At 44.7% G+C, this 72,089-nt stretch overlaps 1 protein-coding gene across 1 annotated transcript; it reads right to left on the reverse strand.

Annotated features, from left to right (window-relative positions):
- Positions 1–4,556: 4,556 nt before the first annotated feature.
- CD38 (CD38 molecule) lies at positions 4,557–39,660 on the reverse strand. Its single transcript, XM_079779065.1, has 8 exons — positions 39,283–39,660; positions 16,229–16,358; positions 14,425–14,560; positions 12,217–12,302; positions 8,021–8,094; positions 6,218–6,310; positions 5,780–5,869; positions 4,557–5,254 (listed from the first exon to the last, which is right to left on the reverse strand). The coding sequence occupies exons 1-8, from the start codon at positions 39,537–39,539 to the stop codon at positions 5,179–5,181; spliced, it is 942 nt and encodes a 313-aa protein (XP_079635191.1). The 5' UTR covers positions 39,540–39,660; the 3' UTR covers positions 4,557–5,178.
- Between the last annotated feature and the right edge of the window lie 32,429 nt (positions 39,661–72,089).

Genomic DNA, 72,089 nt, shown 5'->3' on the forward strand with positions numbered 1-72,089 from the left:
TACACGATCTCCTTCCATAAGTAAGTCTTCAACTTTTAGAACTTCAAATCTGGGTGAACATGACCTTTGGAAGCTTGCATTGACCCATAGGACTTTATTTTCAGTGCCTACACTGTGTTCTGGCATGGAAGTGTTATAGCTGCCAGGGTGGCAGGTATGTGGGTAGGTACTGTCTTCTCTTTACAGGTGAGGACTCTGAAGCTCACACAACTTCTGGATGGGAAATTTCCTTTGACTAAGCATCAGAAGACACATGCCTCCTTACATTTTGTGCCATCCTCAAAGACTCTTAAAGCACACAAGTTCCTAAGCTGCTGAATAAAAAAGATATGGTCAAACACACTTTACCTGGTTCTGAAGTTTCATATTCAAGTTCAAGTTTCTGATTCAAAATATACAGATGTGTACACAATATAATGACATCTCATGAATTTAATGTCTTACTTGAGTTAAATTAAGAGGAAAATGTCATGTTAACCTACATTTCAAACACTTCATAATCATCTATGCAATTCTCTATCTAATTCTGCCAACCCATTTTCTTTCCATACATAACTTATTCAGATAAAATATATTTCCACCACATGTTGTTAAAACTACACATTGACCTTTCTCTTCAATTCAAAGACCAGACTCTATCCAGGAAAAGGATCAACTAATATTGGTGATTGAATGAATAATCAGTAAGTCGTTTTATAGTGAGGCTGAAGTGGCCAGCAAAGCCAAGTCCAGAGGAGGGAGTTGAGATGCAGAGGCAAGAATGAAACAGGGTGTCATGGAAACAGGTGCCTGGGTGAAGGATAAAGCAATGAAGAAAACAGGTCAATTCTACCAGCATGGAACTGAGATTCTGGGTGACCGTGACTCAGGATGGGGAAGGGACAAAAAAAGTCTTCTCTATGACCAGTCAGATTTGCCATCCACAAGCCCTGGCTTCATCTCCAGGTCTCAGGCTGCTACTGGAGTTGCATTATTGTTCAGCAAAGAGAAGGGAAAGGGGAAAATCAGGGCAGTGTCTCTGTTTTTAAAAATAACAGGCAATTGTATGAATCATGCATACTCATATCCCATTGGCCATACCCTACTATAGAGCTGAGAAGGTATTCTATGGGCCTGAAACCAGGTTTCTAGTTTACAATGGGGAGTTGATTATTACTGTTTATTTAACAAGAACAAGAAAATAATAAATACTAAGCTAGAGCTGGCTCCACCACTCCTGTTTGTGGGGTCTTAAGCTTTGTGATGTGAAAGAGAGACATCGAGTGAGGAAAATCTTGACTCTTGAGCAACTGCTAACCACCCAGCACCCACCCTCTGGGACTTCCGAGAGAGAGATTCCGTTTCTTCACTTGCCAAGAGAAGAGGTTGAGTTACTGCTCTGTAGCAATAACGTTCTATAATTCTTTCATGATTCTGTAATAAATTATTACAGAAATGTCTATTTTGTTAATTTAGCAGGAAAGTATTTGGCATGTTAATGGTCATGAATGACACTTAAAAAACAACACATTTTAAAAACGATCCAGTCTGACAGCTCTGACCCAATGACTCCTCCCATGTTCTAGAAGCTGAAAGCAGGAAGGACACCCATGGCCACTTCCTCCTACCTCACCAGTCCAAGCAATCTGTGCCTGGAGAAGCTCTGAGTTCTATGGGCCAAAGTCATTAATGCTGAGCAACCAAGAGTGATCTGAGACTTAGTGGCTCCCAAAGGGGCCTCTCTTCCTCCAGCAGTCAACTTGGATCTGATTATTCTGCCACTTCAGGGAAATTCTCTGGAAGGCAACTCTGTGGAAACTGAACTGAGTGATTATTAAGTAGTATTCACAAAGGGAGATTTGTTCTTGTATCGAAGGCTTGGGTTAGCTACCCCGTTCCTTCTCAGTCTCACCCTTCCCCAATGTTCTTTCAGTGCACTGATTACACTAGGAGTGAAGTGGTACTTCCAACACATTGTGTCTTCTGATTTCATTCTACTAAGGAGATATGCACCCCTTTACTGTCACCAGAGTGGTGGGCCCTGCTCACCAAGCAGGGCTTGGATCGGCAATGCCAGGGAAAGTTGTTGAACTCATGGTGGGCTACAGAATGACAATTACAAATATTAAATCCTTAGATTTGGTGGCAAGGAGAGTATGGGGGCATTATCTGTTAATACCATTGTCAGTGTTGATCTTGGGATGGGAGCCAGATCTTAGTTAAAGATTTCAGGAGGATACCCATTGCAGTCCCCTCAGGTGGATAAGTTCTAACCATCCAAGACCATTCAAGCCTTGTGTGAAAGTGTGTCTGACCCTGCTGATTGTCAAGAGGGCCAAACCTTACCTTCTCCATTACTCCCAGGGCCTCAGCTTCTAAACAAGTAGGCCAGTCAAGGAGTTTCCTCAGGAATAAAAACAGGTTCCAACATTTTTTAAATTAAAAAACTAACTTTAATAGAGCTCTTCCTAAGTATCAATTCTGAGATTTATACTCCTAGCATCTTGCTCAAATGCTCAAAACAATCCAGAAGTCACCACTGTCATCACCCCCATTTCACAGGTAGAAAAACTGAGCTCTGGGAGAAACCAGGATGGCAGGATAGGTAAACACCTAAACTGCTGCCTCGCACAGCAATTTAAAAGTTACAACTAAAAGACAGAACAGACATCATCCAGAACCACAGGAAGGCTGGCTGAGTGGAAATTCTACAACTAGAAGGAAAGAGAAAAGCACACTGAGACTCAGAGGAGCTGCAGGAGGCAGAGGTACTAAGACGCGCACGCGCAGAGAGGACTGGCAACTGAATGTGCAGCTGGCTTTCTCAAGCGGGAGGGAGACAAAAGCTCCCGACTGCACTGAACTCCAGTTCCAGGCGAGACTCTGGGGACCCAGACTCATTCGGGTAGAAACTGGACTGTCTGGCAGCAGGCAGAACTCAAGGGCAGCTTTCTCTCAGAGGTGCTTGCAGCAATTACCACGGGATACTGAGACACAGGGGCCTATTAGGGCAGGGTTGATAGGAAGCCAATGCTGTCTGCTCTGCCCTGAGACTCTGCCCCATCCAAGCTGAGCACAGAGGCTTTTGCAAGTCTTGTCTCATAAGGGTGTCTCCAGCACAGAAGTTCTCCCAGTGTAGACACAGCTGATCCTCACAGCCAATTGGCCTGGAGGTCAATTCCTCCCAGTGATACCAACAACAATCAAGGCTTAACTACAACAAGACTGTGCACACAGCCTACAAAGGGGTGCACCAAGAGTGTCTATCTCAGGTAACTGGGGAGGTTGAGCCACTGGGCCCTAAAGGACACCTAGCACATAAAGCCACTCTATCAATTCAGGGAAGCAGCCATAATGCAGAGACAAAGAAACAGATCACAAATGAAAGAAATGGAGGAAAGCAAATGACTGGATATAGAGTTCAAAACCACAGTTATAAGGTTTTTCAAGAATTTCCTAGAAAAGGCTGATAAATTTAGCGAGACCCTTGAGGATATGAAAAAGGACCAACTAGAAACTAAGCATACACTGACTGAAATTAAAAATATTATACAGAGATCTAACAGCAAACTAGAGGATCGCAAGAATCAAGTCAAAGATTTAAAATACAAAGAAGCAAAAAAAACAACAACACTCAACCGGAAAAGAAAAAAGAAAAAAGAATCCAAAAATATGAAGATAGTGTAAGGAGTCTCTGGGACAACTTCAAGCATACCAACATCAGAATTTGGGGGTGCCAGAAGAAGAGAGAGAGCAAGATACTGAAAACCTATTTGAAGAAATAATGACTGAAAACTTCCCCCACCTGGTGAAAGAAATAGACTTATAAGTCCAGGAAGCGCAGAGAACTCCAAACAAAAGAAATCCAAAGAGGACCACACCAAGACACATCATAATTAAAATGCCAAGAGCAAAAGACAAAGAGAGAATATTAAAAGCAGCAAGAGAAAAACAGTTAGTTACCTACAAGGGAGCATCCATATGACTGTCAGCTGATTTCTCAACAGAAACTATGCAGGCCAGATGGGCGTGGCAAGAAATATTCAAAGTGATGAATAGCAAGAACCTACAACCAAGATTACTCTACCCAGCAAAGCTATCATTCAGAATTGAAGGGCAGATAAAGAGCTTCACAGATAAGAAAAAGCTAAAGGAGTTCATCACCACCAAACCAGTATTATATGAAATGCTGAAAGGTATTCTTTAAGAAGAAGAAGAAGAAAAAGGTAAAGGTAAAAATTATGAACAACAAATACATATCTATCAACAAGTGAATCTAAAAATCAAGTGAATAAAAATAATCTGATGAACAGAACAAACTGGTGAATATAATAGAATCAGGGGCAAGAAAGGGAGTGGACTGACAATTCTCAGGGGGAAAGGGGTGTGGGTGGTGCGGGAAGAGACTGGACAAAAATTGTACACCTATGGATGAGGACAGTGGGGGTGGGTGGGTAAGGGCAGAGGGTGGGGTGGGAACTGGGTGGAGGGGAGCTATGGGGGAAAAACAAGGAACAATTGTAATAATCTGAACAATAAAGATTTATTAAATTAAAAAAACAAACAGAAAAACTGAGCTCTGAACTCTGTTCTAAGCACTTTCCATATTTCAGGTCCTGTGAGGCAGGTGGATCTGTGCAGCCATGAACCTGAGGCTGGTGAGCCTGAGGTAGGTACCATACTTCATGTCCCATCACCATGAACCATCTACTCTGGTTACTTCTATTCCCAGAAGCAGCAGTGGTCACATCTCGCAATGGCAAAGTGACAGCCAAGTGTCCTCAGGACAAGAACGACTTCTGTGCCTGACCAGTCTGTGGGGTAAATTTGGGTGTTCTTCTTGACTAAGAGGCTTCCAAACTTTTATTGTCCTCCTGGAGAACCTGGAAGCTTCTGATAGTCTCTGGAAAATGTATTTCCAGAGAGAGTCATATTCTGTCCAACATATAAACAACATAAAAACATCATATGAAAATTAAAGCAACATAAAATTTTCATTCTAATTTTATGTAATAATTAATCTTTTCTTGAATGTTAAGAGATCAAAATAAAAACTATGCCAATAACAAGCTATTTTAAGACTTTTGGAGGAAAAGCTTTCATCTTTTGGGTTGACTTGATGACAGAAGATCCCCCAAATCCTCAGCTTTCCATCAGCATGTCTCCTGAGTCACACACAGCCGTGTACACCACAAGGGCTCAAAGATCAGAAAGCACCGTGCTGATGCAAGACGAATGGTCAGGACTTTTCACACACTGAAGAAACTTGATAGGCCTGTGACAAGAAAGCAGAAAAGGAGATCTAGAGGCAGAGCAATACATTTACCATTCAATTCATCAAGAAAAGAAGCCCCTTTGTTAGCAACAAAGGTATGTGTTGATCACTTAGCATCCACACAAGTTCCTCTCCTGCAGTGACAACATGGAGAAAGCTCACGTTCAGGAGTGAGTGACTTCAAGTGGGACCCAGTTTAGTTTCATTTCACTTGTTAAGCCATAAAAATAAATACTGAGAAGGGATGTTTGATGATGATATATGGAGATGAAAAAGAATATTTGGCTCTGGCAAGGCACAGACATGGGCTATGAATGTCAGCTGATGATCAAGAAACAGCAAAAGCAGCAACCCATTTTCTTCAGAAGGTCACTAGCTGGGGACACCTAAGGACTAGGCTGGGGATGGGGAGGGGAAGGTAGAGAGATCACCATCAGTCACCATCCCAGATCACCATCAAGGCCCAAGGGAAGATGCCTATAGATGGCAAGATGGCTATTTCTACTTCAAGAACAAATCAATTACCTGTAGTCATCCTGGCAGGTAAATGAAATATTCCTCTTGCTTAAAATAAATTTCAAATCATCTATGATGGGACTCGAGCATGAGTGGTGCCTGGGAAAGAAAGAAGAAAGTGTTAAAATAACATGATCTTGCAAATATCTCCTGAGTCATTTTCTTCTAGGTAGCAGGCCTTGCACAAAGCCCTGGGATAAAGAGGTGAAGCAGAGGTCAATTCTGAGAGTTCACAGGTCAGCAGGGGATCCTAAGGTGCAAACTACGTAGATACCTATTATGGAGATAAAATTGAGAGGTTGTTGGGATGGACTGAATGTAGAATAAGGCCCCATTCATTTCCTGAGCCAGTCTTTCCTCAATACATTCTTGAGACTGTGGATTCTTTTGCTGATCAATTCCTAAAGTAAACCTGAGACTATATGGGTACAAAGTAGTAACATATACCTGTGAACTCCTCCAATGTCATGCATCACCCAGGCTTTTAGCATAGAAACTTTCCCTGGATGCAAATTATGGATTTCCACACGTCCAAAAGTGCTAAGATAGAAGAGAAAAAAGAACATTGTTGACCCCAAACTGAATACTTCAGGAACCCCTAGCCCCTGTGAAAAACCAGCAGGTAGGGTGCCATTGGTTAGAACCCACCCTCTGGGACTGACCCTTTCAGCATGACCCCCAGTGAATAAGATTACTCTTTCAGCATGACCCCCAGTGAATAAGATTGTCAAAATGAGATTTCTTATCTGGACATTGATGTTGATTCTTTAAGTACTAGCTTTCCCAAGACTGGGCCATAAACCAACACCATGACATCACCTGGGAGCTAGTTAAAAATGGCAGAATCTCAGTCCACCACCCCCTGCTGCACTAGAATCTGCAGTTGGGCAATCCCCAGGCAATCCACATGCTCAGGTAAGTTGTAGCACAGCTTTGAAAGACCCTGGCACCCTATATGATTTGCCTCAGTGGATAGAGAGTTGGCCTGTAGACTGAAGTGTCCTGGATTTGATTCCGGTCAAGGGCACATGCCCCGGTTGCATGCAAAAGACAGCTGATCAATGATTCTGTCTCATCATTGATGTTTCTATCTCTCTCTCCCTCTCCCTTCCTCTCCGAAATCAATAAAAATACATTTTTTTTAAAAAGAAAGAAAGACCTTGGTGTCCTGCTCTAACCCCACTCCTAAACCTTGCCCCATTAGTCTCTGACACCTGCCACTACCATTGCAGGTACTTAGGTTCCTCATACCAGATTGTAAAATTCTGGAATGTTAGCACTTTCATCCAAAAGCCCACAAGGTTAAGGTCAAAAGCAGAAGACAAAGGACAAATGCTTCTCCATAGAATTAAATATTAAAACAGGAGAGAAGGGAACTTAATTTGGAGCCCCTAGAGTGGTCCCTCCTCTCAATCCAGCCTTATCCCAGGACAGATTGGAGAACGAAGACTGAAAAGGTAATCCAAGTGGTGAAAACTGTAAGTATAGAAGGCAGCAGAGGAGGAAGGCATTGAAGTGTCAATGGTGTGGATTAAATGAGAGAATAATGGCTGATACTCATTGTGTATCTTCTCTCTGTCAGCACAGAGCTCATCATTTTTCACACACTGTCTCCGTTCATCTTCATAGCACCACCACCTCTGCAGGTACACACTACAGGGGCTCAAAGATTTAAGTGCCCTGCATAAAGTCCCATATGTAGTACATGATGGCCTCTGGAGTCCTGCTTTTAACTGAAGCGTTGACGACCAGGAGATAGTGAAGGGCAAGAGCACATAATTCTCTTGGGATGTTCCCAATAGTTGTGGTGCTGGACTGGGACTCACATGTTCATGGAGGAAACAGGGTTAAGGACAGATCTTCGTGGCTGGTGAGGATTCAGATAGGCAGAAGGACTAAGGGGGCAGGTCAGATGGGGGAACAGCGTGAACAAAGGCAGGAAATGGGCAGCATGGAGTGTAATGGAGGAGAGAGCTGACAACATTCCATTTTTGTCCAAGAGCAAGGACAAAAAACTTTTACTTAGGAAGGAAAAATCTCTTCATAAAATACAAAATTTTTACCTTTTTTGGCCCAAAACTTTAGGAGTAACCTTAAACATGAAAAGTATATTTGTCTATAGATAAACTAAAGGAGGCTGTGCTAACCTTTGCAAATAGAATGCAAAGCAATAAATACCTGCTTTTTTCCCATCACCATTTATCTCCCCTATACCCTCCCCCAGCTCCCATCACCCTCCTCCCCCAGTACCTGTTTTTATCAAAGGTGTTAGTGATGGACCCATTGAGCACCACCTGCACCACACCACAGGCATTTTCTGCAAACTGAAAGAGAAAAAGAAAGCCCACAATTCCTCGGCATCCTATCTAATAAAAGAGTAATATGCAAATGAACCATCACTCTGCTACACCCACCAGCCACGCCCACCAGCCACGCCCACCAGCCAATCAGAGCAAATATGCAAATTAACCCCAACCAAGATGGCTGCGGCCACAGAGAGCAGGAGGGAGGCTTGGGATTCCTTGGCAATGGAGGAAGCCAAGCTTTCCACACACCCTGGCGGGCCCAGGCCTCCACTCAAGGGTACAAAGTTTCAATTATAGAAGGTAAATAAATTCCAACAGAAATGGTGGCAGCCACAGAGCTGGAAGAGCAGAAGGCTAGGGTTGCCCCGGGCAATGGAGGAAGCCAAGCTTCTGCAGCCTTGGCCAGCTCAGGCCTTCACTCCAGGCTACAAAGTTTCAATTATAGAAGATACATAAATTCCAACAGAAATGGCTGCTGCCACGGAGAGAGCAGGAGGCTTGGCTCCGCTCAAGGCTATGAAGTTTCAATTGTACAAGATAAATAAATTCCAGATACCAGGGCCTCCGCTTGGGTCACTGGGGGGCGTGGCTGGCCTGCAAATCACCACAGGCCCCTCGCCCAGGCTGCCCCACACCCCAAGGGAACACCCACCCTGATCCAGGACACCCTTCAGGGCAAACCAGCTGGCCTCCACCCATGCACCAGTCCTCTATCCTATCTAATAAAAGAGTAATATGCAGATTGACCATCACTCCAACACACAAGATGGCTGCCCCCATGTGGTCAAAGATCCTGCCCCCATGTGGACACAAGATGGCCACCACAAGATGGCCAGCAGGGGAGGGCAGTTGGGAGGCACCAGGTCTGCAAGGGAGGGCAGTTGAGAGGGACCAGGCCGGCAAGGGAGGGCAGTTGGGGGCGATCAACCCTGCAGGGGAAGGCAGTTAGGGGTGACCAGGCCTGCAGAGGAGGGAAGTTGGGGGCAAACAGGCTAGCAGGGGAGCAGTTAGACATCAATCAGCCTGGAATGGGAGTGGTTAGGGGGTGATCAGGCTGGCAGGCAGAAGCAGTTAGGGACAATCAGGAAGGCAGGCAGGCGAGCAGTTGGGAGCCAGCAGTCCTGGATTGTGAGAGGGATGTCCGACTACCTGTTTAGGCCTGATCCCACAGGGATTGGGTCTAAACGGGCAGTCGGACATCCCTCGAGGGGTCTCAGATTGGAGAGGGTGCAGGCTGGGCTGAGGGACACCCACCCACCCCCGTGCACGAATTTCATGCACCAGGCCTCTAGTGTAAACATAATCAGCAAGCCCCAGCAGTTACACACAAAACAGCTCTCAGTGCTAGTGGTTAAGGCAGGGTAACCTGGATGGCTCCAGCTCAGCATTCCCAGGTCTATGTACTTTCAGCCCAACCACTGGAGGCTTGTGCTTCACAGGAGAGTTCTGGAAGCAGTTGCTCTCATCTGTGTTTGCACAATGAAGTTCAGCACCATTGTTACTAAATACATGGCTCAGAGGTTCAGCTGAGTAAGAGGAACATAGCTGGAGGAGGAAGAGAAAAGTGCTTTCTTGGTGCCATAAACTGTAGACACTGCACTTCACTTAGGGAGCTGGGTAGCCGATCCAGGGGTAAGGGGAATGGGGACACCAAGAAAGGCGACACTGAGGCCCGCACAGGCACAAAGAGAAATGCGGAATGTATGAATGAATGAATAAATGAATATTATTAAGCAAAAAGTGTTGTTTCTTCATGCAACATTCAGCTGGACTCCTTGCTAGGAACTGGAGGAAACAAAATGAACAAAATAAAGCAATCTATGCATTCCCTCCGGGAAGCCCACCCCCAGGGACTGGCTCATGGTGAGGATGAGCTTCCTTATGGGCTTGGCCACAGCTACTGAGAGCTCTTTGAGAGCTGTGAGCCTGGCTGTCTGCTTGCCGCTCAGCCCAGGAGCCTTGGAGACCCATGGAAACCTGTAGGGAGGAAAAGAGGAAGGGAGAAGTCCAAACCTACAGGAGTGGGGTGGAGGGAGTCAATGGGGGAGGGAGGAGGGGAGAGACATCTGTAATACTTTCAACAATAAAGAAAAAATTTTTACTAAACACTCTGTGATGGAGATTAGGAAAGAAATAGAAAAAAAAAACATAACAGAGGGCAACAAAAGCTGAAGGAATAATAGGGTTTCCCCTGGCAAAGGCTGAGGCAGCTGTGAACAGAAAGGCCGGGGGACTTGGGAGAAGAGTGGTGTTTTGGGGGCAACTTCAGTGGATTTTGAAGTTGGTAGATAAGTTCATTTATGGAAGGCTTTGCCAAGAAACCTGGCCTTTAATCTGCAGGTAATAAAACACCACTGAGCTATTTGAAATGGAACTGTGAAAACCCACTGTGTCTTTCTGTTGGGGGTGATAAGCAGAGGACAGAGGCCCAATTAATGTCACTCACAGGTGCTAACTCAACTGAGTGCTCACAGGGTTGATGCCAAACACTGACCTGCAATGCCATGCAATCCTCAGAGCCCTGGGAAGGCAGGGTTGAGTCCATTTACCCTTAGGTTACTTGGAAGCGAGAAAGTGGGATGGGGATTCAAGCCCAAGAGGCACTGCCTCTATTGTCAGAAAAAGAAAGGATCTACTCTGATAAAAGAAGGCTATGTACCTGCATCTATGAGCAAGCATTTGGCCAAGATAAAGGCGCAGTCCCAGGGTAGCTCACAAAGGTAGGGTGCACCTCTGATCCCCTTCACCGCTGTGCTCCTAGCTCCAAGGACACTATGGGGAACACAAGCAGGTGCTTGCCACATACAACATGTGATTGACTTTAAACGTTTTTGGCAGCAGCACTGCCCCCAAACATGTCATAGAATGATAAAATAGACACTTTTCTCAGAAAAAGCAAGAAACACCCCCCCCCCCAAGAAAAACAACAAAACCTATACAGTGCCTCTGATTTTTCACAGCACACAGTAGGTACTCAGCAAATATGCATTAAAGGAATGCATTCTTAGTGAAAAGGATAGAAGTAACCCTATGGGGCTATATCAGTTTTATCTCCATTTCACAAATGAGGAATCTGAAGGTCAAACAGATGGTTAAAGGATCTGTGTACATGGAAATGGCCTCCTGACTTCAAATCCCAGGTTATTTCCTTGTCTCTACCAGGGTTTACCTCTTACTAGCCCATTGACCTTGGATGAGACCCTTAACATCTGAGTCTCCGTTTCCTCGCCTGTAACTTTCCCTCAGCACCTACTGTGAGGACTAAATGGGATGACATTGGTAAGGCACCTGGCTCAGGACTTGTCATAAATATGCAATTAACAAGTGTGAGTTTCCACTGCCCCGGCTCCTCGGTGTCTGAATTTAATTTTGGAGAATTGTAGGTAACGTAGTTGTACTTTCTCCCTCTTTTTCTTTCCCTCACTTCTTTCTTCTTTTCTTTCCCATTTTTTCCTAGTTCACTTTCATGCAAAGGAGTGACTTATAAGAAAAAGAAATAGCCACAAAGGTAGCTTAGGGTAAAGTCAGAAATAGGGAGAAAGTGGCAGGGAAGATGGTGAATATTCCCCAGCCAGATTCTGGGACTGAAGTCAGACCATTTGGGATTAACTCACAGACCTGCCACTCACTGTGGACATTTAGCAGATTGCTTTCTTGCCCGCAGCACTATTTGCTCATCTGTAAAATGGTGTGATACTCATTGGACCTACTTCAGAGGGTACTTGTGAGGATGAAAGGTTGTAATCCATGTGAAGCCTAGGACTGTGCCGGGCACACAGGAAGTTCTGAAAGTGCCAATTGCTAAGACTGGCCCAGGAATCTAGGATTGGCCAAGACCTGGGCCAGAGGATTAAACCACGCAGGAGATTCCTGGCAGCCAAAGCCAAAAAAAAAATGTGTAAGAGCAGGGATTCTCCCACTGCAGCCCATGTGCCCCCCATGCATATCCTAAAATTCTATGTGAAAATCTTCTAGAATGTAAGTCAGGAACATTTTCATCGGGAAAGAATCCCAAACTTCTGTTCCTAAAAGGATGTGTGATCCAAAGAGAATCCAAACCAACCATTGGCTAGATGGCCTCTTCACTCCATGGTCTCCCAATGGTCTCCCAAATTCTCAAAGTTCACGCCTGGTACTCACCCTTTTGGATACCGTGTCCCAGAACACAGACATGGTGTTGTTTATGCAGTCTTTTCTCCAGTTTGGGCAGGACTGATAGTTCATTTCTAAAAGACATGGTTTGTAGACAATAATTAAAGTGGAAAGTCACAGGTGTAATTAAGCCCCGTTCTTCCCTGGCTGTTCAGTCAAAGCAGAACCATTATCCAATGGCATTGCTGCCAAGATGGAGGATGGGGAATGGACACATCTCGACCCAATTTAACTAAGTGCCCCTGACTCCCATCCAAGTCCTTACCTTACCCTCCAAACCCCAGACAGGAACACGGTGACCAGCTTTGAGTCATCGTTCTGGGAAATTGAGAAAGCTCATCTGACAGAGATAAGCCCCCAACATTGTCCCAGAGTGCAGGAGGAATCAGACATAAAGCTGGGTCTCAGCCGTTCTCCCCAACCACTCCTCTGCTTCCTGCCAACACTCTCCTGTCCACAGCTTTCCTCTCCTCCTCCCTAGACCCACACCCTTAAGCTCAGATGGCCTCGGAGTCTTTCTACACTCTCACCATCAAGACAGGCTCAGGTTACCCAGACAGTGTTGCTCAGTGGTTGAGTGTCGACCCATGAACCAAAAGGTCACTGGTTCAATTCCTGGTCAGGGCACATGCCTGGGTTGTGGGCTCAATACCCAGTAGGGGGTGTGCTGAAGGCAGCCAATCGATGATTCTCTCTCAACAATATTTCTATCTCTTTCTCTAAAAATCAATAAAAACATATTTTTTTAAAAACAAAGACAGGCTTAAGCCTCCATGAGATACAATAGACTCAGAGCATGGACACAGTTTCTATGTCACTTTTCCCGAGAATATTTGCCTTCATTCACTAACATTTTCTAGTTATTTTTGTATAATTGACAAGTATGATAGTAATATTTTAAAGTGTACAATGCAACCATTTGATATGCATATGTACATTGTGAAAAGATTTCCCCACCTGGAGTCAATTAACACATCCATCAGGTCACACATTTATCTCTGCGAGTGTCTCTGTGAGAGAACAGGTAGGTTCTACTCTCAGAAAATTTCAGTTAATGCTTCTACATTATTATCCACGATCATCACCATGCTGTACACTAGATCTCAAATCTTCCTCATCTCATAAGTGGAAGATTTTACCCCTTTACCAGCCTGTCCATACTCCCCACCCCCTGCTCCTGGCAACCACTTTTCTATTCTGTTTTTATGAATTCAATTTTTTTTAATTCCACATATAAATGACACCATGCAGTATTTTATTTTCTCTGACTGGCTTATTTCACATAGCAGAACACCCTCCAGACTCATCCATGATGTTGAAAATGATTTTATTCTAAGGTTGAATAAAGTTTTGCTTTATATATATATATACTAGAGGCCTGGTGCACAAAATTCGTGCACTGGGGGGGGGGGTGTCCCTCAGCCCAGCCTGCACCCTCTCTAATCTGGGACCCCTCAGGTGCAAAGGCCCGGGGGTGTGAAACCACCTTGTGGGTTAGGCTAGCACCACCAGAGCAGGAGGGATGGGGACGGGAACCTGGAAGATGAGACATCTGAAAGACAGAGGCAGGCCATGCTGAGGAATTTGGGCCTTACCCCGGAGGCAAAAAATCGCTCTTTAGGCTTTAGAATAGAGACAGAAACAATCCTTGGTAGCCGTGTAGGCTGACTGAAAGGGGTGAGGAGTGGGCAGTGAGGCTGTTAGAACAGTCCCAGCAAGAACTGTGTTAGTGCGCTGGACTCAAGGAGTGTGGTGGGGGTAGAAAAGAAAGAATGACCACATGAGTTGGTCTAAAGAACACTATCTCAGCCGAGCCTTAGTGACACAGTGGTTGAGCATCATCGATCTAAGAACCAGGAGGTCACAGTTCAATTCCCAGTCAGGGCACATTTCCAGGTTGCAGGCTCGGTCCCCAGTTGCGGGTGTGCAGGAGGCAGGCAATCAGTGATTCTATCTCATCATTGATGTTTCTCTCTCTCTCTCTCTCCCCCCCCCCCCTTCCTCTCTGAAATCAATAAAAAAAATTTTTTTAAAGACACTATTTTGCATCGGGCTGAGTTGTCATTGGGAGCATAGATGGCGTCAGGGTGGGTACCAGGGGCCTATCCTCCACACTGACCTTCCAGGGCCCCCAGCAGAGCTCAGGGCTCCTTCACCCTGCCGTCCCTGGATGATCCCAATGGCCCCCATCCTCACCAGAGGAGCCTGCATCTCCGCACCAGTAGAGACCGTCGGCAATGTAGCCTATCAGTGTGTCCTCCAGCGTGAACATATCCTGCCGCACCCTGGTGTACAGGTGAGCTAGCTGATTTGATTTGCTCCAAAAGACACTCTAAGAAAGAAAAAACACACACTATTTTTAAAATATGTTTTTTATTGATTTTTTTTAAGAGAGAGAGAGAGAGAGGGAGAGAGATAGAGAGATAGAAACATCAATGGGAGAGAACCATCCATCAGTGCCTCCTGCCTGCCCCTACTGGGGATAGAGCCCACAAACCAGGGGGTCCAACTGGGGACCTCTTGGTTCAGGGGGTTGATACTCAAGCACTGAGCCACACCAGCCAGGCATCACAAACTACTCCTGAGATCAATTTAGTAAGCAAAACGAAAACCTGCTTTCCAGGTGCATGCGTGCGTGCGTGCGTGCGTGCGTGTGTGTGTGTGTGTTTTCTAGGCCACAGTGTAAAATGAGCTTATATTTCTGGGTTGCAGTAAAAAAAAAAAAGTCTTAAAGCCATTGATCAAAATCTTATACTGAACATAGGCTCAGACTACATCTGGAGGAGACATTAGGAAGTTACAAAATTCCTGAATTTATCTGCAAAACAATTTTGTCTATGCATTGTTTTGGGAGAGAAGTGTTCGTTGTTTCTCAAAGAGCTCAGTATCCCCCTATATCCTTTCCCAATTCTCTCTTATTGAAGAAGAAGGAGGAGGAGGAGGAGGAGGAGGAGGAGGAGGAGGAGGAGGAGGAGGAGGAGGAGGAGAAGGAGAAGAAGGAGAAAAGAGCAAACACAAGGAGTGTTTTTTCAGGACAGTCAAATTTCAGAATGCTCTTAGGCTCCATGAATCTATTCACTCAGACTCGGAGGCTGTGGAGGGTGTGGTTTGAAGCCCAGCGTCACTGCTGTTGCACTGTCTGACCTGGCACACCCAAAGCCTCACTTTCCCCATCTGTACAATGGTAACAAGAATAGTTGTAAGAAGCTCTTGGATGCTGAAGACAATGCAAACAAAGTGCTCAGTCCCATGCCTGGGGCACAGCCTCTCATTCAACAGTGTCACGCAGGTGCTGTTCACCTGGCAGCTCTTTTGGGTGAGGTCTCCTGCTCCGGGAACTCCAGCTCTACCCCTGAGGCCAGGAGAGGCTGTCATTCAGCTGACTGGCTTCACAAAGATGACTGGGGGCAGGTTGAATTTTCACCGCCAGTGCTGACTTCAGAAAAGATTCACTCAAAGTGCTAAAACCCGGGCTCCAAATCTCGTGCCATTTCAACTGGTCACCTACCCCCCAGGATTCACTTTCTCACTGGTGAAGTGGAGCGGGGGAGGGGGGGGTAGCACCAGATCTGCTTGTTTCACAGGATGGCAAGTGCAAATCGGCGTGGCTGTTGTTGTTTTGTTGTTGCTGTTTTGTTTTTGTTGTTGTCGTTATCACCAGAGGTCAGGGAGCGTTTTGTAATTGGCTAAAGTTGGGTTCTTTTTGTTTGGTTTGGATTGGGTTTCCTGTTGGGTTTTTATTCTATTTTATTTATTTATTGCCTGATTTTTAACCAAGTGTCCTTTCCTCTTTGGTTGATCCCATTTCTCTCTCCAATGTCCTAAATCCTAATCACATCCTATTCTCCCATGAGCCCCACAAACTCCATATACGCCAACCACACCTACATTCTTATGTCCAGATTTTCCTCCTCCCTCATCCTGGTCAAACTTTGGTCCTGTGACCTCTTCCCTCTGGCTTTCAGCCTCAGTTCTAAAACCAAGAACTTGACCCAGTTACCGTGTGGCAGGGTGTGGTTTGATTGGTCAGCTTCAGCAGCAGCTGGTAGTCTTGCTCTGAACTGTGACAAGGATCCTTGGAAAGAAATGCATTCATGAATGCCTTCCCTATCTGTCCGCAGTCTGTATGTCTGTGAGATAAAACATGGAAAATAGAGTGAAGCATGAATAATTAGATTCCGAACATACCTTTGGAGCATAATTACCCTACCCCCCAAAATCTCATGTAGGAGGCATCTACTGAATGCCACGTAGTTCCTATACAGGGTCTCGTCTAATCTGTACAACATTTTTATGGGTGAGCATGACCGTTCCTGCCCCACAAAGCCCCTGCCTTCACGAAGCTCACTCTCTGGTTAGAGAGGCAGAAAGCACACAAACAAGTAAGCTAACAAAATAAGTACAGATGATGATTAATATGCAGAAAATCAGTGGGGATGAACGACAGCAGAATACAGAAGTGATGACCTCTCTAGGGAGGCTGGTCAGGAACAGTCTTCCTAAGACATCATATAAGCTGAGACTACACAATGAGAAAAAGTGCATTCCAGCCCAAGGGTCTTGCATGAGCAAAGGTCCTGAGGCAAAAAAACCTTGCTGATTTTGAGGAACTGAGAGATCAACAGCATCACTGCAGAGTAAAGAAACAAGAGAAGGTGTGGTATAGCGAGAAATCAAGTCCAACAGATAATTGAGAGGCAGATGACTTAGGCCTTTGGGACCAATGAAAAGATTTCAAATTGTACTTTAATTACAGTGGGAAGCCCTTGGATGGTTTTAAGCATGGAAGTGGCCTCATTTGATTTTTGTTTTGAAAAATCACTCTGGAAAACTGAGTGGGCCCCACAGAAGGAGAAAATGGTCTGAAATAGAAATGTTCACTCCAGGTCCCCTTCAAACAGCCCGTAGTGATGGGAAAGCATCGCCTTACAAGACAGGCTATTCAACTGCTCCAGCCTCAGTTTCTTCATCTATAAAAGGGGATAATAACACGTTTACTTTCTGCCTCATGAATTTGACTATTGTAGGTACCTTAGGTAAGCAGAATCATAAGCTATTTTTCTTTTTGTGTCTCTCTTATTTCACTGGGCATACTGTCCTCACGGTTCTTCCATGTTGTGGATGTGCTAGGATTTCCTGCCTTTTTAAGATCGAATAACATTCCATTGTAGGTGCATACTGCATTGGTTTACCCGTTCCTCTGTTATGACACTTGGGTTGCTTTCTCCACCTGCTCTTTTATTCCACAAATACTCACCAAGGGCCCACTATGAGCCTCACAATGGGCACAGGGCTGTAAAGATAAGTAAGCACTACTTCTACCCTTTAACCACTCATATCAAGGTGCAGGAGAGAGAAGGAACAGAATTCATTACAGTTACAGCACTGGTGACTTGCCTGAGGCACTCAAATCTGAGAACACAATAAACAGCAGAAAGCTGTTCTAATTTTCTGCCACAAAGGACAGACATGGGGGGGGGGTCAACAAAAGGCCTTGGCTGAGTGACTCAGTATCTTCACTTTGCAAAGGATTTGCCTTTGTTTGCTCCTCCAGTGCTGTGACATAAAAAATCCATCTGTATTTGTAACCACTGTGCGTTTCTATGTGACCACTCTCTGGCTTTGCTTCCTTCGATGGGGTCCAGAATAATTAGAGATGTGCAGCCAAGGAGGAGGGGAGGCTTCCTAGGGTGCCTCTGCCCAGTGGACCATAAAGCAGCCTTTGAACGGTGTGCTTATACACAGCTTGGGATAGCTTGGGGAGTGGTTATTTCCCACTGAGTGAGGAAAGTAGACTTCAACTTACAGAAAATAGAAGAAAGCCTGAGTAGCACCCTGGTAACTGGCGTTGACTCTGGGAAGAGGACTAAAGGGGAACTTACACGTTTGCCTGATATTTTTCTTTATTGTTGGTTTAAAACAAAAATGGATGCATGAATTATCAAAAAAAGGGTTAAATTTTTTAAATGAAAATATGGTATGATCACCACCAATTTTTAAAAACTGAAGGAAAAAAAAACATAGTAATTAAACCATGTTTATAAAGATCGCTATATTTAGTTACAAGGTATATAAGAATTGCTTCCTAACCTCACGTTTCATACTTTCTATAATAAGCATATATTACAATTGTGGGTCAAAACAACACTTTCATGTTCTTATTAAGTTGCTTGAGCAATTAAACCAAACATTTGAGAACCATGGAATGTCTTAGAGCATGGGAACCTCAGGCCCAAGCCCTCTTGGCCGCCCTCCCCACATCTCTTGTCTATGTGGTGTCTTTTCTCATCCCTCAACCAGTTAAAGACAATAACGAAGCAAGACTTAGCATCGGCGCCCCACCCACTTCTCAAAGCCTAATGATGTGAAGTAAGGGTTGGGATAGCGTAGGGACACGGACGTCTTCCAGTGGAGCATTCTCTCTACTATAAAGATGTCCTTTAGCAAGACTCATTGTCAAATCGCACTCTCACGAATCACAGATCATACCCAGACTCAAACTTTAAAATGTCAAGGAGACAAGTAACTGAGAGGCTCAGACAGAGAAAGGAAAAGGCACCACATCCTACATCCCTCCTGGATCCTGCCTGCCTTTCTGCATGGGATACACCTGCCTGGCCCAGAAAAACAGACAAGTCACCCAGTGAGGTGGTGTAGGGCTCCTCACACGGCCAAAGGGACTGAAGTGATGGAACTTCTCTGTTGTATTCCCCAGAGAGCTCTGCAGTTTGCATGGCTTCCCAGGAGCTCATGTCTACAGATTCTGAATTTGTTTTCCATGAGTAATCCTTAACCAAGGACCTCTTGCGAAGGATACTCAAGACACAGAGACAGGTCTCTTTGTTCTAGCAAATGTCATTAGTGGATCTCCCTGGAAGTCCAGTTGACAAGGAGACTAGACCAGCTCACTTGCCTTCCTTCTTTGCCCAGGACTGTCCCTCTTCCCAAATTAAGTAACGATATCACTAGCCAGCTGCCTCTCCTTCCTCCCTGGGACCTAGAGTGTGCAAGGGAGTATGTGGAGATGCTGGGGATGAAAAAGAGAAACACAGCCCCTGGCACTCGCCGGGTGGCCTTGATATTCTTCTACTGAACATAATTTAAGGACACCAACATCAGATATGGTCACTATGTGGCCACAATAGACGGCAATGTCAACAGGTAAAAACAATGTCCAAACCACAAAAAAATGACCAAACATCCATTTATTGTAGCAAATATAGTGCCTGCTGCTTCTTTGCCAATGACAGCTTCAGCTCTGTTCCGTTCCTCCAGCCTGGCTGATTTGATTAGTTCCAACACCGATCACAGAATTCTCCCCATCCCTTCTGCTTCCTGGCAGCATCCATGCAAAGCCAACCTCCTTGAAACTTCCTCAAACATTTCATAAAACCAGCCCAAATCCTGTAAGTCCTTTCTAACATTTTTGAGCTGAACCATCCCTGATCCAATGGATCCCCACAGTGAATGCTCATTCTTCCTGCAAAGAAACAGAAAGCCACTCTCATTCATTTGCAGTGTGTCCCTGGTGGTCTTGGGTCAGGACACTGATGATAATTGGCAGTCATGGATGGGATGTAAAGAATCAAAGGTCTGGAGAAATCAACATGCCTTAGTCAGTGCCTATGTTTGGCAGAAACTCCAGGAACAGCTTCTGAAAGTCTCCATTTGTTAATAAGTTTTCTTGCTGAGCTGGAGTCTTAGACTGATAGCAGTGTTCTGCTTGCAGTGTGGGCTGAGCACAAATGCCAGGATTCAAGGTCAATGGTCCATCCTCCCCTTCCTACTACTCTGCTCCTTCCAAAAGACCCCAAATGATTCCTCACTTACCCTATCCCCCAGGAGTCATGCTCTCTCTCTTTTTTTTCTATTTGTTCATCAGTTTTTGTTCCTTAGATTCCACATATAAGTGAGATCATGTGATATTCGCCTTTCTCTGACTGGCTTATTTCACTTAGCATGATACTCTCTGGATCCATCCATGCTGTCTCAGAGGGTAAGAGATCCTTCTTTTTTACAGCTGCATAATATTCCATAGTGTAAATGTGCTACAGCTTTTTTATCCATTCATCTACTGATGGGCACTTGGGCTGTTTCCATATCTTAGCTATTATAAATAATGCTGCTATGAACACAGGGGTGCATATTGGTGTTTTGGGCTTCTTAGGATATATTCCAGAAGTGGGATCACTGGGTCAAATGGTATCTCCATTTTTAATTTTTTGACGAACCTCCATACTATTTTCCATAGTGGTTGCACCAGTCTGCATTCCCAGTGTACTAGGGTTCCCCCTTCTCCTCATCCTCATCAGCACTTGTCATTTGTTGATTTGCGCATGGTAGCCATTCTGGCAGGCATGAGGTGATACCTCATTGTGGTTTTAATTTGCATCTCTCTGATGATTAGCAGTCATGCCCTCTTGTTCATGTCTCACCCCTCCTCCCTACCTCTGGCCTGCCCAGTTAGGTTTTCTCCAGGTGCCAAAGGCAGGAGGTAGTAGCAGAAGGAAGAAGGGAGCATGCTCACTAGGTGCCAGAAACTGTTTAACTTACACTCATCCTGTTTACATCTCACACTAGCCCTCTGGGGAGGATACTATCATGAACCCTGTTGTAGAGCTACTGAAGCTCAGAGAGTTTCGCAACTGGTCCAAAGCCAAACAGTGGGCACAGAGCTGCCTTACATTCTAAACTTTGCTCTTTCTTCCAAACAATGCTGCCTCCCACAGGAAATTTAAACTCAATGCCTTAGTCTCATAACGAGGTTGTTCCTAACAGAAGTGAGGCCCTCATTCCCCAGAGAGGTTGTCATTTCCCAACATGGTAAGCTGAAGACCAGAATGGGGCACAGTTATTCCCAGGTGATGGATACAGTGAATGGGGCAAGAGGGATGGGGCAGAAAGGGTTAAAGTCTTATGCTATGACATCCATGCTAAGGTGGAAAAGCAGATATATTTGGTGGTTAAATCCAGGTGGTATGTTGTCAGCTACTTCAGGGTTCATGACACTATGCTGTCCTCTCTCTCTAAACCTATACCCTTTCCACTAGCAATTATATTTCAAGTCCCTGTCAGTAAAGCAACATCACATTCATAATGTGTTGTTCTCCAGGGAAAGTGCACACACCCTAAATCCTAAAAGCACTTAGATCTCGAGGGGCAATTGCACACATTCGATGAATTTTCCTGCTGACAAGTCCTGCAGGGCAGGTTATATTGGCCCAAAGAAAACAGTAAGGTTACCTCAAGTAGTTCTCAAATTTGAGGCTACTGGAGTCGGTATTGAAGGCAAAGACTGCCACCTTGTGGTAGAGGTGAGCGATTCATGAGATTCACTGAGGCACTTAGGATTTTCTCAGCAGAATTAAAGTCAGAAGACTCTTCAGGCCAAAGGAAAGCTTAGAACTCATTAATTCATTAATCTGGACAATATTTATTGAGAATTTAGTATGTGCTAGGCACATTTATGGGCATGTAGGATACCAGTCCTTGTGGGAGATTACATTCTATCAGAGTGAGACTCTAAACAATAAACAAGTTATAGAGTACCCTAGACATGTTTGAGATCCATGGAAAAAACTAAAAGTAGAGTAGGAAAGGGGGTCAGGAGTGATACAGAAGAAGGTGGCAGCATTCATCATTAAACAGGGTGGACAGTAGATGACATTTGAGCAAAGAATTGAAGGAAGTGAGGGACTTAGTCATACAGATATCCGAGGGAACAGCATTCTGTGCAGAAGAAACAGCCAGACCAAAAGCCCTGATGCCTGATATGTTCAAGAAATGCCAAAGAAGCCAGTGTGGCTGCAACATAGTGAAATGAAGTCAGAAGGATAACGGTATCGGGCTGGACAGGGTTTCATAAGTCATTGCAAGGCATTTGGCTTCTACTCATGGTAAACTGTAAAGCCAGAGAATTCTGAGCATAGGAGATACATGATATTACTTACGTTTCAAAGGATTTCTCAGGTTGCTTTGTTGAGTATAGTCTGAAAGAAGGAAAGGGCAGAGGTAGGTAGACCAGTAATCTGGGCAGGTGCTGATGGTGATTTAGATCAGTGTAGTAGCAGTGACAATGGTAAGAAGTAGTAGATTCTGGATTCATTGTAATTTCCTAATGAGCTGAATGTGGGGTGTTAGGGAAATAAAGAGTCAATGATAATTCCAAGGTGTGGGACCTGAGACAATGGAAGAATGGAGTTGCTGATAACTGGGATGAAGAAGGCTTTGGATGGAGGTGGCTTTGATCAGGAGTTCAATTTGGGTCACACCAAGTTTTTAATGTCTATTAAACATGCAAGTGAAGCTGTGGAATAAGCAGAGAGGCATATGAGCCTGAAGTTCAGGGGAAATAAAGCTGTGAGACTATCCAAAGCAGCCGAAAGACAAAGAAAAGAAGATGGCCAAGAACTGAGTGTTGGGACACTCCGACATAAGAGATTGGAAGGAGAAACCACTGGAAAAGTACAACCAGGGTTATAGGACAAAAAGCAGAAGATTGGGTTGCACTGGAAGCTGAGTGAAGAAAATATATTAAGCAGGAAGAAGTTATTAACTGTCTCAGATGCTCTTGCCCAGGCCAGGAATATGAAGACAGAGAACTAAGCATCTGAATCATCATCAAGGAAGTCATGTCAAGAGCTGTTTTAATCTCCAAATGCAATGCCAATCTTTCTGTTATTGATTCCTAGATTATTGTCAGATAATGTACTTTGTGAATTTATTTCAGGAAAGATCTTGGGAAAAACATATTTTGAGTGTGTCATTAAAACAACAATATCCTAAAATGTATCCTTTTAACCCGCACCTTTTATCCCCATTCCAAGCCTGATCATGTTTCTCCTACAATATTAAGCCAGTTCTTTGATATTTATCTGTTGGAATGAAAATTATCCTAAAACTGTAACGCAAAACAAATTATTTATTTATTTATTTTTATTTTTTATTGAATTTTTTGGGGTGATATTGGATAATAAAATTATACAGTTTTCAGGTATTCAATTCTATAAAACATCATCTGGGTCTGATCATTCTGTGACAATTGCTTGTAACCCTTTACTTTAATTTCTTATGCTCATTAAAATATATTTATCATCATAATACTATCCAATTGTTATAAACATGAACTTATAAAGTTTATTTATATTAATAAAATACAACTTTATCTATTTTAGATTTCCATTCTCTTGTTCAATAAATGCAGCGTGCTTCCTGAGAGCCAGGCAGAGTATTAGGTATTTAGCTGGCAAAAGCAAACTTCATTCTACAGAGCAAAAACCTCAAATAAAGACAAATTAAAATAAAACTGCAGTAACATCTTCCTTTATAACATCAATAAAAATCAGAAAATAATAAAAAAGTTCAAAACAACCTGTGTAGTAAACTCATGGGGAAATAGAAACTCTCATTGCCTCAAGAAGAGAATTAGCTCATAAGGAGAAAGCTGGCTATGTTCTCAAACTTAAAATGGCATTTTATTCTTTAAGTTCGTTATTCCACTTCCAGAATTCTATCTTATACACATGAGGATTTTGATGCAGCATTTTTGTAATATATTGCAAAGGTTTAAAACACCCCAAGTATCCATCAATACAAGTCAGGATGTGGTAACAAGAATAATCCATCAAATGGAATACTATGTAACTTAGAATGAGACTACACTGATCATCAAGATACTTTGGTAAGTGTGTGTGTAGGGGGTGAGACAGAAAAGAGAATATGGGGGGGAATGAATATAAACTTATATATTCAGAGAACATTTCTGGAAAGTCAAAGGAAAAACAAGTAGCACTATTTGCCTCTGAGGAAGAAGAAAAGGAAATTGGGGTGGGAGAGCAGGGGGAGGTAGAGGTACTTGACTGGTTTATCTAAGAAATCATTATCTAGCAGAATGAATATCTTTTTTAAAAAATTTTTGTGGGTTTATTTGAGCCAAACTGTTGACATATGCCAGGAAGCAGAACCTCAACCAATTGAGAGGGTATATTGCCATAGATGCAAAAAGACAGATAGGCTCAGTTAAGGTAAAGGTTGACCTTGTCAGTGAAGATACCGGCCTAGGATGTAACTGCCCACCATAACTGCTTTTAGTTAAAGTTTCATTTCAGACCATCTTTTGTGGTGACTTTAGGTCTCTGAGTTTGCAAGACCACCATGCAGGCCTCCCCAGAGCTTGTCAGGAAAGCATGTGGCCCCTCTTGTCCACACATCCCCATTTTAGTCATAAATAAATCCAAAGGATGCATTGGTGACCAACCTTTTGGTTGGATAATGGAGTCCCACAGTGCTAGGAAGGCTCATTCCTAGGATGTCTCAGTGTCAGCATGTCTTGCTGAACAGGTGGACCACTGGGGATTGGGCAAGACCATAACCTTAGATGGCATTTAAGATTGAATTATTATTATTCAAAAAGGGCAGGTAAATGGGAGGCAGTCAGAGCCTATATGTCCTTATTAAAAAGTATTCTGGATCATTTCTAATTTTTGAGCCACAATGATCCAAGTCTTTTTACTGTTTGTCAAGTTTTGTTTTTCTGCATCTAGTATAACATTTATATAACAGAAACAAAAGTAACAATACTAAACCAATAACATTGATTAGGAACAGAAAATGTCTAATACTGGACAAGGAAAAGTCTAAGGGGAACAAGCATCCCAGCCAACTAAAAAACCCTTAATATGTATTATCATAATTTTTTATTAAGTTAATTATATGCTTTCCTCCTTCATCCACTGTCATTTGTACCTTATTATATGTTTGGCCAGATGAATTAAGACTCTCTACTATTTCATTATCTAGAAGCTCTAATTTCTCTTCTAGTCAGTTAGTTTCCATAGAAATGACTTCATGGGGAGGATTGAGTTCAATTTCCCAATACATTGGTTTTTCAGTATCAATATTATCATAGGTTTTATGAACCTCAGGCAAAGTTATTCTGCCTACAATTTCAGTATTACACCATATTCCAGTATTATTTAATGTAAACTTGGTGTTATTACAGTAAAAATTGCTTAGTATAACAGACGAGTTTTTAACCCTTCCCAGCAAAAACGCCCCTTTCCCATATACCAGATATTGTTATTTGTTGGGGTAGATACCATAGGCCAAGACTGGGTGAGTTCAGTATTCCATGTGGACTGGGGGCATAACCATCACCTTCCCAACTTCCACAATCAGACAGTGAGATGGGTTCCCATTGTTTATTATGTTTAAATATGGCCCATCTACTTCCCATTGGGAGTATTCTAGTATTACTGAGGCTAGTCCCTATGCCAGCCAGTTGAACTACTGGGAATTTAAGCTTAGGATTTAACCGAGGCACCTTGGGCTTTTAAAACACAACGTCATAGATCACATTCCCCATCCAATATTTTCCAAATTCCTGGGGAACCATATGAGTCTCATAAGTATCTGGCCTGGGCTTCTGCAGCCATTTTAGTTGGCCATTGTTTCATAGCCACATCAGATTCCATTTGCATTAGCATAGACCAGTGGTCAGCAAACTCATTAGTCAACAGAGCCAAATATCAACAGTACAACGACTGAAATTTCTTTCGAGAGCCAAATTTTTTAAACTTAAACTTCTTCTAACGCCACTTCTTCAAAATAGACTCGCCCAGGCCATGGTATTTTGTGGAAGAAAAATACCACTCAAGGGGCCAAAGAGCTGCATGTGGCTCGCGAGCCGTGGTTTGCCGACCACGGGCATAAACAATAGGCCCTGCTGAGTTAGGGTACAGGCACGTTCCCATTGTTGGGTTTGTGCATGAGTTTTTATAGTCTATCCAGTCTGTTCTATCCATGAAACTAAGGCTTTATTGTCTTTCCATGCTGCTTCTCACCATTTTCCTTCTTCCTGAAACAGTATTCCTTCTATATGACCTGTTTGAGATAAAGAATCTTTTTCTAATGAATGATGTTCTTCATTAGCTGCAAGTTCAGCTTGTCCCAGGATACCAAGACCAGCCCCTACTCCTCCAAGTATTCCCCTTTTGCTTCTTTTAGGGGACCAATGTTGTTGGATCCCAGAATGAGTATCTTTGCTATTTACTATCAAACTTCCCGAAGTTTAATGGCAACTTAAAGATCTTGTCTGTTAGAGATGTGGATAATTTCTGTCCTAAAGAAAGATATCCCCAAAGCCTATAGCATTTTACTACCTTGTAGAACATTAACCAGCTTAATATCTAACCTATAAATCCTAATATATAAAAACCCTGGGTCGTAACAATCAGTAACAACCAAGGCTCGACCAACCAGAAGTCAGTCCTGCAGTCAGCCCTGTGTTGCCGTGGCAACCCAGCGCTGACTGCTTCCACTGCAGGTGCAATGCCCCAGCACTGACTGCTGAGGGGACTGCGAATCAGGGCCAGAGAGATGCCTGAAGAGAGAAACAGGGACTGATCCATTGCCTCTGAGGCAGCTTTTGATCAGGACTTGCCTCTCTCTTTCTCCCCGAGTCTGGCCAGCAGCCACACCTCCATTTCTCTCCAGGCCTCCACCTGTGCTGCTGATCAGCCACACCTTTCTGATCAGGCCCTGTTGATAGGCCCAGAGATGCTGACTAGCATAGGAACCGACCAATCAGAACCAAACCTGGGTGCTGTGGGGAGCCAATGGCTGCCTAGGAGGCGGAGCTTTTGACACTGACTGGCATAGAACCCAACCAATCAGAACTAAATCTGGGTCTGTGGGGAGCCAATGACTGCCTAGGAGGCAGAGCTTTTGATGCTGACTGGCATTGAAACTGACCAATCAGAACCAAATCTGGGTGCTGTGGGGAGCAAATGGCTGCCTAGGAAGCAGAGCTTTTGATTCTGACTGGCATAGAAACCGACCAATCAGAACCAAGTTGGCCAGCAGAGGAGGGCAGTTGGGGGCAAGATCAGGCCTGCAGGGGAGGGCAGTTGGGGGCAACCAGGCCGGCAGGGGAGGGCAGTTAGGGGTGATCAGGCTGGCAGGCAGAGGCAGTTAGGGGCAATCGGGCAGGCAGGCAGGTGAGCAGTTAGGAGCCAGCAGTTCCAGATTGCGAAAGGGATGTCCCCCAAGGGGTCCCCAATTGGAGAGGGTGCAGTCTGGGCTGAGGAAACCCCCCTCCATGCACAAATTTTGTGCGCTGGGCCTCTAGTATAATTATAATACTCCCTTTTAAATACTTATAAATATTCAGTGCCTCCACATGTTCTTTGAACTGACTTTATCATTTTCTGACTCATAAATCTTTGACATGTGTTGATTCTCCAAGTTATGAAGTCATGCTCTTAACCTTTTGAACCTTCTGTTTCAACAAATGAATTTGAATTGTGATGAGCTGTGCAAATGTGGCTGCTATTCTCAACTCTTTGCTATTTAGGGCTCTGATTCTGCCTTATACAGTTACACAGTACACATCTGACCCCCTTGCAACAAGACTGTTCTTGAACCTGCACACCCTGAATATCTCCCGTCAGATTTCTCCAAGCCAAGCAGCCCAAGCCCTTGAACTTCTTTATACAGCTTCTCATCCTGCCACCCCTCACTCCTGATAAGCACCAGGATTCTGAAGCAGCATTGGAAGTAGGTGTCATCGCTTGAAACAACTCCAACCAATTAGTAGCATCTATGTGTTCTGCCATGTTGAGGATTGTGAGACTAGACCCCGGCTCACCCACGGTGCTGTGATTAATTAGAGCCTCTCAGGGACACAGGATTAAGGGTACAGAGTACTAGTAAGCACTATGTCCTTCCTGACTCAGCTCTAAGAGGTGATGGTTCAAGAGACGAAATTAAACCACAAAGAACATGACCAGGGCAGGACATGGCATTCTGCTGCCTTACCTGCAGAGACCAATTAAGTATGATATTGGTTGTGTGTTTGTCATATATGGCCTTTATTATGCTGAGGTATATTACCTCTATTCCTACTTTGCTGAGAGGTTGTTTTTTGGTTTTTGGTTTTTATCATAAATGGGTGCTGGATTTTATCAAGGTCTTTTTCTGCATCTAATGACATGATCATATTATTTTTATTCTTGATTTTGTTTATGTGATGTATCACATATCTTGATTTGTGGATATTGTACCCACTTTGTATTCCAGGAATAAATCCCACTTGATAATGGTGTATGATCTTTTTAATGTATTGCTGACTCCAGTTTACTAATATTTTGTTGAAGATGTTAACATCTATGTTCTTCAGGGATATTAGCCTATAATTTTTTTCCTTGTAGTGTCCTTATCTGATTTTGGAATTAGGATATGCTGGCCTTGTAAAATGAGCTTGGTAGTCTTTCCTCCTCTTTAATTTTTTGGAATAGTTTGAAAAGGGTAAATGCTAGTTTTTCTTTGACTGTTTGGTAAAATTCACCCGTGAAGCCATCCAGTCCAGGGCTTTTATTTGTTGGTAGTTTTTTGCTTATTGCTTTAATTTTGTTAGTTGTAATAGGTCTATTCAGATTTTCTGATTTTTCTTGATTCAGTTTTGGAAGATTGTATGTTTCTAGGAATCTATCCATTTCATCCAGATTGTCCAATTGTTGGCATATAGTTGTTCATAATTTTTCTTACAATCATTGTATTTCTGTGGAGTCAGTTGTTACTTCCCCACTTTTGTTTTTAATTTTATTTATTTGGGTCCTCTCTCTTTTTTCTTACTGACTCTGGTTAAAGGTTTGTCAATCCTGTTTATTAAAAAAAAAACAAAAAAAAAAAAAACAGCTCTTGGTTTCATTGCTATTTTGTATTGGTTTTTGAGACTCTCTTATTTATTTCTGCTCTGATCTTTACTATTTCCTTTATTTTACTCTGGGTTTTGTTTGTTGTTCTTTCTCTAGTTCCTTTAAGTGTGAAGTTAGATTGTTTATTTGACATTTTCTTGTTTCTTCAGGTAGGCCTGTAATGCTATGAATTTCCCTCTTAGGACTGGTTTTGCTCTGTCCCACAGATTTTGGGTCATTATGTTCTCACTTTCATTTGTTTCAAGGTATCTTTTGATTTTTCCCTTGATCTCATTGTTGATCCAGTCTTTGTTTAGTAACATGTTATTTAGCTCCATGTCTTTGTGCATTTTTTTCAGTTTTTTCTTGTGATTGATTTCTGGTTTCATATCATTATGGACAGAGATGAATGATATGATTTAAATTTTCTTAAATTTATTCAGATTTGTTTAGTGACCTAACATGTGCTGTCCTAGAAAATGTTCCATGTGCACTTGAAAAGAATGCATGTTCTGCTTTGTGTGAATGCTGGGAAATTCTTAATGATTTTACCTGACTTTTGTGTTTTGTGAGAGAAGTCCAATTGGACACTGGAGTGTGCACCAGGGGTTGGAAACTTGGGCTCACATATGATCCCAGCTGGAGCTGTTTCTCCACCTTCCTAGGAAAGGTTCTCAACTACCTATTGACCACTGCCACACTCTGCCACCAGGTGGAGCCTGTGAGCAGGAGGGTGGGGGTTAGACACAACTTCCTCATGTACTAAGTTGTGAAGTGCAACCCCAGACACCTATGAGGGTCTGCTCTGTCCCTGAAACACCCCTGTGCCCAAGGGAACTCAACAGTAAATAGCAAGTAAACACCACCTGGCAGGTAAAGCCAAAGACCTCGAAAGGAAGGAAACGCTTTCTCCTGCTTTTTCAACAACGTGTCCCACATTTTCATTCACACAGGGCTCCACAAGTCACCTTGCCTTCCCTAACTCATTGTCAGATATGGCCACCTTTGCTAACTTCTCTCAGGCTCCATTTCCTCACCCATATGATGTGTGTCGTCAGACTTTCCTGACAGGATTATGATCAAATTTTAAAAGAACCAATGTTATAAAGACATTGTAGACAACCCATAAACATTGATTTGCAGCCTCTCTCCCTTCAAAATTTTGCAACAAACTGTGGCAGCTGTTTTCCAAGGGTCTTCCCTACAAAGAGAAAAGGAGGAAGCAGAGAAGCCACAAGTGCTCATTGTGATAAAGAACAAAAGTCTTTACTGGGGAAAACCACCACTTCCTTTAGCTATTAATAATGACAGCTGAGCAAGGCGTGAGGGCCGAACTTCACCAAGGAGCACCAGGACCTTTCTAGGAACACCAGCTGAACCAAAACACAGACTGAATAGCACAGAAATAGCATCTCTCCTTCTTTCTCTCCCCCCATCTCTGCCGTCTCTCGCTCAGCCATTTCATGTGCTTACTCCCGGGGCTTCCAGCTAACCCCTCCTTCTAGAAGAGTCTATCCCCAGAGCTACATTTGTCCAGATGTCCTAGGAGCACCTCAAGCCCCATGGGTGCCAAACTCAGCTGATCTGCATATGCGCTCCACTCCACCCTTCCTTCCACAGATAACTCAGCTCTGGGGCTGACTTCCCTCTTATGACCACAGCAGCACCCAGGCCCCACCGCTTGGAGCCCTGTTTCGCTTTCCCTATTTTACCTTCCATATTCAGCTAGGAGCATCTAAGACTCTCTGGCCACTGGTCTCTGGCTTCAAACCCCAGAATGCAAGGTTGGATTGAAGGAAGCGTGGTGATCACAGAACTGAGCATTGAGGATGCACAGGTGAATGTGAGGGCGTGCGATGCTCTGATGAAGTTTGGGGTGTAACTAGGAATAGACGTTGAGCAGGTGGCCATTCCATCACTCCCAAGGGAAAACATGCTGGACTTCTGTCCTGTGCAAGTACAGTCACCCTCAGAGTCCCTTGTGTGCCGAGAAAGTCCAGGTTGTGAACGAGCCAACATGAGGTCCAGACCCTCCCACCAGTGGAATCTTCCCAAGGTCTCACAACCTTCAAAGAGTGTTGGTCCATCAAGTGGCCCGATCTTCCCCTCAGAAGTAGCATCTTATCTGTGTCCCTGGCTTCATTCAACAGAGTGACACACACTATTCCGAACACACCTTCCCTGAAATTCTATCGTAGAAGGAAGACCTCAGATGCTACTTCTTTCATGAAGCCCTTCCTGACTCTGCCCCACCGGCTGACGATGCTCATTTCTGAATCAATGTGGCATTTTCTGGCACATGGCTCACAGCAATTCTCATATTTTCTTGTTTGACAGGCACCTGATTGTATCTGACACACCCCTACAGGATCTAGCAGAGAGCTAACAGCACAGAAGCAACCCACCCCAACCGCTGGGGCTCCCCTCAATCACATAGAAGGCTATTTGCTGTTACAGATCACGCTGTCTTGCAGCATGAAGTTCCAGGCCAGTCCTCCCCAGCACCCCTGCAGGACCTTGGAGAGCAGGAGCTGTGTTTTCTTTCTCCCCAAAGCTCCCAGTTCTACCCCGAGCACCAGGCACCCAGTAAGTCTTTACTAAATGTTTACTAAGTGTTTGCTTTTTTTGTACATTTTGCACTAATACATTTTACTGAGTAGAAGCTAATAAAATGCTAACATCATTAAAATGAGAGGCACAGGGAAGTAAAAATGAAGAATTGGTCCCAAGACATCTTGCTAGAAACTTTGAAGAGGAAAGGGAAACTAAAATAAATTGTGAAATGAAGATAAAGGAGTCAGAAAGAAAGTCATATGGGCACAAAAATGATCATTAGGGGACACAGTAAAACGGATGAAGAATTTTCTCTGATTAAGTGTCTCGCTCTATGTTTGCTTCAACCAGCATGATGTGGACCTGAGTTTAATGGAGCAAGCACCTATTAAGAGCAATGTGCCAGGCAGCAAAGGACACAGAGGTGAACAAAACTATCCCTGCCCTCTAGGACCCTAGCATCACTTGGGGCAGCGAGGAGGAGAGCTGTCATAGAAGGGCCCGCTCCCATCCCTAGACAGAAGACCGCCATCAGGATGGATGCCTGCAATTCATGGGGAGGGCTGGTTTTCCCCAAGGTGAGAAGATTCATGGAAATGAAGCCACACCGTCTAGTTGCCTCCCTGGAGGTCCATCTTACTCTGGATGCTGGCTCCCCGTTTCTTCCTGTAGGCTCTGCCCCACTCTCCCACATTCCCTGGGGCTTGACTACTGCCTGGACATGCCCCAGAGTGTCAGTGCTAACAATGTGCTCACACTTTGGTGAGGCTTGGGTCCTGTGGGTCCCATATGCTCAGGGCCGTCTTGGTTAGAAGGTAGCTCCTGTTTGTGAACCTTCAGATAGGATGCCCAGGACTGATCCGTTGAGGAGTTTTCTGCATATAATGCTGGCAGGAAATGGGTTCTCAGGGAGTAAGAGATATTGGGAAAGGAAAACCAAGGAAAAGGAACAGACAAAGAGGATCAAGTCCTAATGCTAAGAAGCTATTAACACAAAACAAAAATAATAATCCAAGTGCCCAATATAGAAATTGATGGATTTTTGAAGTAATGGTATTGAAAAGTATATTGAGGAGATATATTAATTATGGCTTTCTTTATGTCTATTATTCTTAACATACTAGCTTGTATATCATTCATTTAATTCAACTCAATATTTCTGCTTATTATATTCCAGGCACTATTTTAGGTCTTCTTGATATATCAGTCAACAAAAGTCCCTAGACTCAAGGAGTTTATATTCCAGGAGGAATATAGTAGATTTTTGTCATTTTAAAATATAGTAAATCAAAGGTGATAAAGTGGAAAGAGCAATATATGTAACAAAAAAACAAAAAGACTAGAAGGAAATGAAATTAAGAAAACAAACATAAAGATATATGAAGGGTTCAAGTTGTCCACAAAATCTGCGTTACTCCCCCATCCAGGGGTGGCGCTTGTTTCTATGTCTTTGGAATCTGGGCTCAGCCTGTGACTGTTTGTGCCAGTTATGGGTCTAAAGCTTTAAGAAGACCTGCTGGGCCCACTTTTAGGAGTTTAGGAACTCTGAAGGAATCCAGCTACACCATGGAGAGATCACACAGAGAGATCATAGGAGAGGAGGGGCCCTCAGATGATTCAAAGAGAAACAGAGGTCCAGCTGTCCCAGCTGAGCCCAGGCGCCATGGCTCCATCCTGTGTGACAGTTTGAATGTTTCAGCCAAGTCAGCCCCCCAGATGATCACAGCGCCAGCTGACATCATATGAAGCATGAAGCAGACCATCCAGCTGATCCCAATCAACCCACAGAATCATGGTAGATAATAAATGCTTATTGTTTTAAGTCACTACACTTTAAGGTAGTGAATGATGCAACAATAGAAAACCGGAATAGGAAGTGGTACCTGGAAGTGAGATGCTACATGACAAAAACCTAAAACATGCGAATGATGGTTCATTTTATGTATCAACTTGGTTAGGCCATTGTACCCAGGTATTTGGTCACACATCTGGATGTCTCTGTGAAGGTATTTTTTAGATGACATTAACCATTAAGTCCATAGATTTTTTTTTTTTTAGTGGATTACTCTCCATAATACAGATGGGCCTGATGCAATCAGCTGAAGGTGTTAAGAAAAAGACTGACATTTCCTCTAAAAGGGGAATTCTGCCAGCTAATGGCCTTCAGACTTGAGCTGCAATATTAACTCTTCTCTGGCTCTCCAACCTGCTTGCCTATCCTGCAGATTTTGGACTTGTCAGCCTCCACAATCACCTGAGCCCATTCCTTAAAGGCCATCAATATCTCTCTATCATTATCTCTGTCACTCTGGACAACTCTGACTACTACATGTGGCATTAGCATTGGGGACTAGGCAGCATAAGTAAGGCCTCAAGGATACTGTTCATGAAGGCTGGACAGACACGGAGGAAATTGTTACTGGATGCTAGGAAAAAGATGACCCAGTTATGTAGTGGTGGAAAGTTTAGTTACACTGCCACCTGCACTAATGGAGCTAATAGAAATATACCAAAGACCCGGCCGGCGTGGCTCAGGGGCTGAGCGTCAACCTATGAACCAGGAGGTCACAGTTTGATTCTTGGTCAGGGCACATGCCCGGCTTGCGGGCTTGATCCCCAGTGTGGGGCGTGCAGGAAGCAGCTGATCAATGATTCTCTGTCATTATTGATGTTCCTATCTCTCTCTCCATTTCCCTTCCTCTCTGAAATAATTTTAAAAAAAAAGAAATATACCAGAGAGTTTATAAATGTGGCTAAGGAGATTTCCAAGCACAATGTTGAAAGTGTCAACTCATTTCTTTTAGCTGTGTATGATACGGAATAGAGAAAAAATGAACTAAAAATGAACTGTTCGTTTTTATGCAGAATCAAGAGAAAAATATTTCCAAGTCAGTTATTGCTGCATTTGAAAATAAAACTGCTTGTCATTCCCTATTTTTTTGAGGTAAAAGAATGTCAAAATAAGAAATAGTCTCAAGGAAATGACCACATCAGAACACTGACAGTAAAACATGTTCATGGCATCAAGATTTCAAGGGTGTGACTGTAAGGCTCTAAGATGTCACAGAGAGAGAGAGCTGCCCAGTCTGTCCAGCATCCCAGGTGACACCAGACTTTCAGCTGAGCCCTCCAAGGTGTCATTCATGTGAGTGATACCTGATCTACTTTGGATATTCAGCCTTAGTTGAGTGCTCCGATGACTTCAGCCTCAGTCAACATCGCAAGAAGCAGAAGAACCGCCTAGCTAAGCCCAATCAATCCATAGAACCAGGTAAAATAATAACATGGTTTATGTTTTAAGCCACTAACTTTTGAGATGATTTATTATGCAGTAAAAGGTAAGCAAAATCCTGATTATAGATCATTTGAAGAATAATAAGGAAGGGAACCTACTATTTTTTTCTTTACATTTAGTTTTACTCTATGTAGTTACAATTATGATATGTGTAATTTTTATGCTGGTTTTGTTTTGTTTGGTAATACATAATATATCACATTTTATATGTTATTACATAGTTTTAATAAAGACCTGCAGAGGTGAAAAGAACAGGGCCAAAGTAGAAATACCAGGTTAAATAATTGTCATAAATTGCTGCTTTGACCCAACATAAAAGACCAAGACAGGAGAAAGTAATCTGGCCAGGTATAGATTTTATAATCTATCAGGGAAAAGATTGTTGATGGTTAGGAGGGTATGGTTACAAGGGAAATAGTCAGAGAGCCAAACTTTTAACAACATAAAAAGGAGGAAATCATTAGTCAGTCATGAACTTGAAGTTAAAGGATCTGGGAGACAACAGAAATTAAATTTAATACAAAGAATACAGGCAGAGAGAAAGAAATCTCCATATATACAGTGCACAATATATAAATGACTCCCATTTAAAGAAATAAACAGCCCTAGCTAGCTTGGCTTAGTGGATAGAGCGTCAGCCTGCGGACTGAAGGGTCCCAGGTTCGATTCTGGCCAAGGGCACATGCCTGGGTTGCGGGCTTGATCCATAGTAGGGGGGCGTGCAGGAGGCAGCCGATCAATGATGCTCTCTCATCATTGATGTTTCTATCTCTCTCTCCTTCTCCCTTCCTCTCTGAAATCAATAAAGAAATATATATTTTTAAAAAAGAAATAAACAGCTCAGTAGAAATCAGCAAGGATTTTGAACAAGAAATTTACCAAAAAATATATATATAAATGCCCAATAAACTCACAAGCGAAGACTCACTGACAAACAGGGAACAATTAGAAGTTACTTTTCTCATACTGAGAAAGAGTTGATACTATTCAGCAATGAGGAGATTTTGGGAATCCTGTCCTCTGGTAGATGGTGGTGGGAGTACAAAGTGGTCCAGTTATTTTGGAGGGAATTTAGAAATACTTATCAAAATTTTAAATAAGCATAATTCTTCCTTTGATCTACCAATTCCACCACTAGAAATCTATCCTACAGAAACATAACCACACAAAAGTATCTGTACAATGACATTCATTGAGACAAGTCTCTCCCAACTAGGCTGGCAGCTTCTTGAGAGTGCGAACTTTGTCATTCACTCCTGTATTGTCATTAGCTACATCACTGCCTGGAACATAGTAGATGCTCAGCAAATATTTGTTCAGTGAATGAATGGGACTGAACATTGGAAATTAATTTTCTGTCACAAGGAAATGTTTACATCTATCCTATGGAATACTATGAGCTGTTTAAGAAAATGAGGTAAATCTGTATGTACCAACATTAGAAAGTCTCCAAGATCAACTGTTAAGTTAAAAAGAAAAAGAGAGAGAATAATAGTAAAAAGCTAAAAATAACCTAAGTTCCATCATCAGAGAACTGATTTACTGGATTATGATTTAAATAAATCTAATATGAGGCATCTATTTTTATGTTGGCCTTGATCTACATTTTTTACTGTTGAAAGACATCTGTGATATTGCATTTCAAAAAAAAATAGCATTTCAGCACTTAGTATATATCAGGATTATTCCTTTTAGTCCTCACAATCTCTCTGTGTGTAGGTACCATCATTCCATGTTATCGTTGAGACCCTTGCAGCACAGAGAAAGGAAAGTCATTGCCCAAACTTACGTTGCCACAGAGCCAAGATTTTAACACAAGCAAGTGGCTCCAGAGTTCCTTCGCTAAACCACACAAGGATAAATTGACCAGACGTTCAGGTTTAAGTCTACTGACTAAGAATAATTACCAATAGCATCCTCTTTATTTTCAAAACGTCTCCAGAGAAGGACAATAAATGTTATGGTCACTCTACGATAGCAATGACTGAGTTCAGTCTAGGGAGCCAATTTTTGGCAATGTGCTCAAGCTCCCCGCTTCAGTCTGCTCATAGGGGAAATGGGACAGCAGTAGCTCTGCCTCGTATAGTTGCTAAGGATAAATGCTTTGATAGTCTAAGTGCCTGGCACATAGTACCACATTAACTACTAACCCATGTATAGTGCGCGAACATGTATTGTGAGGTATCTGCATGTTCAAAAACTACTAGCAGAAGAGAGCTCCTGTAGCCCTGGCCAGTTTGGCTCGGTGCATAGCGTGTTGGCCTATGGACTGAAGGGTCCCAGGTTGATTCCGGGTTCTATTCTGGTCAAAGGCATATGCCTGGGTAGCAGGCTCAATCCCCAATAGGCTCTCTCTCTCTCCTTCTCCCTTCCTCTCTGAAATAAATAAAAAGTATATTTTTAAAAAGGAAGATAGGCCCTGTTACTATTGTAAAGATATGTACATGAGCACACATGTCCATGTTGAACATATAAATGTATACATATGTGTGCATGCGTGTGTGTTTAACAGTGAGCAAGCAGCCTGGCAAACATGAAAAGCCATGTGGTGTCTGTGGTGCATCCTGCTTGCCATGTGGATGTGCTAGCCGAAGATGAACAACAAACATTTAAAAATGTCAAATTAAGGTGAAAAATTTTTTTAAAAAATCGCTTTTATCATTAGCAATTCAGATTGGGTATCGTTTGATTTAATTAGTACTAAATGTCACAGCCGGTAGGAAAGCCTCAACTTCTAGTTTCTCCCTCAATTGAAGTATGGTAGCAACCATACTTAGGTAAAAACTGAGTAATGAATCTTTAGATTCATTCCCAAAAGACCAGTAGGGAATGAAATAAGGCTTTAAGGACATTCATACATTCATCTCAGGTAAAAACGGCTGTTTAAATTTTAACCCTGCTCTTTTGGCGCCTGCATGCACTTAATTACTTAAACAATAGAGTAGTTACCTCAGCCCCCAGATTGAGATCTGGAAACTCACATTAATCCATCCCACATCACAAAGGTCATTTTCCTGTGCCTGTGGACCAGAACCACAGGAGATTGATTCCCACTGACTCAGTGGCTCCAGGAGTTGACTACCTTTAGAGATTATTAACCCTGCTCAGTTCTGCTTTTTGTACAATCTGCTTTCACAAGATAAGTCCGCATTCCAATGTCTAGAATTTAACATTTAGGACAAAGGAAAATTCTTGTGGTTTAGACCTTTAAAAGGACTGCCTACACCTAGGATGGCGCGGTCATGAGGGTGGCCACCTGCGTGTGGTGCCCTCGCGGCCGTCCTGGCCAGTTTCAATAAATCCTTGCCTGCTTTTTTTAAAATCAATTAGCAGCCTCCGGTGGTCTTATTTTTGACTCCAGGGTTCGACCCCACAACACAATTAACTAGTTAATTACTTTGCAAGCACAACTTAAGGGGCCCTGGCACTCTTTGGACTTGAACAATTTGCGATGAAGACCTGGGGTGTTGCATTAGAACCGAACCCTTGAGCGCCCGGGCGGCAGGGAAACAGGGGGTGGGGAGTGGGGAGCTCTCACCGCTCCCGGCCCAGGCTGCAGGCGTTTTTTGGAGGCAGAAGTATGCAATCTCAAACTCGCTTTCGGCAGCCCGAAAAGTAGCTCCCCAGCGTGTTCTATTCTAGTAGAACTTCAAAAATGGGTTCTCGGGCGGAAGCCAAGCCCTGGGAATGGCAGTCAAGAAACTGGCTCTCTCTTTGGAGAGAGATTAGTAGCTAGCGGGGAGGGGGCACGAGGAACCTTCGGGAATGGGTCCCTGGGCCTGATGTGGGTGGTGCTTCCAGGGTTTGGACCGATTCATCCATCGATTCATTGAGCTGATCGCCTTGCCCTTTAAGTTATAGCTCAATTGTTCAAGTTGTTATCGTTTTTGCTTTGTATGTTAAATGAGTTCTCTAGTCACACTCATTTCACGGGGCGCCAGAGGACTCGGGGTGCTGGGGGAGCTGTTTTCTATTAAAGAATGAAGCTCATTTCAGAGGTCTGGCCCTTCTGACGCCATCCCGTCACCTCAGGCTCTGCAGCTCTGCCAGCCACTTCAGCAGGTGTCACCTGTAACCTCCCGGGCACGTTCAGGTCAGAGACCGGGAACGGAAACCCCAGGCGAAGTAGAAAATGCCCACAAAACCCCACCCCGCCCCCGCGTGCACGTCGGCGGTGGCTTTCTGTCCCTGCAGCGGGGCCGCGGGCGCCGAGGGGGGCCGAGGGTCAGGACGGCCCGGGCTCTGGGCACCTTGCCCGGAGGGCGGTCATCGCTGCCAAGTGTTCGCAGCTGAGCTGGCCTCCGCGCACACGCTCCGTGCCACAGCTCCCGCTCCTGCAAGGGGCGCGCGAAATGTCAAGCCAGAGGGCTCTCAGCGGGCCGGAAACAGAAGACGCTTTGTGGGGGCCATCAGACAGCGCCCCCGCGCCCCCGGCCGTGCCCCGCCGCGCCCCCCAGCCGCGCGCATCCGCCGCAGCGCCGCGCCCAGCTGTGCGCCCCGACGCCCGCTCACCGCAGCTCCGGCCGCAGGACCTGCGTGTAGGTGTAGCACCGGCCCAGGACGATCTCCGAGAAATGGGGAGTGGTGCCCGCCCCGTGCCACTCCTGGTGCTGGGGCGCCCGGGGCCACTTCAGGACTCCGACCACCACCGCGACGATCGTCACCGCCACCAGGACACACAGCAGGATGCCGACACAGACCTTGGCTTTCTTGGAGAGGTGGCAGCCGGCTTCCTCCGTGGGCACGGAGCTGAATCTGTGGTCGGACATGGGGGCCCCTACAGGGTCAGCCGGTCGAGTGGGAGGAGAAGGCCCGGCCAGGCTGGTCAGGAAGGGTGGAGAGAGCTGCCCCCTCGGAAGCTGCACCTTCCCCCTTTATTTCTCACTTGCCTTTTCTCGGCTTCCTTTCCCACCCCAGCCCCTCCCTCAGAGGTCCCTGGCCGGCCAGACCAATGAGGGTTTGGAGGACTTTAAAAGACTTGAGCCAGGGGAGAGTCCTCTAAGCTAGGACAATTCCTTGACGAGGGGAATGGAGAAACTGCCACAGCTAGCTGAGCAATTTACAGCCAGTCACAGGTCGCCTCCCCAGAGATGATGACCTCTAGGCCTCAGTGGTATTTCAGCTCCAGGCTCAGAAAAGCAGCAAAACCAGGTGAGTGGCGCCAGGGCCAGCTGCGATGACCAGTGACCCCAGGCCCTGACCAATCAGTAGAAACCAGGAGTGTGCAAGAGCACACCTGGGAAGCAGGACTCTTCTGCTGACACCCTCCCCGGAGACCTGCCTGAGGAGAGAGATAAAGCCCTCAAGACAGAGGACCCTCCCTGGAGCACCCCTGCACCATTCGCAGACATCCCCTGCCTCTCCTCCCTCCCCCCACCTCTAAGCACTCAGGGACCCCCCACAAGGCTTGCAATCAGGGGAGCCACGGGCAGCGGCAGCTCCTCCAGGGTTAATTCCCAGAACCTGCCACGGAGGCCTCCTTTACTCTGGCTTCCCAGGGAGCTGGCGGCAGCCCCGCCTCCGCTCCTTTCTTTCCAGTAAGGTTTCTAGAGAGCCAAAGCAGCCCGGGGTAGGCTCTCCTGTCGCTTCTTTTAGGCTAAGCTCTTCCCTGTTTCGCTGTCCTCAACAATAAACGTACCCTCATAATAAAAAATAAAAGGGAGGGGGAGGCAGCCACCTTCAGCTTACCCTGCAGATGCCTTCATAACACACTGTATACCCTGGCCCCTTCGGGCCAGCTCCCTTTGCCAGCCTTGAACTTTACACTTTAGCCACACTGCTTCCTGGATGCCTGCCCGGGCACCTTTGTACAAGCAATGCGGTTCACCGGCAAAGCCATGCTCTCCGTTTACTCAGCGTTGACAAAGGCCTGCTCAGCCCCCCTGTTAAAGGCTCCACCTAAGCCTTACGCCTGCTCCCAAGTGGCATCCTGGTAAAGGTCTGGGTTCAAGCTTAGCTCCATCACCCAATGGCTGGGCGAGGTGGGGTAAGTTACTTGGCCTCTCTGTGCTTCGGATGTAAAGTGGGGCCAATACCAGGACCCATTGCACGGTGTTGTTATGAGGAGCGAGTTCATATTGACAGCATGGTCGGCGTAATGCCTGCTACGTGGTAAGCATGCCGTCGGTGTTCGCTCTTCCTACTTGCTTTGTGAGCATGTGCAAGGGGGTGCCTTTCTATCCTCCGTGGGCTGTGCTTAGAAAATGTCTGGCATGCAGCTGAGTGGTGGTTCCATGACTAACCAAGTGGCTTTTCCCAGACATCCCCTGCCTCTCCTCTCTCAGGGTCCTTGGCACAGGGAGGTGTGGGTGGGAGTTCAGCCGCCCCTCAGAGGGAAGGTAGAGAGCGTGGCGTTAGGGGTTGGAAGGTCAGTGGATTTGCTGGCTGTGACCTCGGACATTCTCTTTTGGTTGCTCCTCAGTGAAATGAGAAGTCCCTGCTGAGAGTGGGCGGGGTGCCGGGGAAGCTGCAGGAGCCTGGGAGAGCAGATGGAAGAGGAAATGAGAGAGGTTCTTATGGTGTCATGAAGTGGTCAGGAAGTTAAGTAAACACCAGAAGGTACAGGCACGTTTTAGGCAAAAGTAGGCAGACAGTTGGTTTTCATGGGGGGGAGGGGGGGGAAGGGGGCGCGGGGAGAGGGTGTGTGTGACCTGTGTATTAGTTCACTGGGGCTGTCATAACAAAGCCACCGAGTCTGTTGTGGCTTAAACAACAGAAACTTATTGTCCCACAACCCTGGAGGCTAGAAATCGGAGTTCAAGATGTCAGCAGGGTTGATTTCCTCTGGGGCCCCTCCCCTTGGCTTAGAGATGGCTGCCTTCTTGCTGTGTATTCATATGGTCTTCCTCCTGTGTGTTCACACTTCTGTGTTCCAATTTCCTCTTCTTGTAGGGACACCAGTTACATTGGTTAGGCCCCACCCGATGGACTTCATTTGAACTCAGTTACCTCTTTAAAGGTCCTGTCTCCAAATCCTGTCACATTCTGAGGCCCTGGGGGTTAGAACTCAAACATATGAATTTGGGGGGGGGGGCACCATTCAGCCCACCACACCAGGTAAGAACGATGAAGTAAGAGAAAGGCAAGCAGGCTGAAAGTTTCAGCAAAGATGCAACTTTAATAATGGGACATTGCACCTAAGTCCCACAGAAACCGAAGTGAGGACAGAAGGACGGTGAGAGACAGTGAAGATGAGGAACTCCATGGCAGGGAGGGCCTGATGGGGCCAAAGAATTGATAGAGGAGGGAACACACCCCCTTGCAAATCACTCCGTCCAAAACTCAACTATTGATCTTCCTCCTTCAAACCAGATCTTTCCTGGTCTCTCAAATTTCAGTAAAAGGACCCCCCCCCCCCCCCCCCATCCAGCTCGGGCTGGAAACTTCCAAGTTTTTTAACCCTTTCTTCTTCCTCCTCCCACACATCTATCCAGAAGTTGGTTCCTTCTGCCTTATATTAATGATATTTGACATTTAATATTACTTATAATTAATGAATATTAAATAGCTACTTTACTCACCTCCACTGCCACCAGCTAGTCCAAGAGTTAGCCTCTTTCTCACCTAGGCAGGGCTCACCTGGCCCTGAACTTTCTTCCATATTGAATCATGTGCAAGGTCCCAAACCAGTTCCTGTGTAACAAAGCTTGTCACAGCAAAAGTGTTCTGGCTTGTAGAATGAAACATTTAAGACATGCCACAAAAACAACTCCTTTAAAAAGGATATTTGGCCCTAACCGGTTTGGCTCAGTGGATAGAGCATCGGCCTGCGGACTGAAAGGTCCCAGGTTCGATTCCGGTCAAGGGCATGTACCTTGGTTTCGGGCACATCCCCAATAGGGAGTGTGCAGGAGGCAGCTGATCGATGTTTCTCTCTCATCAAACATCGATGTTTCTAACTATCCCTCTCCCTTTATCTCTGTAAAAAAAAAAATCAATAAAATATGTTTAAATAAATAAAAAGGATATTTGTTCTTGATAATAAAAGAGTAAATGTCAAATAGAGCAAAGTGAATATGTAGAGCATCATTCTTTCTCCTGCCCCTGACTCCACTCTTACCATATTAATGAACAGGCAGCCTTCATATATGTACAGAGAGCTAAGCCTTCATTGTTTCATAAAAACCATGGCATATTGTACACCCCTCTGTGTACCTGTCTTTATTCACATAGTGATATATTTAGAAGACATGACCTGCCAGCATATATTGCTCTACCTAATTCCTCTAATGACCCCTGGTACTCCATTGTGTATATACCATGGTTTATTGAACTAGGCCATATAAATCGGCACCTAGGTTTTCCACTCCTTTGTTTCTACATTAAATATTGGAATAAATACTCTTATGTACACATATTTTTCTACATGTCCAAGAACATACACTCCTCAAAGTAGACTTCCTGGGTCAAAGGGAAGGAACATTTAAGATTTTGCAAGGTAAGGACAACTGAAGAGGTTGCACTGCACGGCACTCAAACTCCCATGGTTACACTTTGGTATTTCTTTTGCCCTCATTTCTGGTTATGAAACAGCACTCCAGCTTAGTCTCTCCTTTTGTTCAGTGTAACCGACACTTGAGAAAATAAAATCTCAAAGGATCCTGTAATCCTTTGTCTGCCCAAGTCACTTGATCAGTGAACCCTCCCACTGTGTTCTATCTTCCTGCAAGTAAGGCGCTCAGCTATCATGCCAAGCCCTTGGCAAAGGAGATTGCAGATGTGCAAAGAAAGACCCACCTCCCTGCACTCCCTCTGGTTGTGGCATGATTTGGGGAAAGTTACATTTTTAAATATTTTCTCATCTATCTAATGGCTACAGGGGATTGATTGGGATACTATACATAGTAGGAAAGGTTAGACACTGGACACGTGGTAATTTTGTCAATGTGAACTTAATTGCACATAGTTACAATACACTGAGGCTCTTAAATATGGCAAATTCTGGTATACATTCACTCAACACAAATTAAAGACCCACCATGTGCCAGGCACCATGGTAGCTTGCTGAGGACACACAAGTAAACTGGCCTTGAGGGAGCCTGTGTAGAGCAGTTAAGGACACGAGCTTTCTGGTCAGGTGGACCTGAGTGGGCTCTGTCACTCGGGCAAGGAACAAACCTTCTCTGAAGGTCAAGTGTCTCTTCTGTACAGTGGGCTTAAACATTTTTGTGGGCGTCACTGAATTACTTTGAGGATTGAGTTAGGTAATATAGAGAGAATTTAGCTGAGTGTCTGACCGCTGGCAAGAATCCCAACAACTACGCACCAGTATTGGGACAGCTGTATTGGGGCAGGAGCGAAGGAATACATCAGAGTGGGTTTCAGGAAGTCTGGGAAAGACCGAGACATTAGGTCAGGCTGACGGGCAAGCAAGAATTGCAAAAAGTGGGAAAGGCATTTACACCGAACAGTAAGGAGAATTTCAGGGTGGATGTTGGGACATCTGGGGCATCAGAGAAGTGACTTCCTCCCAGTCACACAGCTGGTGAGTGGAAGCTCTGGTTCCAGAATGACCTTTCTTTGGTCAACTTCATTAGTCATTTCAAGTCATTCAAGTAATATGATCACATTTTAAAAGCTAGAAATAGAGAAAAGAAGAAAAATGTCCCCTCTGTTCTAAAACCCAAACTCAACTGCCATTAATATTTTGATATCTATCCCTACAGTTTTTTGCTAATCTTTGACAGCTTTAAAATCAGTTATAACATATACTATTTGGTAACATGTACACATTTCACATATATATGTATATGTAAATATACAAATTATGCTGTTTCCACTTCACTGTGCATACATGATCCCTGCCAGGCCATGTCTCTCTCTCAGACCCTGAGCCCAGGCCCATATCCCAACCCAGCTCTTTTGAGCCTGAGCATCTTATCTTGTGATCTCCCAAGGTCTCGAGTTTGCTGTGAGCACCTGTGAGTGGATATATGAAACAAAGAGCCACCAACTTCACTGATAAAGCCCTAGAGGTGTGGGTTCCTCCTGTCTTCACATCTCCCACTAGAAAGTGAGCTTCATGAGAATAAGACTGCTGCCCGTCTTTGTCCACCATTGAGCCCCTGGTATGCAGTTAGTGTTCAAGCAATGCCCAGAGAGTGAACAACTCCCTCTCCCACAGTTCAACCCCAGCGACTACAGACTGGTCATCTACCAGGGATGGAGAAACTAATAGGTCCAGGATCTTCATCAGATTCAGCAGCCATCAGCAAGCATCTGCTGATCATCTGCTGAGTAGTGAATCACAGTGTTGAAGGGAGAAGAGGAGAGAGGGTACAATTAATTACATAATTCTTCTTTTTCCTCCTTCCGCAATAGTTGCTAGCATCATTGAGTGTCAAATACTTTGTGTACAATATCCTACAACATTGCCATCATGTAAACACTTTCTTACTCCCATATTACAAATAAGGAATCAGAGGCTTAGGTTGGCTAAAGTTAGTTCGTCAAGAGGGTTTTGAACCCAGACAATCTTATTTCAAACCTGCCCAACTAACCCTACCTCTATCCATTAGGCAACAGATAGTTAATGGGCACTTACTATGTGCTGGCCCAGAAGTTGCCAGAAGCCAATTCCAGCATGTCAGCAAGGGCCGAATCATCTGGGATGGCTAAAGGCATTTCCCCAAACCTGGAAGGGATGCATAAAATGATTGCTTGCTGCCAGACAGCTCAGGGCATCTTAATCTACATGTTATTGCCTCCTCCTGGCCAAACACCTGAACAGCCAGAGGTAATTCTCCAATCTGACAATGGATTCTGTATGAAACCCTACCCTTTGATGTGTATATCTCCGCCTTGCCTTAGGACAAATCTAATAATAAAAGCATAATATGCTAATTAGCCAGGCTGTAAGGAAAGCCCAGGTCCCGGGTGCCAGAGGGAAGCCAGTGCTGGCAGCTGGGGGAAGGAAGGCCTACTCTTGTACGAATTTTGTGCATCAGGCCTCTAGTTGTGTTAATAAAAAGCAAGGGGTCCTGAGACAAGGAGAACTTGTTTTTTTCAGTCAAGCTCCTCTGCCCCACCGCCCAATGCCTTTCAAAATTATGTTTCATCTCTGGACTCTTAATTTACGCACAGCCCCTTCTCCAGATTGCTGAACCCTTCTAGATACCGGATTAAGACTCACCGAAGTGAGCAACTTAACCTGTTCTTGCAGAGGATTTATAGTTCAAAGTGGAAATGTATTCTTTGGCATGAGCCCATTGCAGCCTTGAGGCTCCAAGCATCACTGGGAAGCTGGGGGTGGGCCTTTTTTCCTAGGAATGAGTCTGTATCCTCAACATGCTTAGTACCTGCTCACATCAAAGCACCATCACCAGAAGAAGGGTGAATAGATGTCCAATATAAAAACCACAGAACAGTGTATTCACTGATGTCAAACATACAGCCTATGATCTGGTTTTCTCCTAGCAGTCTTATGAAAATGAAAGTGGCATGATTTCTCCTCCCACATCCTGAAACTGTGCAAGGCTGTGCCAAAAACTGATCATTGTCCCACTAATAGAGAGATGTGGACAGGGAATCCGGAAGGCTGGTCAACCTTAATTGCTCTGAAAGGTCGGAGTTAATCACTCATTGTTTAATTGGTAGCTGAAGCAGCCTCCACCTGTTAGTCTTATGTAAATTCTTGCTGATTGGCTATTATTGGAATTTCCTGCCTAAAGGATATGGGTGTATCCCATAACCTTTATAAAAGGGATAGCAAAGCCAGAGCCAGGTATAGTCCTCCCCCTAGAAGTGGGCTCCCGCCTGGCCCCCAATATTCCTAAATTAATACTTTTCTAGTCTCTTTCATTTGTGTGTGGCCTTCTCCAGAACCTGAACCCTGAACCACGCAGGACGTGAAATGGGTTCCCACAAGGCTGTACCTTGTGTTCATTCACTCTTTAGTCTGTATTTTCAATGAAACAAGGATTGATGGGACTTGGCAGGATGCCTTGAAGTGTTTTAACTCACTTGGGCTGCCTACTCTTCCTAGGAGTGCACTGCTTGCTTGTTCATTCAGTCTGAGGAGAGACCTGAGTATGTGAGAACTCAACTCCTCAACCACATCCTCAGTGATGGCTAACCTAAACTGAACACATTTGTGACTTCTTAGGTCTTCCTACCCTTCACCCCTTCACCTAGTTACTTTCTCTTCCTCAACTTTCAGGTGAGATCTGAGACACCCTAAGTCTGGGACCTCTTTTACAAGCTTTCATGTCTCAGTTGCAAGCACCTATATGGGATCCCTGTGTACCTTCTACTTTTTGATTTGGGCAGTTTCTTCATTCCCCTGTGCCCCACACTAGACTGTAAATGGACACTGGAAACTCTTTGTTGATGAATATCATACTTTAATGCAAATCTTTTCCTTTCATTTGTTTATCCATTCATTCATGCATTAAATATTTACAGAGCACCTACTCTGTTCCATGCACTGTTTTAGGTACTGGATACACAGTCGTTAAAAAAATTCCGTAGTTATGGAGCTTATATTCTAATGGGGATAGACATACACTAGACAAGACAAGTAAATCATAGCATGTTTGAGGTGATGGTGACATCTAAGAAACAAAATAAGCAGAAAATGGGATAAAGGCTGGGGAGAGGGTTGCAGTGTTGGAATGAGATCAAGGAAGGCCTCACTGAGCAGGTGGCATTTAAGTAAGAATCTGAGGAAGGTGAGGTAGCCACATGACATCTGGGGCGACAGGTTTCAGGATAGGGAAGAAAAGAGCACGTGTTGAACATTTGGTGTGTTGAAAGAGGAGCAGAGGCCAAATCAGAGGTGCCTGAGGCAAAAGGAGCAAGGAGGAAAGAAATTGAAGAAGAGACTAACTCAAAAATGTGTTCAGCTGAGTCTAGCCATCACTGAAGTCCTACTGCAGAAGAGTGAACTTTTCTGGCTTTGTTTCATCAGGTTTATGCTGGCTGCTTGTTGAGAATCAACTGATGTGAGTTGAGGAATCAACTGAAGGGGCAAGGAAACCATTTAGGAGGCTATCGGGCCATATTCCAGGCAAGAGAGGATGGTGATTTGAACCAGGTTGACATCAGCAGATGTTGGTTGAATTCTGGATATATTTTGAAGGTAGAACTGACAGAATTTGTGTATAGGGTAAAGAGGCAAAGAGAAAGGCCCAAGACAAACCTAAGGATTTTGGTTTGAGCAACTGGAAGGATGGAGATGTCATTGATTGAGCTGACAAAGATTATGAAAGGAGACTTCATTTGAAGTACGGTAAATTTGAGATGCTAATTACATACCATAATGAAAATGCCAAAGAGTCAAACACCATACCAGTCTTCTCAAATATGAATTCCTTCAATCCCCACAACAACCCCAGGAGGTAGGCAGTATTCTTGCCCCATTTTACAGGGGAGATTGAAATCCAGGGAGGATGACTGACTTGTCCAAGGTCCATTTAACTAGCACATGGTGGAACTGGGGAACTGAGATTGAAACCCAAGCAATGGACTCCAGAATACATGATTTTCTAAACCATGCTGCCACCTCACTGAGCAAAGACACACACACACACACACACACACACACACACACACACACACACACACACCCCATTGAATTATAGTCACTTAAGAAAATCATTCCCATTAGCTCTGAGCTAATCACTGTGGCCTGGGGTTGGCTTGCTCTTATTAAATTAGGTTTCAGTTTCCTGCTGCCTGAAGTGGGTGGTGGAGACCCACGTGGGCTTAGAGTGACACAAAGGAAGTTTTCTGGAGAAAAATCAGGATATTGTCACCCAAAGAAGGGTAAATAGATACTGACTTTCAAAAACAACAGAAAAGCTCTCTCATTTATGTCAAACTTAGCCCAATCATAGCAACTTGGGCAAAGTTTATATATTAGTCATTTTGTGTATACATTTCAAACCAATGAGAACACCCCGAAATTCATGCCAAGATGTTCTCAACAGCTTTTCCTATGAGGTGTTTATTTGATTCCTGGGACCCTTGTGCTTTCCATTCTTATATTCCAACATGAAGAGGCTGAAGGTCAAATATTTCAGCTGGGGGGAGGAACACATACTTGAGTATCTAGGAGGCAGCTGTTCAATGTGTTCCCAACTTAGCATTCTTCAGAGCAGGCTAACAACAAAACAAACACAAGACTCAAAAGAAAGCCGCAAAGAATCCATTGAAAGTAAGATACTGAATATCATTCACTGACTTTATTTTGATTTTTTGTTTTACATAAACTTAAGTTTTCAGAGCAGTTTGAGGCTCACAGCAAAACTGAGCACAAAGTAGAGAGTTTCCTTGCCCCCAGCCCCGTCCCCCCCATAGGCACTGCCTCCCTCACTTTGCCATCCCAACCACAGCAGTATATTTAATGCAATCAAGGAACCTATATTGACACATCATAGTCAACCAAAGTCCAGAGTTTCCATTAAAACTCACCCTTGGTGTTGTACATTGTATAGGCTATGACAAAATGTACTAGTATGATGACATGAACCCACCATTGTAGTATTATACAGAATAGTTTCACTGCTCTAAATGCCCTCTGTGCTTTACCTATTCATCACTACTTTCCCCCGAACACCTGGCAACCACTGATCTATTTACTACCTACCTGGTTTTGCTTTTCCAGAATGTCATATATAGGATCATATAGTATGTAGCCTTTTCAGAATGGCTTCTTTCACTTAGTCATATGCATTTGTTTCCTCCATATCTTTTCATGGCTTGATAGCTCATTTTAGCACTGAAAATATTCCAGTGTCTGAATGTACCACCTTTTATTTATCCACTCACTTACTGAAGGACATTTTGATTATTTTGTTTCTGAGACTAAATTTCTTTCAACCTAATAAATGCCAAAATTCTACTTATTTTGCTAATTAATTAGTACTCAAAGCAAAGTTCAAACTTATATTGTTTTTTCTGATCAAAAGCATAATATGTGCCTTTTGCAAAACAACTTGAAAATATAAACAATTTATAAATTTGTATTTATATTTATCCTTTTGATCACATGTATATATACACACATAGCTATATACATACAATATACAGATACACACATATATTAATACACAGTTTAGATTTAAGTTCTTAAAAAAATGATCCACATAAAAGAAAATGGCCTACAAGCACCAAAATAATGTCACAAAAGTTCACTCATTCATTCATATACACATTTCAAAACTGTGCATTGAGCTTGTGCTATGTGACCGGATATGGGCTAGATTCTGGGAACATAAAAGACCTTCAAGACAAGGTGTCTGTCCTATCCAGGCCTAGAGTCTATTCTAGAGAAGGAATTCTTATTAACTAAGGATAATTGATTGTTATGCATGTCACGATATAGCTCAAAATGTTTCTCCATTTTTCTTAACCTATTCAACACATTCTCACCATGTCTCCACTCAGCTCAAGAAAATGGTTGAGTGTCACTTCCTGGGTATAGTTTATACTAAAAATATAAAATAAATACCTTTTGTTGAATGTATCCCAACCCCAGCCCCGCTTTGTGATGCAAACTGTTAGCCACAGAGCAAAATGGCTAAAACCAAAATATTGGATATTATAAAGAAAAGCCCTCAGCAAGTTGTTTCTGAGGATGAGGCCATTCTTGTGAGGGTCTTTAATACCGTGGTCGGCAAACTGCGGCTCGCGAGCCACATGCGGCTCTTTAGCCCCTTGAGTGTGGCTCTTCCACAAAATACCACGGCCTGGGCGAGTCTATTTTGAAGAAGTGGCGTTAGAAGAAGTCTAAGTTTTAAAAATTTGGCTCTCAAAAGAAATTTCAATCGTTGTACTGTTGATATTTGGCTCTGTTGACTAATGAGTTTGCCGACCACTGCTTTAATAGCTAAGTTTCACTGCACAGCCTGCTTTCACAGCCCTTTACAAGGCAACGTCCTCTAGTGCTGTCGTCAGTGTTGTTTATGAACAACCCACCCTGCTGTGTATTAGCAAAAACACTGGAAAGTGTTTTTTTCATGTTTGTTTGACTTGTTGTTGTTGTTATTAGTGTGTTTGGTTTGGTGGGTTTGGTTTTTCCCAAGTCCATGGTTATTTTTAAAAACAAAGATATATTTTATTGTATAATTTTGAAGCTTATGCTTCTTTTGCAAGGAATGAGAGGACTTTTTAGACACTGCCTTTGGAACCCTGGAGTCATCTATCATTTGGCACAGTACTTGCCCTGGTGGAAGAATTCAAAGCTGGAATCCTTGAAATAATTAAGAAACTTGTTTATTTGGAAGTGGGGTGGGGTATATATCAGCAGGTAACCAGATGGCTAGATCTTTTCCAAATTGCTTCTCAGAGTGCAGCTCAAGGCATACACAAATACTCAGAGATTCATCATTAGTGTGAACTGGCACTCTAAGTTGACTGAAGGTTCTATCTGGACTCAACATTTATTTTCCTTTTTGGAGCTTTTTACTTGGAACTAATATATACTGTTCAATTCCTAACTGGACTATAGAGATCCAGCAAAGAATCAATGTATCAATCTTACAAATGCATTGGCTCTTTGACCCATTGGCTCCATTGTTAGGAATCCTCTCTAATAAAATGGTAATATGCAAATTAACCATCACTCCGCTACATAAGCCAAGCCACACCCACCAGCCAATCAGAGCGAGTATGCAAATTAACCCCAATCCAAGATGGCTACAGCCACAGAGAGCAAGGTTTCCCAGGTAACAGAGCAAGCCAAGCTTTCTGCCAGCCGTTGTAGGCCTAAGCCTCCACTCAAGCTACAAAGTTTCAATTATAGAAGGCAAACAAATTCAAACAAATGGCGGCAGAATGGAGCTTGAGAGAACAGGCCAGGGTTGCCGGCGGCAACAGTGGAAGCAAAGCTTTCCGCACACCCTGGCCGGGCTCACCCGCTTAAAGCTACAAAGTTTCAATTGTAGAAGGTGAATTAACTGCCACAGAAATGGCTGCCGCCCCAGGCTACAAAGTTTCAATTGTAGAAGGAAAATAAATTCCAGATACCAGGGCCTCCCCTTGGGTTGCCAGGAGGCGTGGCCGGCCTGCAAACCACCACAGGCCCCTCGCTCAGGCCGCCCCACACCCCAAGGGAACCCCCACCCTTATCTGTGACACCCTTCAGGGCAAACCAGCTGGCCCCCACCCGTGCACCAGGCCTCTATCCTATCTAATAAGAGTAATATACAGATTGATCATCACTGCAACACACAATATAGCTGCCCCCATGTGGTCAAAGATCCTGCCCCCATGTGGATACAAGATGGCCACTACAAGATGGCCAGCAGGAGAGAGCAGTTGGGAGGCACCCGGCCTGCAAGGGAGGGCAGTTGTGAGGGACCAGGCCTGCAAGGGAGGGCAGTTGAGAGGGACCAGGCTTGCAAGGGAGGGCAGTTGGAGGTGATCAACCCTGCAGGAGAGGGCAGTTAGGGGTGACCAGGCTGGCAGAGGAGCAGTTAAGCTCCTCTGTTGGGGGCAAACAGGCTGGCAGGGGGAGCAGTTAAGCATCAACCAGGCTGGCAGCGGAGTGGTTAGGGGGTGATCAGGCTGGCAGGCAGAAGCGGTTAGGGGCAATCAGGAAGGCAGGCAGGCAAGTAGTTGGGAGCCAGCAGTCCTGGATTGTGAGAGGGATCCCTCCAGGAGTCCCAGATTGGAGAGGGTACAGGCTGGGCTGAGGGACAACCCCCTGCCGTGCACGAATTTCGTGCACTGGGCTTCTAGTTTATCCTATAAATCCCTGCCCATATAAAAATGATGGATATGCCAAAACCGGTTTGGCTCAGTGGATACAGCGTCGGCCTGCGGACTCAAGGGTCCCGGGTTCGATTCCGGTCAAGGGCATGTGCCTTGGTTGCGGGCACATCCCCAGTGTGGGGTGCCGGAGCCTGCCGGCATCAGTCGAACAGTACCTGCAAGGAGGGTGAGGATGAGAAATGACAGACAGAGAACAGGATGGGATCGGGAGGATGGAAGCACTTCCCGCTTGCCATCCCGAGTTTATTTTTCTCCACACTTTTATACAGGGTCAGTTACATTCCATACATTACATCATTCCTATAATGTGGTAAGCGTGATTATACCCCAATGTTTAAGGTTTCCTACTGACCTTTACAAAAAGCTCCTTATCTTGTCTAAGATCCTAATGGCTATACCTATGCACACACCTCTGACGCCACCTAAATTCCTTACCATCATATAGTCTAGCCATGCTTCTTGCTGAAGGGTAATTACGCTTATACATTAACTGTGCTTAAAGGTTAACTAAGCTTTAGGGGGCTAAATGTGTGATTACTAACTATTGTGCTTAGGGGTCTCTAAGCCTAAGAGGGGGGCAGGATGTATGACTAACCTTGGGAACAGGCAGGCCACTTTGTGAAACCTGCCCTCTCAGGACTTTGTCAACTGAGGTCGCTCCCGACAGGGGGGTGTGCAGGAGGCAGCTGATCGATGTTTCTCTCTCATCGATGTTTCTAACTCTCTATCCCTCTCTCTTCCTCTCTGTAGAAAATCAATAAAATTAAAAAAAAAGAAAAGAAAAATGATGGATACATCAGATTACTCATTGCAACATTATTTATAAGAGAAAAAATGATTGCAAAACAACCAAATGATGTTCCCAACAGGGGTTGGGTTAAATAAATTGTGAAATAACTATCCTGTGGAACATTATGAAGTTGTAAAAAAGAAAAAGTAAAGAATCTCTCTACGATATATTAGTAAGAAGGAAAAGGCAAGATACACAGTATTGTGTACTATGTTCCCATTTGTGTAAGAAAAGGTAGGGAGTAATAATATTTATTCATGAGTGCTTGTGGAGAGGGGACAGGAAGGTTGACAGGGATGGAGTGACTTTTCATATTGTTTTTATTTTTGACCCATGTGTATGTATTTCCTTTTCAGAAATAACATAAAAAGATCACCAAATATAGTCTAAACCAAAAATAAGTACTCATATTATATTTGTTGGGGACAACACATGTTTTGCATTGCATCAGGCACACTTCTCAAATCACCCTCCAGTTGAGAAATAACAAAATTAAGTGCATGTTCAGCTGCATCCACATGGTTTAAAACCACCCAGAATGATGACCACATCCTTCCTCTGGGTATTGGCCTTTCTGCTGCTACTCCAGGGGTCCTGAGAACAGAGTCAGCAGGCAGGAAGTGCAATTATTTATCATATGACCCTTAGTAGGAGCACCCGTAGACATGTGCATGCCTGAGAGAGGATATTTGGAAACTCAGAAATATTTACAAGGTGAACATACTTGAATCCCTGGGTCCTTTTAGGCCAGAGTTCACAATGGGGCCATAGTAACCCCAGCAACCTCGATTTAGTGGCTTTTGAAGCCTTCCCTTTTTGCAGTGGGTTCTCACAGGGAGTATTTCATCTCAGGCCACAAAGCCCTGTGGCTTCTATCGGGATTTTTCTTTCTTGCTCACTCCCCGTGGGTGACGTAACTGAAGAGGCTACCGGCTGCACATCTCCCAGATGAGTCTCCAGATTTTCCACTCTTTGACATTTACTTCTCTGCCCTGATCCTGTCCCAGCAGGCTCTCCCAGAGGAAGGGAGGAGAGTTCAGTCTGGTTATTTATTTCCTGTCTTAACCATTGGGGCTGCTATTACAAAATAGAACAGACTGGGGAGCTTACAAACAACAGAAATTAATTTCTCACAGTTCTGGAGGCTGGAAGTCCCTGATCGGGGCACCAGCATGATCATGTTTTGTTGAGGGCCCTTTTCCCAGTTTATAGCCGGCACCTTCTTGCTGTGTGTTCACATGGTTCAGAGGTGAGGGAGCTCTGTGAGACCTCTTTTATAAGGGCACTAATCCCATCCATGAGGGCTCCATCCTCATGACCTACTCATCATCAAAGGCCCCAACTCCAAACACCATTATCTTTGGAGGTTAGGATTTCAATTTATGAGCTAAGGGAGGTGCACAAGCATTCAGACAACAGCTTTTCCCCAGCTGTCCCCCTCCTTGCAGGGTTGCCTCATGCTTGTTGATTCATTGACAGATGGTCACTGCTTCTCTCAAGGTGGCCTTCCTATTAGACTCTTTCCTTCTAGATTCCTGTAACCACTCATCTGTTTGACTCTTCAGGTCTTGGTACATTCCAGCACATTATCACTTTGTTAAATCCTCCTCAAATGATCCTAATTTGAGTGTGTCAACTGGGCCTGCCTACAAGGCTCTTCGATTTTGTTCTCTGAAAATTAATAAAGGTGAATCTCATTTAAATGGAGTCAGGATGCCCTGAAGGGGGAGCTCTCACACACCACCTCTCCTCACAACTTACTTTACAAAGGCTGGCCAGAAGATTACTTTACATTCCCTAGCAGGAGGAAGATTTTCTCCTTGCCCAGCAACAAACCAGCCAATGAGAAACTGCTACCTCTCAGCCAGTGAGAAGTCACCACAACTCTGAACTCTACTTGTTTCTAATGGACTTTCATTTAAGTCAGCTTCTCCCAAAATAATATTGAATGTCAACTGGAATTGGAAAAATAAACAAAAACAAACCACAACCTCCCCAACTTCCTCCTCTCCTCTATAAAAGAATGCTCCATTTCTTTGTTCTCCAGACTTCTTATGGTTCACCATTTGCATGACCTGGTTTGTAATTCCTCTGCTATTCCGGAATAAATTCATTTTGCTGGCAAGATAACTGGCTATTTCATTTTTAAGATTGACGTCTCATCCTTGCCTTTAGTGATCACCTTTGCTGAGACTCTTCGGCTATGCTGTGGCTGGGTCACTCTGTGATTGCTGGCTCTGTTTCTCACCGTGCTCCTTCTCCCTAACGCTTCCCCTAGCAGAGAAAGATGCTGCTAATAATTACACTGGGACAAAGGACACCAACTGGCACTTTGCCATGCCAACCAAGATGTTAGGTCTTTACACATGAACATGTGTGTGTGCACGACCAGTCTCCACAACATAAATGACAATGACCATCCAATTCATCTCCACTTTCTGGAACCCTTTTTGCTATCTATCAATTTCTCCTACAAATGGAGTTCTGCAAGCCCCAGACTTATCTGAACCCTAGAGACAGACACAGCTTTGATGAAATCTGGACATATGTAACCTGACATTTTAGAAGAGTACGGTGTGAATTACTTTGGATATGATATCATATTAAAGACATAGAGGTGGAAGGTAACACATTGGTGGAAGGAAACTCTAGCAGGTTAGCACTTTACCTTCTTAGTGATTTATATTTGGTTTATATCCTCAACCAGAGTTTGGGGGCATCTATATGTTGTGGCCAGAAAGCTCTTTCCAATGGGCCTCTAATGGATTTTCATCTCATTCAGAGAAAAGTCTGTAAAATGGCCCACAAGACCTGACCTGACCTGGCATCTTCCCTTCCCTTACAGTGAAGCCTTTCCGGGCGTCCCTATTTAAACCATAGCCCCCAGCCCAGCACTCTATATCCCTTCCCTGCTATATTTTTCTTATAACTTGTATCACTTGGCTCAGTGGTTGACAAAGGAAGTTAAGATTGTGCTTCTTGCATCAGTTCTTTCTCAAGTGCCTTTAAGGCTCTGAACTCATTGACATTTCAGCCATAGGACCCAAAAGAAACCATGGTTCTAGCAAAAAGGCCACCTGTCTAATTTGTGCAAATGCAAAATGTACAAATAGCAGGGGGGAAAGTGCACCTAAAGTTACTAAGTTAGCCTTTTTCCTTTAAAAATATTCTATTACTAAGAATTGTGACAATAAGTAACAATACAAAACTTACAAATTGCAAGAATATAATATTTTGATATATTTCTATATAATATTTTCTGTAATACTATATATAATACTTTTTTTTTAAATCCTCACCCAAGGACATTTTTTCCATTGATTTTTAGAGAGAGTAAAGGGAGAGGGAGAGACAGAGAGAAACACCAATGTGAAAGAGACACATTGATTTGTTGCCTCCCACATGCTCCTGACCAGGGGACAAGAGCCTGCAACCAACGTACATGCTCTTGACTGGAATCAAACCTGGGACCCTTCAGTCCACAGGCTGACGCTCTATTCACTGAGCCAAACCAGCTAGGGCTATAATACATAATTTATATGTTACAATAAATAATAGTTTATCACTGTGCTATCTAGACTGATCATAAGATTTCTCTGTTCACTTTCCTGAAAATTCATTTGCTAGGTCATCAAAATACATACTTGTGGCAACTTCATTTTCAATCAACATAGTGGAAGTTTGCCAATCACTCTTGGCAAATTCAAGATTGCAAATAATGTTTGATAATTTATGTTTTGAGAAGGATTTTCTACTGATGTAACTGTTATTAGAGCTATGAGATACATTTTGTAGACATTGACAGTAATGAAATAAATATGATAAATGATTTCCTAATATAAATCAGTAGAGGCCTGGTGCATGAAATTCGTGCACTGGGGGGTGGGGGGTCCCTCAGTCTTCAGCCCAGCCTGCCCCCTCTCACAGTCCGGGAGCCCTCAGGGGATGTCTTACTGAGGCCTGCTCCCCTCTGGCCTCCTTAGGCCTGCTCCGCTCTGGCTTCCTTCTGCGGGAGTTGACCAGGCTGATCAGGGGAAGGCTCCACCCCCATCACCCTGCTGCTGCTGCCACTGCCAGCCGCTGCAGCCGCTAAGGTGTTTTCATCAACACGAACTCCAGTCCCTTCACTGCAAAAAAATGACAACTTTCTTTAGGCATTTTCAAAATGTCTCTTTCATAGGATATGACATTTCTTTCATTCTTTTTCTTTCTTTCTTTCTTTCTTTCTTTCTCTTTCTTTCTTCCTTCCTTCCTTTCTTTCTTTCTTTCTTTCTTTCTTTCTTTCTTTCTTTCTTTCTTCCTTTCTGTCTTATCCTCACCTGAGGATATTTTTCTGTTGATTTTTAGAAAGCATGGAAGAGAGAGAGAAAGACAGAGAGAAAAATCAATGTGAGAGGGACACTTCGATTGGTTGCCTCCTGTATGAGCCCTGACCTGGGCCCCCGCCAGGGAGAAGCCTGAATTCTAGGTATATGCCCTTGACCAGATTCAAACCTGGACCCTGTGGTCCACAGGCCAAGGCTCTATCCACTGAGCCAAACAGGCTAGGGCAGGATATGACATTTCTTAGCCCCTCCAGCAGTGGACCTTCATTTTTTCCTCCAGAAATGAGGTGGAAAAACCCTACATCACCTTCTTGGATTCTTATTACCCAAGTTACCAAGAACACTGTGAATGGCATACCAGGAGCTTAGCCAATGAACGGTCAGAAAAGGTGTTTCCTCTTCAGCTCATGCGCAGAGTTGGGACTGCCGGTGCGCCACAGTAGGCACGCCCTTTTCTCTCTGGGCCTGCCCACAGTTGCAGTGGATGCAGGCAGGCCCTCTTCTCTTCTCTCCAGGCCTGCCCTCTTCTCTCTGGGCCTGCCCTCATCCATGGAGGCTGCGGGCAGGCCCACCCTCTTCTCTCCGGCCCGCGGCCTGCACCATCCATGGCTTGCCTCACCGCACATGCAGTCCTCTCCTGCCCACCTGCGCAAGCAACCTCTTCCTGAGCGGTCGTGATGTTACAGCATCCCGGACAATTTGCATATTACATATATATATATATATATATATATATATATATATATATATAGCTAATATACACTGTATCTAGAACTTATGACTAGCAGAACAATTTTTCTAAAAATACTTAACTATTCATGCAAGTCAAGTCTGAATTTGATTTTAAATGGAAAGTTGTACATGGAATTTTGATGTTGCCTCTGACATTATCTGTAACTTGTGTATGTCATGCAACAAACCAGAAGTGGCTTCATGATTTCTATATAATTCAAAATGTTTCTTTAAATATTCTTTCATGGTGCCATCTATTACAAGGAAAGTTAATGTTAAATTTGTCTTCCTTGTTAATAATTGGATCATCCAAAACTTCATATGAAAATATTTCTTTTCTGTCCATTGTACAAATCTTTAAATTTAGCTTTAGTTCTAAGCCTGGGGATACTTTCCTTGCAATGTGGCAGCAGTTTTCAAAACCAGAGTCTCTGGCTGCCTATATGGTTTCATGGTTGAGCTTCGACCCATGAACCAAGAAGTCACTGGTTCAATTTCCAGTCATGGCACATGCCCGGGTTGCACCCTGATTCACAGTAGGGAGCATGCAGGAGACAGCCGATTGATGATGTTCCTCATCAATGTTTCTCTCTCTCCCTCTCCCTCTCCCTTCCTCTCTCTCTAAAAATCAATAAAAACATATTTTAAACACACACACAGAGATTCTAAACTCTGAAAAATTTCAGTAACCCCCCTGACATACTTTGTTGCAATGTCTATGTGTATGTTTTGGTTTTGTAATAATTTACTGACAAAATTGACTGCCTGAGTGCTGGCAATTTCTGGTACAGATCTCAGGCCAGAGTTCATATTTATGCAGATGTCACTGGCACAGGCTTGGGGACAAAAGGATAAGGGATGTCGCATTGCTGCCATCCTCATCCCATCTCTACTGCTACTGTCAGTAGCCACTACAGTGTAGACCAGATGTCCTCAGGGGAGCAGTCCTCAACCCATGACTAATGGGTAGATAAATACATCAACCTCCTGCCATCTCATTTGCAACAACTCTGAAGAATGTTCTCTACTGTCTGCAGGATTAAGCAGCACTTGTCTTCACTTAATACCCCCAGGTTGGCTTGCTGCTCTATGGGTCTCACCTCCCACTTCTTCACCAGTGTTTCCTGTGATCACCTCCTAAATCCACTGCCTAGTTTTATTCTCTATGTTGGGGCACAGTCAGAACAACTTCTAACTTGCTAAGTCAATCAGCAATGTAATCTGGCCATTATGTACAACTGTTTGTTGTACAAAAGAAATGCAGTTCCTTGATTCTCAAAGGAAAAGAGCTCAATAAAAACCTGAGGGAAACACCACCTCCTCCTTCTCCTTGAGAAACTGCTTCTCACAGGCTTTTCAGGGCTCGGACCGCAGAGCTGAGGCTGTTGGGAGAAAATGTGATGTGATTTCCTTGTACTGTGCCTCAGTGAAGCAAGTGGCACCATGAGGCACCCAGCAGATTGTCCATTATTCTCCCAGTGTAGCCACTGACTGTGGACTTTGAGTCAGAGCTCAGAAGACACTTTCTGTACAGGGCCAGTTCATAAACACTTCCAGCTTTGCCCGCCATACGGTCTCTGTCACAGCTGTTCACCTGTGCCCTTGTAGCTCAAAAGCAGCCTCGGATAAATGAATGAGCGTGACTAAGTTTCCATAAAGCTCTAATTATAGACACTGAACTTTGAATTCCCAATCTCTCTGCCTAGATGTTCCTCTTTCCATCTCCCAGTGCCCCATCATCCCCAGTCTGGATGGCAGGGCTCCTGATACAGTTGCTACAAGAGCAAGGAACTCTTGGGCCACCTGTACTTACACATCTGGGTGTGATGGCCTTGGGGACCCATCCACCTAGACTTGGACAGGATAGGCCTTGAGTGGGAAGCCTGACAACCTAAAAGCTAAATAATGATGGCGATTTCCAATCTGTGCCGTGCTTATCTAGAGCAGCTTGTTCGGCAACTCCCTTGGAGAAGGGCACAGCCAAAGGGCCAAGTTCAGTCTTGCATCCTTAGGTGAAACACATTGCACAGTCACGATCTCTCCTAGAACTCCTGAGCAAGATAATCAATAACTATATAAATGTGTTAAATAAGCAAAATGCAAGCATTTAAGACAACCTCGGTAGCTGAGAACATAAACTTTGTACATACTAGTCTCCCTGCCTGGAAATACTTTCAACCCACCCCCTCCTGTTCCTGCCTCTCCTCTGGCTAAATAGCCCTTATCTGTTTGGTCTCCACTTTTTGGTTCCTTGAGGCTAGACTGCATTAGACTCCCCACTCTGTAATCCCAAAGCACCCTGTATCTCCATCACACACAAACGAACAGTGGACCATTACTGGTTTAAGGACCAATCAATGAGGGTCAGAAGTGACTCTCTCCCTCCCTCCCCTACATTCTCTTAACAGCAGCCAGTGGAAACAAAAACTTCATTCTGATTATAATTCTGTGCACATCTCTGTGTCACACTGAATCCAAGCACATTTAATGTGTTCTTCTGAGAGCTTTTAACCATGTGCTTGCTATTCCCAAATGGTAAAATCTTACAAGAACCGTCTTAGAGTTATGTCACAGTTCTATATCAAAATCCTACATGTGCAGCTGGTACAAGCCAAACTAACCCCTGCTGCTTCTGCACAGCATGGAAACACACTCACTTACACTGCTTATCAACATGCCTTTTCTTCAAATTGACATTTCAGGGAACAGTTTGGGTAATTTCCACAGCAAGGCAATCCCTAATAGTTACATAACAATAGGATTTTTCAAAGGACCCAACAGCATAACAACGAATAAATATGCTTTGGAGAACCTAGTGCAAGCCACACCTTTTTGAGGGTGGGGTAGAGAAACACAACTAATTCCTAAAATGCTAAGTAAAGTGATTTAATACATACACATTTCTTATTTTCGGGACATATCTTAAATAGTCTCTCCCAAGACTACACAAAAACTTACTAGGTAAGCCTGTAAGTAATGAATAACTGTATTGGTATTAGCATAGTTCAGATGCCACAACCTGCTTCACTGGTTGCTAATGTGGACATTCGGAACCCTCTCCAGGTCTTAAAATAGCAGCTCCCACTTCTCAGCGATACTCGTGCCCCGCTGGCCAGTACTGTGTTGCAGTTTGCCCTCTTCCTTGGTGACAAAGGTCTCCAGTGAAGTTCAAAGCTGAGCTCTGTGTCTCAAAAGCCTGTTAAGTTCCAGCAACTGCAAAGTCTTCCATGAAGATTCATTTTCATGAGTTCCACTCTCCTGCACTGAGGAATTTCTGAAAGACTCAGTAAATGGAGGAATAGGAGCCAGGAGCGGAATCAGCACTGCTTGGACTGTGGAGTGGGTCTTGGGTAATCCTCACTGTGATGCTGGTCAGTCACTCACATCTACTCAGAACTCTGGGCAAATACCAGTTTTATTGTCTCATGGAAGAAGGAATCAAGAAAGCTGTTTTCCTACTTTTCGAAAGAGGACATAAGGAAGGCCAAGACACATATAAAAACATGCTCAAAGTCACTAATCATCCGAGAGATGCAAATCAAAATGATAATGAGGTACCATCTCACACCTGACAGAATGGCTATCATCAACAAATCAACAAATGACAAGTGCTGACGAGGATGTGGAGAAAAAGGAACCTTCATGCACTGCTGGTGGGAATGCAGACTGGTGCAGCCACTGTGGAGAACAGTATGGAGTTTCCTCAAAAAAATAAAAAAGGCACTCCCATTTGACCCAGTGAGCCCACTTCTAGGAATATATCCCAAGAAACTAGAAACACCAATCAGAAAAGATAGTCTACGGCCATACCACCCTGAACGCGCCCGATCTCGTCTGATCTCAGAAGCTAAGCAGGGTCGGGCCTGGTTAGTACTTGGATGGGAGAAAGGATATATGCACCCCTATGTTCATAGCAGCACAATTTACAATAGCTGAGATTTGGAAACAGTCTAAGTGCCCATCAGTAGATGAGTGGATTAAAAAACTGTGGTACATCTACACAATGGAATACTACGCTGCTGTAAAAAGGAAGGAACTCCTACCATTTGCAACAGCACGGATGGAGCTGGAGAGCATTATGCTAAGTGAGATAAGTCAGTCAGAGAAAGATAAATATCACATGATCTCACTCATTTGTGGAATATAATGAACAACCTAAAATGATGAACAAAAACAGATCCAGAGACACAGAAGCATCGATCAGACCATCAAACCTCTGAGGGAAGGTAGGGGAGCATGGGGGTAAGAGGGAGAGATCAACCAAAGGACTTGTATGCATGTATATGTCTAATCAATGGACACAGACAACAGGGGGGTGAGGGCATGAGCAGGGGGTGGGAGGGTAAGGGTGGAGTAAGTACACATATGTAATACCTTAATCAATAAATAAAATAAAAAAGGAAGCTGTTTTCTACTTCCACATGTCTGCTTCTGTACCTTACCTTTGAAATATTTATTGGCTTGCTAGGGCTGCCCTAACAAGATGTAAACTTTGGGGAGAAGGGACATGATTCAGTCCATAACAATTGTTTTTGAGGTGTGTTTCAGATGTGATCTACCAGGCAGCCAGGATGTGGTCCCTACCGCATGTCCTTGCACCAACAGAAGAAAGTCTTCATGTTTTTATTAGCAAAGTCCTGGGCCTTCCAATATATATTTTATTTTTAATTATATTTTTATTGATTTCAGAGATTAAGGAAGAGGAAGAGAGAGATAGAAACATCAATGGTGAGAGAGAATCATTGATCAGCTGCCTCCTGCATGCCCCACACTGGGGATCGTGCCTGCAAGCCAGGCCTGTGCCCCGACCAGGAATTGAACTGGTGAGTGACTTCCTGGTTCATAGGTTGACACTCAACCACTGAACCACACAGGCCGGGCCCAATATATATTTTCAATCAACTAATAATCAGGTATGTTTTCTGGATTTTTTTTCTCTCATTCTTTTTTTTCTCCTTTTTTATTTGCCAGTGTAGTCAGATACCTCAGAATCCAGACCCTTACATGTCCTCATACTCTGATCTTTGTGTGTGCCTCACCTCCTTCACATACGCACCAGGCACATCAGATATCTCTGCAAGAAAGGGCTCACAGGCATTATTAGGCTTTTTCTCAAGGGTCTGAAATTCCTTCTCCAATGGGGCTTCTGTTTTATCCTATTCCACTGAAGCTTTGGAGGACATTGACAGGGTTAAACGGAGTCGGGGGGGCGGGGGGGGGCTGAGATCTTGCCAGAGCCACGGGGATTTCAGCCTTCTCTCCATGGTAGTCAGGGGCACTTATGTCTTCTGACTTGCTGAGCTGTCAGTATCTTTACCATCATAGTGTCCACTTCCTCTTCAGGGCTAAAAGTCCCCTGGCCCCAAGTCTGTGGTGCTAGAGGGAAAATGACCGACTCCTCAGGTGGCTGCTGCTGAGACCCGGAACAGAACAGGGAAGATGAGAACTCATGTGCCCACGTGCCCACCCAGCTCTCTCTCTTGTGCTCTGGGACCCTCCCTGAGCATTTCTCTTGTGGTCACATGCCTGACATTGATTCGCTTGTTCAGCAGCGATGCAGCTATTGAAAGGGCAGAGCAGGACTAACTCCATTTTGTACTGCGTCCTCCATCTTGTGTAACTATGTCCTCGACATGACCTCTTTTCTGAAAAGAAAAAAAAACACACAAAAAAACACTGAATGTGTCAGTTACCCAACCCACCCTAAAATCAGCCAATAGGAACGCACGGGAAATAACCAAAGGCCAAAAGTATGCTAACCGCATCCTGTCACTGTGTAACTGGACCCTAGCCCTCACCCAATCAATCGGAATCAGCCAACTCAGTGGTCCGAGCATCACCCCATCACCCGACCCCAAGCTCTATAAAATTGCTGTACTTTTAGAACTCAAGGCTCTTTGCATCCTGCCACTGCGTCGGTAGAGGTGGAGAGACCGAGCTCGAGCTTGAATAAAGGCTCTTTGCTTTTGCATCGGACTCGGCTCCCTGGTGGTCTTTGGGGATCTTAGAATCTGGGCATAACACTATTTTGCACTGATGCTTTTGACCTGGGTGGTAGGGAGGGTTGTTGCAATCAGGATCCTAGCTTGGGATGATTGCAGGGACAGTGTGGTAGATGTTAGGCTGGAGAAGAAATGGATCAGAAACAGGAGACCAGTTAGGAGGCAACCCCCTGTGTGCCAGGCACGATGTTAGCACTGAACATGTCAACTGATGAAGAAACAGAGCTGGTGTGTCACTGCTTCTCCTGAGGCCCGCTGCCACCCTCACTGCCCTGACTAGGAAACTCTCAGGGACACCAAAGTCGCATGATCTTGGCCAAGTAATGAAAACTCTACTCTGACGTTTTCCTCTGTAAAACAGGAGTTGGCCAAGATTAAAAAGGGCCTGTGTGAAAGTACTAAGCACAGCCCTGGCCATTGTGGCTCAGTTGGTTGGGTGTCATCCCAGGCACCAAAAGGTTGCCAGTTGGTTCCATTCCCAGTCAGGGCACATGCCTGGGTTGTGGGCTTGATCTCCCATAGGAGGCATGTGGGAGGCAGCTGATCGGTGTTTCTCTCTCATACCGAGGTTTCTCTCTCTCCCTCCTCTTCCTCTCTCTAAAAATCAATAAAAATATTTAAAAAGAATGATAAAAAGTACTAAACACAGTGCCTACTGCACAGTAATATCTTGATCTGTATTAGAAGTACTGTACTGGTAGACAGTGCTTTGATAATTATCAAACAACTCCAGTAGCAATAACAAGACTATGAAGTAACACCTACACAGGGCTCCCTGACAAAGGGCCTGGCACTGTGCTGGGTTCTTTATGTGTTGGAAGCCGCCCATTGCCTTCACTAGCAGAGGTGTGGACAAGGAACCGGGAAGGCTGGTCAACCTTGAAGCTCTGAAAGGTCAGAGCCAAGCACCCACTGTCTAGTTGAGACAATGGTAGCTAAAGCAACTTCCACCTTTGAGTTTGATGTAAATCCTTGCTGATTGGCTATTATTGGAATTACCTGCCTAAAGGCTATGGGTGTATCCCACCCTACCTAATAATAGACAAATATGCAAATTGACCATACCTCTGAACACCCACAAGCCATGCCCACAAGCCATGCCCACCATCCAATCAGAGCGAGCATGCAAATTAACCCAAACCAAGATGGCTACAGCCACAGAGAGCAAGGTTTCCTAGGTAACCGAGGAAGCCAAGCTTTCCGCCTGCCCTTGCCAGGCCTAAGCCTCCACTCAAGCTACAAAGTTTCAATTGTAGAAGGTAAACAAATTCAAACAAATGGCGGCAGAATGGCGCTTGAGAGAGCAGGCCAGGGTTGCCGCCGGCAACAGGGGAAGCAAAGCTTTTCGCACACCCTGGCCGGGCCCACCCGCTTAAGGCAACAAAGTTTCAATTATAACCCCAACAGAAATGGCTGCCGGCCTCGGAGGGAGCCCCAGGCTTGGCTCTGCTCCAGGCTACAAAGTTTCAATTGTAGAAGGAAAATAAATTCCAGATACCAGGGCCTCCACTTGGGTTGCCAGGGGGCGTGGCCGGCCTGCAAACCACCACAGGCCCCTCGCTCAGGCCGCCCCACGCCCCAAGGGAACCCCCACCTGATCCGGGACACCCTTCAGGGCAAACCAGCTGGCCCCCACCCCTGTACCAGGCCTCTATTCTATCTAATAAAAGAGTAATATGCAGATTGATCATCACTGCAACACACAATATAGCTGCCCCCATGTGGTCAAAGATCCTGCCCCCATGTGGACACAGGATGGCCACCACAAGATGACCAGCAGGAGAGGGCAGTTGGGAAGCACCTGGCCTGCAAGGGAGGGCAGTTGAGAAGGACCAGGCCTGCAAGGGAGGGCAGTTGGAAGTGATCAACTCTGCAGGAGAGGGCAGTTAGGGGTGACCAGGCCGGCAGAGAAGGGAAGTTGGGGGCAAACAGGCTGGCAGCAGAGTGGTTAGAGGGTGATCAGGCTGGCAGGCAGAAGTGGTTAGGGGCAATCAGGAAGGAAGGCAGGCAAGCAGTTGGGAGCCAGCAGTCCTGGATTGTGAGAGGGATGTCCGACTGCCCGGGCCTAAACGGGCAGTCGGACATCCCTTGAGGGGTCCCATATTGGAGAGGGTACGGGCTGGGCTGAGGGACAACCCCCCTCCGTGCACGAATTTCGTGCACCGGGCCTCTAGTACTCTTAATAAAAGGGATAGCAAGGCCAGAGCGGGGTGAAGTCCTTCCCCTTGAGTTGGGCTCTGCCTGGCCCCCAATATTTCCAAATTAATATGTTCTAGTCTCTTTCATTTGTGTGTGGGCTCCTCCAGAGCCCGAACCCTGAACCACGCGGGACGTGGGGGGGAAACTCGCATTTATGCCCATGAACTCACTTCCTTAGATGCCAATTCAGTGTTGGTTCCTTCATGTATCAAATGTTTACTGGGTCACAGTTGGTCAGGGTGAAGCACTGTGAGAAACATAAGGACAGAGAGATAAAGTCACTGTCCTAAAGAGACCTAAAAACAGATGCACTTGAAACTAGGACAATGTGGGGCTTCCAGGAGGAGGTGAGCAAAGGTACCAAATGTGGAGGCTTCTGCTGAGAATGGGGAACTGAGAGAAGGCACCTGGAGAGCATGAGGGTCCCTGAGGACCTGAGACTAGGACGGCAGTTTGGGGGCCAATGGAGAGATCCTGAATGCTAGATTGTATTTCGAACTGATGATTTTGATCTGGGGGGTGGGGAAGTTTGTTGTAATCAGGATCCTAGCTTAGGATGATTGAAGGGATAGTGTCGTAGACGTTAGGCTGGAGGGGAAATGAATCAGGAGCAGGAGACCAGTTAGGAGGCAACTTTATGTTTGAAATCAGCATTTTTAACATGTAAAAGAGCCTGGAACCTTATGTTCTCAATTGCATTCCTCATGTCGAGCATAGCCTCATGCATTTAAAATTATAAATGTGGCCCTGGCTGGCATGGCTCAGTTGGTTGGGTGTCATCCTGTGCACCAAAAGGTTGCTGGTTTGATTCCTGGGGTCAGGGCACATGCCCCAGTTGTAGGTTCGATCCCGATAGGGGGTGTGCAGGAAGCAGCCAATTGATGTTTCTCTCTCTCTAAACATTAATTTTTAAAAAATTGGTGTGTGTGTGTGTGTGTGTGTGTGTGTGTGAACAGACATGGAGAAAAGTCTGCTGCTTTGCACGTAGTATGACAGGAAATATATTTTTTTCTGTATTGTTTAAACTCTTTCAAGGGAGCCGGTCTTATTACTTTTGTGTTCAGATAGAAGTAAACTATTTTATTCATTAAAAAATAAAGTATTTTCTTTTCCATGGAACTTAAAATGGCAGCACCTAGTTAATTCACAAGCCAGTGTGCTGTGAGTGCCGAAGTGGATGGTAACCCGGCAACCCAAAGGCGGTGGACACGGTGTTCTCCAAGCCTGGCCTGAGAGACGCCCTTGGCTGGGGCTTCCGTGGGATCCGCCCAAGAGGCTGGCTGCCCTGAGACAAACTGCGCATTGGAAATCAGCTGGGACCTTTTCTCTTCCTTTCGAGGTATCCCAAGGTCTCATGCCACTTGCTACCCTCTCTCCTCACCCACACAAGTTATATGTCACCCATTTCTAATGTTTGATTGAAAAAATAGCGTAAGTACAGAAAAGTATGACACAGGATGCTTTCAATCTTCTCTCGTGCCATTCCTGACCTCCTCTAACAAAACTTACATTAAAGAGCATTAAAGTATTACCCACCCTGTGCTTTCTTCTCCGAAGTTCATTCACATATCCTTTCTCTCATTAAAACCACATGTGGGATGTCCACTTTCTCCAGGCATAGCCAGGCCAGGGGTGCAAAGATGGGTAAGTCTTCAAAGAAGCCATAGTCCCAAACCATGACCAGACATTGGAGATGGACCGTGTTAGGGGAATTCACAGACGGCTGGGGAGTAAAGGAGCAAAGAACAGCCAAGGTTCTAGTCGGGGAGGGAGCCAGAGGATTCAGAGAGGAGGTGATGCTTAAGGTGGGCCGTTAGAGTCTGTCAAATGGATTGCAGAACGGGAAGAGAAATCAATCTAGAGAGACCAGCATGTTCAAGACCCCAAGGAGTGAGAAAGTAGGGTGCCTGTGGGTTATGGCAGGCAAGCTACATGATTTGATGGCGCCCAGCTGGGCAGAGTTTCTCTAAGAAATTGATCCCACTCTTACAATTAACATCAGTAGTCACACCAGTGAACACTCTGCAACGACTGCCAGATCGTCTTAGATTTTGTTCCTTTACAGCAAGCATGTCAAACTCAAAGGCTAACACAGGCCAAGTAAACAAGGCTTGAGTTTATGTGGGCCACAAAAAAACAAAAGCTTCAATTTTCATAGATATGTAGATTTATTTCGATAGAGGCATGCTGAAGACAAAGGACTGAAATAAATAATTGTTAACATAAAATAATAGAATATTTTAACTTAAATTAATATTTTTATTGAACATTAACTTACCAGACACTGAAATAACGGCACAAATTAATAAGCGTAATGCAAATAAACCTATTTTTCTTGTTCTCTGAAAGTGAAATATTTCCTGTTGCGCTCACCAAACAAGTTAGTACAAAACTAATGACATGGCAATCGGCTGCTAAAATATTCGCTGCTAGTATTAATGGAGAGAAACGGTGCGCCCGCACGTAAGGGAAATGAATGCAACACGATTATGTAGTAATCAGTCATTAGTAAATCTTGTAGTTCATTATTAATAACTAGTGGCCCGGTGCAAAAAATCCATGCATGGTGGGGGGGAGGGGTCCCTCAGCCCGGCCTGCACCCTCTCCAATCTGGGACATCCCTCTCACAATCCTGGACTGCTGGCTCCTAACCGCTCACCTGCCTGCCTGCCTGATTGCCCCAACCACTCTGCCTGCCGGCCTGCTCGCCCCCACCCCAACTGCCCACCCCCGCCAGCCTGCTTGCCCCCAACTGCCCCCCTGCCGGCCTGCTCGCCCCCAACTGCCCCCCCTGCCGGCCTGATCACCTCCAACTAACCCCCACTGATGGCCTGCTCACCCCAACTGCCCCCCCCCACCGGCCTGATTACCCACAACTGCCCTCCCCTCTTGGCCCCTAACCACCTCTACCTCGGCCCTGCCACCATGGCTTTGTCCAGAAGAACATCCAGAAGAAAGGTCTCCTGAAAGGTATCCCAGACTAATTAGCATATTACTCTTTTATTAGTATAGATAGAGGCCTGGTGCATGGGTGGGGGCTGGTTGGTTTGCCCTGAAGGGTGTCCCGGATCAGGGTGGGGGTTCCCTTGGGGGACGGGGCGGCCTGGGTGAGAGGCCAGTGGTGGTTTGCATGCCGGCCACGCCCCTATGTGTGAGGGGCTGATGGCTGTTTGCAGGCTGGCCACGCCCCCTAGTGGGGACCCTCACCCCATGGGGGCATGGCCAGCCTGGGTAAGGAGCTGAGAGCTGTTTTCAGGCTGGCCACACTCCCCCAGCAGGGACCCTCACCCTGATGGTGGTGTGGCCAGCCTGGGTGAGGGGCTGAGGGCCGTTTGTAGGTCCCACCCTGGGTGGCTGGCCAGGTGGGCGGGAAGCTTGGGTCACCCTCAGCAACGGAGAAAGCCAAGCTTCCTCCATCGCCGGGGGCAACCCAAGCCTCCTGCTTGCTCTGGCCTGCTCTGTGGCTACCGCCCACAGGTCCCTCCTCCAGTGGCCAGCCCAGGAGGGAGGGAAGCTTGGCTTCCTCCATTGCTGGGGGTGACCCAAGCCTCCCACCCACTCTGACTGGCTCTGTGGCCGCCGCCATCTTTGTAGCACTAATTTGCATATTCCCTCCTGATTGGCTGTGGGCATCGAGGAGTGATGGTAAATTTCTCTTTTATTAGTATAGATGATGTATAACAGGATATTGTAAAAATTAAGTTACGAAAGTTTTGTTAAAACATTTCTTACATACTGTTACAATGATGGTCACCCTTTCTGCTAAAGGAATCCCCAGCAGCCCACAAACTTGTACCAGGGCTCCGCCTGCTGGAAATTTTCTACAATTGCACTTCTGATTCAGTTAAGGTCCCAAACTTGATTCATTCAATATTGATTACATTATTTTTGCTTTTACGCAATTAACTAATATATAAAAGGATAAATTTATTTTTTAAGAAAATGAGTAATACCAAACTAAACACAGTAATAGTGAAAGTCTCCTTTTATCTTTTCCAGTTCTCCCTTCCCTAGAAGTTAGCAATTTGGAGTTTATCTCCTCAGACCTATTTCTATCATTTACACCCATTATTATGCACAGAGAGAAACATGGTTTTGTCTTCATTTGTTTTATATGCCTGGATCCATGTTCTCTGAACCGCAGCATCATTTGGGGTCAAATTGCCCACCTGGCAAGAATTTGTGGTAGGAATGAAACAAGTGAAGACTCCCGAGTGCTGGGCTGGAAGTTTGACATGTCCAAAACACTCGGAACACCCTGAGGGCAGGCAAGAAGAGCCACCCTCATTCACATTACACATCCTGCAGCAAGGGAGGTAAACTGAGGCACTTCTGCCAGAGCGGCACCAGTTTCCTATTTCAGGAGCAGCAGTGTACAGTGCAATGGGTGTTGCAAAGAGGAGTTTTGCTTTATCTGTATCCATATAAAGTTCACAGTCTGCAGGTTGTAATTTTAGATACTGAAGTCAAGGTAATCTCATAGAGGAGAGGCATGAACAAATACAGAAGTGAGGCAGCCACGTGGACAGCTTGGGAAGGACTCTAAGCAGAGGACACAGCGAGGGCTAAGTCCCCGAGGTGGGGATGTGCCTGGCGTGTTCCAGGAGTCCACTGTGGCTGAGGCTCAGTCAGAGCAGGGGAGTAAGGAGAGAAATCAGGGAAGTGAGGCAGGGGGGTGGGTGGAGGAGGTCTGTTTGGCTCTCACTCTGAGCGACATGAGAGCCATGGCAGGATTGTGAGCACATGCGTGAGATGACTGACTTTTTAAAGGACTACTCTCTATGCTTCATGTATGTTTGAAAATGTCCCTATTGAAAACTAAAAAGTTAATTTCAGTATCTAGGTTTCAAAGAGGCCAGGGTTCATGGCCAAAATACAGGTGACAGATGACAGCCACTCAAAATAGGCTGGTCACAGTAGATGACTGCATGGTTCAGCAATTTTGAACCTGCAGGATTTTCTGGGGAGGGGTGAGAGAAGGAAAGGAGTGAAGGGTGGCTCAAGGTTTTTGGAAGGGGCATTTGGAGGTTTATGGAAGGGTGGGAATTATTATCAATCGAGACAGGAAGGCTATGGGTAGACCAAGTTTAGGGGTGTTAGTTTCCTATTGTTGCCCTAATAAATTTAGTGGCTCAAAATAAATTTAGTGGCTCTCCTACAGCTCTGGGGGCCAGAAGTCAGGAACCAGTTTCACCAGGTATCAGTGGGGCTGGCTCCTTCCCAGGAACCTCCTAAGGGAAGAATTTGAGTCCTTGATTTTTATCTTCAAAGTGCATTACTTAATCTCTCTTCCACTATCACCCAGCTTTCTCCTCTTCCATGTCAATGTCCCTCTGCCTCCATCTTAAAAGGAAACTTATGATTACATTTAGGGCTCACTTGGGTAATCCAGGATAAGCCTTGATCTCAAGACACTTAATCCCATCTGCAAAGCCTCATCCTAATATATAAAAAAGCCAGGGGCCGTCACGACCAAAACAACTGGATGGACAACCAAACACAAGCTGCATGGGGCGACAAGGTTGGCAGGGGGGTTAGTGAGGGATGACCAAATGA

This window comes from Cnephaeus nilssonii, assembly GCF_951640355.1.
Source record: "Cnephaeus nilssonii genome assembly, chromosome: 1".
In the NCBI taxonomy this organism is placed as follows: Eukaryota; Metazoa; Chordata; class Mammalia; order Chiroptera; family Vespertilionidae; genus Cnephaeus; species Cnephaeus nilssonii.

Excerpts from the sequence above, each read along its gene's own strand:
- CD38 (XM_079779065.1), bottom strand. The coding sequence starts at position 39,539 with ATGTCCGACCACAGATTCAGCTCCGTGCCCACGGAGGAAGCCGGCTGC. Across the intron at positions 12,303-14,424 it reads CGGAGATGCAGGCTCCTCTG|AAATGAACTATCAGTCCTGC; the intron begins GTGAGGATGGGG and ends CATGTCTTTTAG. Across the intron at positions 5,255-5,779 it reads ACCTGCCAGGATGACTACAG|GCCTATCAAGTTTCTTCAGT; the intron begins GTAATTGATTTG and ends TTCTTGTCACAG.